This window comes from Scyliorhinus torazame, chromosome 16 (genome assembly GCF_047496885.1).
Source record: "Scyliorhinus torazame isolate Kashiwa2021f chromosome 16, sScyTor2.1, whole genome shotgun sequence".
Taxonomy (NCBI): Eukaryota; Metazoa; Chordata; class Chondrichthyes; order Carcharhiniformes; family Scyliorhinidae; genus Scyliorhinus; species Scyliorhinus torazame.
Genome location: NC_092722.1, coordinates 71508952 through 71581040, shown reverse-complemented (window position 1 = coordinate 71581040; position 72089 = coordinate 71508952). Strand labels below are relative to the sequence as shown.

General features: G+C 48.9%; 1 protein-coding gene and 1 non-coding gene across 2 annotated transcripts; both read right to left on the bottom strand.

The window, feature by feature from the left end:
- Nucleotides 1–19388: 19388 nt before the first annotated feature.
- On the bottom strand, nucleotides 19389–65215 carry LOC140392372 (CD209 antigen-like protein C). The gene is made up of 6 exons (XM_072477669.1): nucleotides 65112–65215; nucleotides 56297–56416; nucleotides 54741–54881; nucleotides 46261–46403; nucleotides 44575–44681; nucleotides 19389–19680 (listed from the first exon to the last, which is right to left on the bottom strand). The coding sequence occupies exons 1-6, from the start codon at nucleotides 65146–65148 to the stop codon at nucleotides 19488–19490; spliced, it is 741 nt and encodes a 246-aa protein (XP_072333770.1). The 5' UTR covers nucleotides 65149–65215; the 3' UTR covers nucleotides 19389–19487.
- A 2311-nt stretch (nucleotides 65216–67526) lies between these two features.
- Nucleotides 67527–67597, bottom strand: trnag-gcc (transfer RNA glycine (anticodon GCC)). The gene has a single exon. It is a non-coding gene; the product is annotated as a tRNA-Gly (tRNA).
- Between the last annotated feature and the right edge of the window lie 4492 nt (nucleotides 67598–72089).

The following is a 72089-nucleotide window of genomic DNA, read 5'->3' as shown; positions in this document are numbered from 1 at the left end:
CAACACAGACATTCACCATGTGCTGAGTGCATCAACTGGTTAGGAATAGGCAAAGGTCTATAGTGAAAGCTGGTATCGTATTTACCCACAGTTCAAGTATGTTTAAATAGTTAACCTTGTAACAAAATAGAGTTGCACCACTTCAAGTGTTGGTGACCTGTTTGTGATCCAGAACACCCAACTCATCAAGGGACACCATCAGTGTCCCTGCTGATTTCACCTGTGGGAAGTACACCCATCTCCAGCTCCTCAGAAACCGTGTTAGGGAACTGAAGCTGGAGCTGGGTGAACTTCGGATCGTTCGGGAGGCAGAGGTGGTCATAGATAGAAGCTTCAGGGATGTAGTTACTCCAAACAATGAAGATAGATTGGTGACGGTGAGAGGGGCTGGGAGGAAGCAGTCAGTATAGGGATTTCCTGTGGTCGTTCCTCTTAGTAACAAGTATACCGCTTTGGATACTGGTGGGGGGGGGGGGGGGGGGGGGGGGGGACTTACCAGGGGTAAGCCATGGGGTCCAGGTCTCTGGCGCAGAGTCTGTCCCTGTTGCTCAGGAGGGAAAGGGAGAGGAGTAGAGCATTATTCATTGGGGATTCTATAGTTTGGGGGACAGATAGGAGATTCTGTGGGAACGAGAGAGACTCGCGGATGTTGTGTTGCCTTCCAGCTGCCAGGGTCCGTGATGTCTCGGATCGTGTTTTTGGAATCCTTAAGGGGGAGGGGGAGCAGCCGCAAGTCGTGGTCCACATAGGCACCAACGACATAGGTAGGAAAAGGGATGGGGATATAAGGCAGGTATTCAGAGGGCTAGGGTGGAATCTTCGAGCTAGAACAAACGGAGTTATCATCTCTGGGTCGTTACCCTTGCCACGGGCTAGTGAGACGAGGAAACGGGAGAGAGAGCAGTTGAACACGTGGCTACAGAGATGGTGCAGGAGGGAGGGATTCAGATACCTGGATAATTGGGGCTCATTCTGGGGGAGGTGGGACCTCTGCAAACGGGGTGGTCTACATCTGAACCAAAGGGGTACCAATATTCTGGGGGGGAAATTTGCGAATGCTCTTCGGGAGGGTTGAAACTAATTCAGCAGGGGGGGGGGGGGATGGGAACCTGAATTGTAGCTCCAGTGTACAGGAGGTTGAGAGTAGTGAGGTCATGAGTAAGGTTTCAAGGTCGCAGGAGTGTACCGGCAGGCAGGAAGGTGGTTTGAAGTGTGTCTACTTCAACTCCAGGAGCATCCGGAATAAGGTGGGTAAACTTGCAGCACGGGTTGGTACCTGGGACTTCAATGTTGTGGCCATTTCGGAGGCATGGATAGAGCAGGGACAGGAATGGTTTTTGCAGGCTTCAGGGTTTAGATGTTTCAGTAAGCTCAGGGAGAGTGGTAAAAGAGGGGGAGGTGTGGCATTGTTAGTCAAGGACAGTATTACGGTGGCAGAAAGGATGTTTGATGAGGACTCATCTACTGAGGTAGTATGGGCTGAGGTTAGAAACAGGAAAGGAGAGGTCACCCTGTTGGGAGTTTTCTATAGGCCTCTGAAAAGTTTCAGAGATGTAGAGGAAAGGATTTCAAAGATGATTCGGGATAGGAGCGAAAGTAACAGGGTAGTTGTTATGGGGGACTTTAACTTTCCAAATATTGACTGGAAACACTATAGTTCGAGTACTTTAGATGGGTCAGTTTTTGTTCAATGTGTGCAGGAGGTTTGCCTGACACAATATGTAGATAGGCCAACGAGAGGCGAGGCCATATTGGATTTGGCACAGGGTAATGAACCAGGAAAGGTGTTAGATTTGGAGGTAGGTGAGCACTTTGGTGATGATGACCACACTTCGGTTGCGTTTACTTTAGTGATGGAAAGGGATAGGTATATACCGCAGGGCAAGAGTTATATCTGGGGGAAAGGCAATTATGATGCGATTAGGCAAGACGTAGAATGCATAGGATGGGGAAGCAAACTGCAGCGGATGGGCACAATTGAAACGTGGAGCTTGTTCAAGGAATAACTACTGTGTGTCCTTGATATGTATGTACCTGTCAGACAGGGAAGAAGTGATCGAGCGAGGGAACCGTGATTTACTAAAATAGTTGAATCACTTGTCAAGAAGAAGAAGGAGGCTTATGTAAAGATGAGACGTGAAGGTTCAGTTAGGGGGCTTGAGAGTTACAAGTTAGTCAGGAAGGACCTAAAGAGAGAGCTAAGAAGAGCCAGAAGGGAACATGAGAAGTCCTTGGCAGATATTATCACAGAAAACCCTAAAGCTTTCTATAGGTATGTCAGGACTAAAAGAATGACTAGGGTAAGAGTAGGGCCAGTCAAGGACAGTAGTGGGAATTTGTGTGTGGAGTCCGAGGAGATAGGAGAGCTGCTAAATGAATATTTTTCGTCAGTATTCACACAGGAAAAAGACAATGTTGTCGAGGGGAATACTGAGATATAGGCTACGAGACAAGATGGGATTGAGGTTCATAAGGAGGAGGTGTTAGCAATTCTGGAAAGTGTGAAAATCCCCTGGGCCGGATGGGATTTATCCTCTGGGAAGCTAGGGAGGAGATTGCAGAGCCTTTGGCTTTGATATTTATGCCGTTATTGTCTACAGGAATAGTGCCAGGAGACTGGAGGATAGCAAATGTGGTCCCCTTGTTCAAGAAGGGGAGAAGAGACAAACCCGGTAACTATAGAACAGTGAGCCTTACTTCTGTTGGGGGCAAAGTCTTGGAAAGAATTATAAGAGATAGGATTTATAATCATCTAGAAAGGAATAATTTGATTAGGGATAGTCAACATGGTTTTGTGAAGGGTAGGCCTTGCCTCACAAACCTTATCGAGTTCTTTGAGACCGTGACCAAACAGGTGGACGAGGATAAAGCAGTTGATGCGGTGTATATGGATTTCAGTAAAGCGCTTGATAAGGTTCCCCACGGTAGGCTATTGCAAAAAATACGGAGGCATGGGATTGAGGGTGATTTAGCGGTTTGGATCAGAAATTGGCTAGCTGTAAGAAGACAGAGGGTGGTGGTTGATGGGAAATGTTCAGAATTGCTAACACCTCCTCCTTATGAACCTCAATCCCATCTTGTCTCGTAGCCTATATCTCAGTATTCCCCTCGACAACATTGTCTTTTTCCTGTGTGAATACTGACGAAAAATATTCATTTAGCAGCTCTCCTATCTCCTCGGACTCCACACACAAATTCCCACTACTGTCCTTGACTGGCCCTACTCTTACCCTAGTCATTCTTTTAGTCCTGACATACCTATAGAAAGCTTTAGGGCAGCACGGTAGCACAAGTGGATAGCACTGTGGCTTCACAGCGCCAGGGTCCCAGGTTCGATTCCCCGCTGGGTCACTGTCTGTGCGGAGTTTGCACGTTCTCCCCGTGTCCGCGTGGGTTTCCTCCGGGTGCTCCGGTTTCCTCCCACAGTCCAAAGACGTGCAGGTTAGGTGGATTGGCCATGCTAAATTACCCGTAGTGTCCATAAGGGTTGGGAGGGGTTATTGGGTGGAAGTGAGGGATTAATGTGGGTCGGTGCAGACTCGATGGGCCGAATGGCCTCCTTCTGCACTGTATGTTCTATGTAATCTATGGAGTCCAGTTACTAGTGGTGTACCACAAGGATCTGTTTTGGGGCCACTGCTGTTTGTCATTTTTATAAATGACCTGGAAGAGGGCATAGAAGGATAGGTGAGTAAACTTGCGGATGACACTAAAGTCGGTGGAGTTGTGGACAGTGCAGAAGGATGTTGCAGGTTACAGAGGGACATAGATAAGCTGCAGAGCTGGGCTGAGAAGTGGCAAATAGAGTTTAATGCAGAAAAGTGTGAGGTGATTCATTTTGGAAGGAGTAACAGGAACACAGAGTACTGGGCTAATGGTAAGATTCTTGGTAGTGTGGGTGAGCAGAGAGATCTTGGTGTCCATAGATCCCTGAAAGTTGCCACCCAGGTTGATATGGTTGTTAAGAAGGCGTACGGTGTGTTAGCTTTTATTGGTATAGGGATTGAGTTTCGGAGCCATGAGGTCATTTGGCAGCTGTACAAATCTCTGGTGCGGCCGCATTTGGAGTATTGTGTGCAGTTCTGGTCGCCGCATTATAGGAAGGATGTGGAAGCATTGGAAAGGGTGCAGAGGAGATTTACCAGGATGTTGCCTGGTGTGGAGGGAAGATCTTATGAGGAAAGGCTGAGGGACTTGAGGCCGTTTTCGTTAGAGAGAAGAAGGTTAAGAGGTGACTTAATTGAGGCATACAAGACGATCAGAGGATTGGATAGGGTGGACAGTGAGAGCCTTTTTCCTCGGATGGTGATGTCTAGCACGAGGGGACATAGCTTTAAATTGAGGGCAGATAGATATAAGACAGATGTCAGAGGTAGGTTCTTTACTCAGAGAGTAGTAAGGGCGTGGAATGCCCTGCCTGCAACAGTAGTGGACTCGCCAACACTAAGGGCATTCAAATGGTCATTGGATAGACATATGGACGATAAGGGAATAGTGTAGATGGGCTTTAGAGTGGTTTCACAGGTCGGCGCAACATGGAGGGCCGAAGGGCCTGTACTGCGCTGTAATGTTCTATGTTCTATGAGAAAGAAGTTTTAAAGAAATTTGATGAAATTTATTTTTCCCCTTTTTTTTTGAAGGAAGGGAAAAACAATTTTTTTTTGTTTTTTTTCTATTAAAAAAAGAGAAAAATAAGAAATAAAAGTTTGAAGAAGGAAAGAAGGGTGGGAAAAAAAATATGAAAAATAATAAGCCGTTAAAGGATGCGAAGAGCAGCGTCGAAGAAGGGAGGAAACGCGGGCTCGCCGTTGAATGAGAGGACGAGCAAAAGTGCTGTCAAGATGGCGGGTGCCGGACCGCATGGATTTCAGTAAAGTGTTTGATAAGGTTCCCCAAGGTACGCTATTGCAGAAAATACGGAGGCCGGGGAGTTGGCATTATCTACGGTGGGGAAGAAGACCGAGGTGATGGCGGTGGAGCTGGAAAAGCAGTTTGCGAGGCACATGGAGGCTTTGAGGAAGGAGATGGCGGTTACATTGAAGTCGTTGGTGGAGGAGGCAACCGCCCCGGTGAGGGTTGCAGTGGCAAATACGCCGGTTGAGGTGAGAGAGCAGGGCGAGAAGATGAAGGAAGTGGAGGATGCCTTGTCGCATCACAGCGACCAGTTCACCTCGATGGGGGATGAGCTGCGGAGGGTGGTGGAGGTCAACAGAGGACTCCGAGCAAAGCTCGAGGACTTGGAGAACCACTCAAGGTGGCACAATCTGAGAATTGTGGGCTTGCCCGAAGGACAATAGAGTACTTCGCTAAGAAGTTGGCGGAGTTGATAGGGGAGGGTGAGAACCCTTCCCAGTAAAAACTGGACCGAGCTCATCGGTCATTAAGGCCGAAGTCCAAAGTGAATGAGCCGCCAAGAGCAGTAATTTTCTGCTTCCATAAGTACTGCATGAAGGAGAAGGTGTTAAGCTGGACGAAGCAGAAGTGCGAGGTGCAGTGGGATGGTGCTGGAGTTCGGATCTACCAGGACCTGACGGTGGAGTTGGCAAAAAGACAAGTGGCGTTCGGGCAAGTGAAGGCGGCACTGTACAAGAAGGGGGTGCGATTTGGTATGGTATACCCGGCGAAGCTGAGGGTGACGTATGATACAAAAGACTTTTAGTTTTAGACAGTGGAGGCAGCTGAGACATTTGTGAGAGCAAAAGGCTTGGGACAGACGTGAGGAGCGGAGCTGGAAGAGAGACTGTGGACTGTGATTGGGGAGCTGGAAAATGTATAAGTGTTACGACTTTCTTTTTACTGACGTGTATTGTAATTTACTTCTCTTCACTTTGTTACAGAGTTCAAGTTAATGGTTGGGTTGATTGGCATTCTGTGTTGCGACGATTATATCTTATTTTACTGAATTGTATGGGTTGGATTATTGTTTAGTTTTTTCTTTCTCTGGGACTGGGTGGGAGGGGACGGTATATCTTGGCGGGGGGAGCCAACTGCGCGAGCTAACTAACGTCGGCTAGTGAACGGATGTGAGGTGAGTCGAGGGCTGCAGGCATTGGAGTCTGGTTAGCAGGTTTCGATGGGCCTACGAGGCGAGCGAGGTGGGGGAAGGGATTGATGCTGGGAGATGTTTTTTCGAGTGGAAATGTAGGGGGATTTTGGGAGGAGGGGGAAGGGGTTCGATGTTAATAATGGATAGGGGTGGGTCAGGCTCATGGGGCAGGGCCCGGTGGTACGATGATGGTGGATAAGAAGGGGGGGGGTGGTGAGAGACCCCCAGTTAGGATAGTCATGTGGAACGTGAGGGGGTTAGGAGGTCCGGTCAAGAGGTTAAGGGTGCTTGCGCATCTTAAAAGATTGGAAGCCGATGTAGCAATGCTGCAGGAGACTCACTTGAGGGTGAAGGACCAGGTGAGACTTAAAAAGGACTGGGTTAGTCAGGTGTTTCACTCTGGATTCGACGGAAGGGCTCGAGGGGTTGCGGATCTGGTCAGCAAAAAAGTACGCTTCCAGATGGAGAAGATGGTGGCAGATCAGGGGGGCAGATATGTGATTGTGACAGGGGCGCTGGAGGGGAGGTTAGTGGCGCTGTTAAGTCTATACGGTCCCAATTGGGACGATGTGGGATTCGCAAAGAAGGTGTTTAGGGCCATCCCCGGCTTGGACACACACAAATTGATTGTGGGGGGGACTGGAACTTGGTGCAGGAGCCAAGGTTGGACTGGTCACGGCCGCGCTCGCGTCAAGGGCGGTGGGGGGGAGGGGGGCGGGGGGGGACGCGTTGGCTGGACTAATGGTGGAAATGGGTGGGGTGGACCCTTGGAGGTTTCTGCCGGGGGAATGGGAGTACTCGTTTTTCTCAGCAGTCCATAAGGTACACTCGCGGATCGACTTTGTCATGGTGGGGTAGACTTTGCTGGCCGGGCTAAGGGGGCAGAATACGCGTCAATTGCAGTGTCAGATCATGCTCCGCATTGGGTGGATATCGTACTGGAGAAGGGGGTAGCGCAGAGACCAGGGTGGAAATTAGATGTGGGACTTTTGGGGTCCAAGTGTTCTGTGACAAAATTGAAAAGGGAATTAAGGAATATGTAGGTTTCAACTGTACGGGTGAGGTGTCGAAGGCGGTCGTCTGGGAGGCTCTAAAGTGTGGTGAGGGATGAGGTGATTTAGTTTAAGGCCAGGATGGACAAAGATGAGAGTTTGGAGCGGCAGAGAGTAATAGATGATATGTTGGAGGTAGATAGGAGGTATGCAGAAGATGGGGACCCAGCGAAGCTGTAAAAGAGGAAGGAACTACAGGCGAGCTTCGACCGACTGTCCACCAGGAAGGCGGTGCACCAACTGAGACGAGCAAGGGGTGCAGTTTACGAACATGGAAATAAGGTGGGGCATATGTTAGCAGGTCAGCTCTGGAGGGAAGCAGCGGTAAGGGAAATTGTGCAGGTGAGGGATAGGGCAGGGAAGTTCATGGTGGCTCCGGATCTGATTAACAAGGTTTTTGAGGAATTTTATGAGAGGTTGTACAAGTCAGAGCCACCTGGGGGAGATCGTGAGATGCAGGAATTTCTCGATGGGTTGGAGTACCCGAGGCTAGGGGAGGGGGACAGGGTTACATTAGAAGGAGCAATAGTGGAGCAGGAGATAAAGGATGCGATTGGGAGGATGCAGTCGGGGAAGGTGGCGGGGCCAGATGGGTTTCCGGTGGAATATTATAAAAAATTCAAGGATAAGCTGGCACCCCTGATGGTGGGGATGTTTGAAGAGGCGATAGGGAAGGGGGTGTTGCCACAAACCTTGGGGCAGGCATCGATTTCACTGTTGCTAAGAAATGATAAGGATCCGACGGAGTGTGGGTTGTATCGGCCCATATCGCTTCTGAATGTGGACGCAAAAGTATTGGCGAAGGTACTGGCTGGTAGGCTGGAGGAGTGCCTCCCGAAGGTGATAGGTGAAGATCAGACAGGGTTCGTGAGAGGGAGGCAGCTCTTTTCAAACGTTAGAAGGGTATTGAACGTCGTTGTGGCACCGGCAGAGGGGAAGGAAACAGGTGGTTGTGGAACTGGACGCTGAGGAGGCGTTTGACCGGGTAGAATGGGGTACGAGATGGCAGTTCTGGAGCGGTTTGGGATTGGACCAAGATTTGTGAACTGGGTAAAGCTATTATATATAAGGAGCCGAGGGCGAGTGTCCGCACAAACAACATCAGCTCGAGATACCTTTCTCTCCACCGTGGGACGAGGCAGGGATGTCCTATGTCCCCCCTGCTGTTTGCACTCACTATTGAGACGTTGGCGATCGCATTAAGAAGTTAGGGGGTATGGAAAGGAATAGTGCGGGGGGGGTGGAGCATAGGGTGTCCTTATATGCCGATGATTTGATGTTATACGTGTGTCGATAGGGGGAATATTGGAGCTGCTTCGAGTGTTTGGGTCTTTCTCGGGGTACAAACTAAATCTAGACAAGAGTGAGTATTTTGTGGTGTCTCGGCCGGGGGTGGGGGCAGGAGTGGGGGGGCTACCATTCTGTAGAGCAGGGACTCACTTTAGATACCTGGGGGTGCAGGTTGCCCGGGAGTGGGGGGGCTCCGCAGGTACAACATTTCAAGTTTTGTGGGGAGAGTGAAAGCTGATCTGGCAAGGTGGGGTGGTCTCCCTCTGTCACTGGCGGGTCGGGTACAGGCGGTTAAAATGAACGTGCTGCCGCGATTTCTGTTTATTTTTCAATGCCTGCCGATTTTCCTGCCAAAGGCTTTTTTCAGAGAGATTGAGGGAAGGATTACTTTGTTCATATGGGGAGAGAAGGTGGCCAGAGTTAGAAAGGTGCTCCTACAGAGGGGAAGGCAGGCATGGGGTTTGGGTCTTCCGAACCTGATGTACAATACTGGGCGGCGAATGTGGAGAAGGTGCAGAGCTGGGTCAGAGGGGTTGATTCCCAGTGGGTCAGAATGGAGGAGAGTTTGTGCATGGGGTCGGGATTGAAAGCACTAGCAACAGCGCCGCTCCTGATAGCCCCGGGGAAGTACTCAGGGAGTCCGGGAATAATAGCTTCATTGAGAATTTGGAGGCAGTTTGGCCAACACTTCAGGTTGGGGACAGAGTCAAGGGAAATGCCGATTCGGGGAACTACAGATTTGAGCCAGGGAGGTGGGTTGGAAATTTTCGGAAATGGGAGGAGAAGGGGATTAAGACATTAAAGATTTGTTTTTTAGGGGTCGGTTTGCAGGGCTGAAGCAGCTGGAAGCGAAGTATGGGCTGGAGCAGGGGGAAATGTTTAGAAACATGCAGGTTCGAGATTTTGCCAGAAAGGAGATACAGAGCTTCCCGGAGGAGCCGGCCTCCACATTGCTGGAGGAGGTGCTGACGACAGGGGGACTGGAGAAGAGGGTAGTGTCAGCGGTGTAAGGGGCTATTTTGGAAGAGGAGAAGGCACCACTGGAAGGGATCAATGCAAGGTTGGAGGAAGAGTTGGGAGAGGATATGGAGGAGGGGTTCTGGTGTGAGGAGATCCGGAGAGTGAATGCCTCCACCTCGTGCGCAAGGTTGGGGCTGATACAGCTGAATGTGGTATACAGAGCACACCTCACGTGGGCAAGGATGAGCCGATTCTTTGAAGGAGCAGAAGATGTGTGTGAACGTTGCGGGGGGGCCCCGCTAATCACGTTCATATGTTTTGGTCCTGTCCAAAGCTGGAGGATTACTGGAAGGAGGTTTTTAGGGTAATTTCTAAAGTGGTGCATGTGAAGCTGGACCCGGGCCCCCGGGTGGCCATATTCGGGGTGTCGGACCAGTCAGGATTGGAAACAGGTGCGGAGGCAGATATCGTAGCCTTCGCCTCGTTGATTTCCCGAAGGAGGATCCTGATGGGATGGAGAACAGCCTCTCCATCCTGTGCCCTGGCGTGGCGGGGGGGATCTGTTGGAATTCTTGACTCTTGAGAAGGTTAAGTTTGAACTGAGGGGAAGGATGCAGTGGTTCTACAATTCATGGGCATTATTCATCATGCACTTTCAACAACTGGATTACATCGAACATTAGTTGGGGGGGGGGGTGGGTGGGAGGGTTGGGGGGAAGGAGCGGTGGGTGTTGATGGTGACTATGGGTGATTCCTGATTCCTTTTTGTCATTTGTTTATGTGAACATGCGGGCCAATGTTTGGGGTTTGGTGGGAGGATGGGATCGTTGTTATTGACATGGGGATTGACATATTTGTTACTGATTATTGTTTGTTGTTGGTGGGTGTAAATTTGGGAGAAAATGTGAAAAGAGGAGAATAAAAAATATATATTTTTAAAAACAGAGGCTGTACTATGATCAACACACAATTAAATTAGACTCACTGACAAAAGACGCCATTGTCAGACTAAAGAATCCAGAGGGAGGATGTTCTGCTCCATCTACTATCACTCGGCAAGCAGCACCACGATCCTACATCGTCAAATCTGCCGATGGAGCAATTCTCCGACGCAAGAGACGGGATTTACTGAAAATTGAACTTCAACCACAGGTAATAAAAATAATAATTAATAATCGCTTATTGTCACAAGTAGGCGTCAATGAAGTTACTGTGAAAAGCCCCTCATCGCCACATTTCGGCGTCTGTTCGGGGAGGCTGGTACGGGAATTGAACCCACGCTGCTGGTCTTGTCCTGCCTTACAAGCCAGCTGTTTAGCCCACTCTGCTAAACCAGCCCCTCATTTTTCCTACATTAAGTTTCAATGAATCACTTTTTCAACAAAATCTACTTCAGAGCAAGGAAACAGATGGCATGCACAAAAATATCAAGTTTTCAGACTCACCACTTCAAAGGTTGAGAAGATCAACAAGAAGGAGACAGAAACCTAACAGACTCAACTTGTAAAGAATGGACTGATAAACATTACTTCACTGTGTATAGTCATCATTACCGTTATGTTTGTCCAGATTTACATATCATTCTTTATGCTTAATTCGTTGTCCAATTTTCTTTATTAGTATAGAAAATATGTTAAAACAAAAATGGAGGTATGTAGTTATCTGCATATCTGAGTTTATGTAAAGGGTTAACATACATAAGTAATAGCTAGATAACCACTAGATGGCAGCACCAGGTATGGGTACAAAAGATAAACTCAGAGATTTTCTGCCTCTTCGTGTTAGGAGTGACTTGTGAACAGAGTTAGAGAGAGATAACTTAGATTGCAGGTGCAGTTAATCATTACTATATATTTAGGCTTGTTAATCTTATCTACAGTTTTAGATATTGAAGAGTGAATGAACTCATAGTTATTTTATTATCGTTACTCAATAAACAGTATTTGCTTTATTTGAAGACTTCGACTGTTACTGAACATCACACATATGACCATTCTGGCAGAAAGTAAATGAGTAACAAGATATTACACAACATAATATAACAGACACATTGGTTAACAACGGATCAAGAGAGAGAACACACTGGGGGACAGAGGGATATCGAGACAGGGTGCACTGAGGTCCAGTGAGAATAGAGAAAGGACATATTGGACAACAGAGGGATATGGAGAGAGGACACACTGGGGAACAGAGGGATATAGAGAGAGGACACACGGGGGAACAGAGGGATATCGAGACAGGGCGCACTGAGGTCCAGTGAGAATAGAGAAAGGACATATTGGACAATAGAGGGATATGGAGAGAGGACACACTGGGGAACAGAGGGATCTAGAGAGAGGACACACTGGGGAACAGAGGGATATGGAGAGAGGACACACTGGGGAACAGAGGGATATAGAGAGAGGACACACTGGGGAACAGAGGGATATGGAGAGAGGACACACTGGGGAACAGAGGGATATAGAGAGAGAACACACTGGGGAACAGAGGGATATGGAGAGAGGACACACTGGGGAACAGAGGGATAAAGAGAGAAGACACACTGAGGAACAGAGGGATACAGAGAGAAGACACATTGGGTAACAGAGGGATATAGACAGAGGAAGTACTGGGGAATAGAGGGGTACAGAAAGAGGACACAATGGGGAGTGGAGGGATATAGAGAGAGGACATACGGGAACAGAAGGATATACATCGAGACAGGGCGCACTGGGGTCTAGTGAGATGTAGAGGAAGGACATACTGGACAACAAAGGGATATAGAGAGAGAACACTGCGGAAGAGAGGGACATAGAGAGAGGACACACTGGGCAACAGAGCGATATAGAGAATGAACACTGCAGTGAACAGAAGGATACAGTGAGAGAACTCACCGGGTAACAGAGGGACAGAAAGCAAAGGGACACACTGGGGAACAGAGGTACATGGAAAGAGGACACACTGGGAACACTGGGATCTGGAGAAAGGAAATGATGTATAATGGAGGGATATAGAGAGCGTACAGACAGAGAAACAGGGGACATAAGAGAGGCATTACACTGGGGAACAGTGGAATGTTGAGAGAGGACAAATGGGGAACAATGGGATATAGAGTGAGGATGCACTGGGACAGAGGGATATAGAGAGAGAACTCCTGGGGCAACTGAGGGATATTGAGAGAGAGCTCACTGGGCAACAGAAGGATGTATAGAGAGAACTCACTGAGAACAGGGGGACTGAGAGAGGACACAATGGGGAATGTATGCATAGAAAGGCGACACACTTGGACCAGTGGGATCTGGATAGAGGACACACTGGGCAACAGAGGGATATTGAGAGAGGACACACTGGGCAACAGAGGGATATAGTGAGAAGAGATAATGGGTAGGAAAGGGATATAAAGAGAGGAGTCACTGGGGAACAGTGGGTTATAGAGTGAGGACTGAATAGGTAACAGAGGAATACAAGAAAGGAGACAATGGGAACAAAGGGATGTAGAGAGAGCACACACTGGGAAACAGAGATTTGCAGACAGAGAAAACATGGGGAACAGAAGGAGATAGAAAGAGGACAAGTGGGGAACAGTGGGATATGGAGTGAGGATGCACTGGGACAGAGGGATGTAGAGAGAGAACTCGTGGGGCAACTGAGGGATATTGAGAGAGAGCTCACTGGGCAACAGAAGGATGTAGAGAGAGAAATCACCGAGAACAGGGGGACAGAGAGAGGACACAATGGGGAACGTATGCAGAGAGAAAGACGACACACTGGGAACAGTGGGATCTGGATAGAGGACACATTGGGTTGCAGAGGGATATAGAGAGAAGGCACATTGGAAACAGGGGAATATGGAGAGAGGACACTCTGGGGAACAGAGATTTGTAGACAGAGGAAACATGGGGAACAGAAGGAGATAGAGAGATGACACATGGGGGAACACAGTAATATGGAGAGAGGGGACCACGGGATACAGAGGTATGTAGAGAGAGCACATAGCAGGGAATAAAAGGCGAGAGAGAGAGAGGACAGAGCAGGGAACAGAAGGTTAGTGTAGCAAACTCACTGAGGAACAGAGGGATATAGAGAGAGCACACATAAGATACTAGAGAGATATAGAAAGAGCACATGCTGGGGAACAGTGGGAATTTGGAGAGGACACACAAGGGAACATAGGGATATAGAAAGAGGACACGCTTGAAGCAGAGGGCTATAGAGAGGACACACAGGGGAACAGAGGGATACAGAGAGTGGACAGACTGGTGAACAGAAGCCACTGTGAGAGGGCGCTCTGTGGAGCAGAGGGATATAGGGAGAGGACATAGTGGGAAATAGAGGGATACATAAAATGGACATTCTGGACAACAGAGGAATATAGGGAGAGAACAAATTGGGGAACAGGGGGATATAGAGGGAGGAGACACAGGGGAACAGATGGATTGAGAGAGAGGACACACTGGGGGGAAGAGGGATATAAAGAAAGGACACACAGGTGAGAAGAGGGATAGAGAATGAGGAGACATCAGGGAACAAAGGAATACAGAGAAGACATATTGGGGAAGAGAGGGATGCAGAGCATGGACACACCAGGATTGGAGGGATACAGAGAGAGGTGTCATTGTGGGACATAGGGTTATAGAGAGAGGAAACACTGGGGAACAGAAGGTAAAGAGAGGTGACAAGGTAAAGAGAGGGGGAATACAGGGATATGGAAGGAGGACTCACAAGGGAACAGAGGTATATAGAGAAATGACACACTTGGGAAAAAAGGGATAAAAGAGAGTTCACATTGGGTTCTAGAGGGAAAAGAGAGAGGGCACACTGGGGAAGAGAGGGACATAAGGAGAGGACTTATTGGGGAACGCAGTGATTTAGACCGAGGACTCACTGAGTAACAGAGTGATATAGAGAGCGAACACAGTGGGGAGAACTGGGAAATAGAGAGAGGGCACAGTGGGGTGAAGAGAGATGTCGAGAGAGGAGACACCGGGGGAAAGAGGGATATAGAGAGAGGATACAGTGGGTGACAAAGAGATATATAGAGAGGATGGATATAGAGAGAGGGCACACTGGTGAAAAGAGGGTTATAGAGAGAGGGAAAACTGGGCAACAGAGAGAGAGGGGGAGAGGATGCACTGGAGAGTAGATAGATATCGAGAGTGGACATACCCGGCAACTGAGGGATATAGAGAAAGGTCACACTGAGCAACATAGCGATATAAGAGAAGACACGCCAAGGAACAGACGAACACAGAGAGAGAACTCACCGGGGAACAGGGAGGTATTGAAAGAGGACACAATGGGAACAGTGGGACCTTGTGGGTCTATTCTTTTATCTGCGAAAAGAGTCGGTCGTCCGGTTGCTGAGAGGTGTCAAAAAGACAACTTTTTTATTGTTACTTACTCACTTGAACACAGATGAATAAGAACTGAATAAAAACTTAGAAATTACATATCAAATAATACATTAAAAAGTCAAGCACTTGGCAAAAGTATAAAGCACAAAACGAAATCACTTTAACATAAACAAACAGACCATTCAAGAATTCAGGAACAAAGATCTTCACCACGAGGATCTATTTTGAAGAAGATTCTTATCTCTGGTTAAACCCCTCATTTACTTTCATTGGCTTCTAATTCTCAGCTGAGACATCTTGGTTTGAATGTCTGTTACTTAGAGGATGATTTGTGAATCAAACATTGGACATTACTTAAGAATGACTGGTGCTTATCAAAATTAGCTAAGCGTCTGCGTGCGCACTCTTAGGAAAAGTACTGCATATGTTTTCCCACACAGGCCATGTTACACAGCTTGGCAAAGACCTTGCGAGAACTGATCAGTTGATTAGACAGAGAACAATACATTCTCAATGTTAAATACACTGGAATACAATGGTTAATTTATTGTATGAGTGTTATGGGCCAGGGTTTAGAGAACCCCAAAGTGTATCATGGAGTTCACCTGACCTACAACTTTTAATAGATTGTGGTATGGGGAGCACACGGCCCACTCTACAGGTGTGGTACAGCAGAAATGAAAAAGTCTTTTTTTTAAAGCAAAACAATGTTTATTCTATGAACTCAAGTTAACCTTTTTAAAACATACAGTGAACATCCTAGCAACCATTAATTCAAATACAACCCCCAAAGAATACAACGCTAAGTAATCCTTAATTTCCTTTTAACATCCATAAGACTTTAAAAAACAAAACCTTTAACAGAAGCACATCAGGGTTATATTCACTATTGAGAACAGTTACCATGTTGAAATCAGCAAATGAACATTCATAAGCTTGCAGAGATTCATACACATCCTGCTGTGCTTTCAGCTTCGCCAAAACTAAAATGAAACCAAACCCACCCTGTAGCAAAAAGCCTAAAGCGAAAGTAAAAAGCTGACACAGCCCAGCTCCACCCACTCTCTGACATCACTGCAGGAATAAACACCCATTTCCTAAAGGTACTCTCACTACAGATACTTATATACACACCCATTTATAAGCACCCATTTCTTAAAGGTGCTCTCACTTGACAATGAGACACTGAGTGAGTTCCTACAGTCAAGACACTTTTTATATATTTGCCTCTCAGCTACATGCATTCAACTAGCAGCTATATGACTAAAACTATTGATAAAACTATACTCCACCAAACCTGGAGGCAGGACAAATTGCGTAACAAAGGAAGGTGCAGAGAGGACACTCTGAGGAACAGAGTGCGATAGAGAGAGGACGCAGTGGGGTACAGAGTGATATAGGGAGAGGACACACTGGTGAACAGAGTGATAGCGTGAGAGGACACACTGGAGAAGAGACAGATGAAGAGAGGGAACACACTGGGAACAGTGGGATATAGAGAGAGGACATACTGGAGAACAGAGGATTATAGAGAGTGGACACACTGGGGAACAGAGGGATATCAAGAGATGACACACTGGAGAACAGAAGGATGTAGAGAGGGGACCTACTGGAGAATAGAGGTATATATGGAGTGGATAGACTTGAGAAGAGGGTAGATAGAGAGAGGACACAATGGGGAACCAAGGGATATAGAGAGGAGACACACAGGGAACTGAGAGATACAGAGAGAGAGCCAGATACTGAGCCAGATAGCGATGTAAGAGAGGACAAGCCAGGGACCAGATTTATACAGAGGGAGAACTCACCAGGGAACAGAGGCATATGGAAAGGGGGCACATTGGAAAGAGTGCAATCTGGAGCGAGGATACATTGTGTAACAGAGGGATATGGAGAGAGGACACACTGGGGAATCGAGGAAAAGAGATAGGTAGAGGGCGCATTGGGAACAGCGGGATATAGAGAGAGGACACATTGGGGGACAGAGGAATATAGAGAGAGGACAAACTGAGCAGCAGAGGGAGAAAACCCCTGGCTTAGATAGGGTGGATGTATTAGCAGGGGAGACTAGGACCCAGGGGCACAGCCTTAGAATAAAAAGGAGTCGCTTTAGAACAGAGATGAGGAGAAATTTCTTCAGCCAGAGAGTGGTGGGTCTGTGGAATTCATTGCCACAGAGGGCGGTGGAGGCCGGGACGTTGAGTGTCTTTAAGACAGAAGTTGATAAATTCTTGATTTCTCGAGGAATTAAGGGCTATGGAGAGAGAGCGGGTAAATGGAGTTGAAATCAGCCATGATTGAATGGTGGAGTGGACTTGATGAGCCGAATGGCCTTACTTCCGCTCCTATGTCTTATGGTCTTATGGTCTTAAAAGAGAGGACAAAGTCGAAAACAGTGATATATAGAGAGAGGACGCACTCGAGAACAGAGTAATATAGAAAGAGGACACACTGGGAGCTGAGGGGTATTCAGAGAGGACACACAGGGGAGCAGAGGGATGTGACGAGAGGACATAATGGGAACAGAGGGTAATAGAGAGAGGACAACTGGAGAACAGAGGGATAGAGAGAGAGGACACACTGGGGAACATAGGCAGATAGAGAGAGAGGGCATTTTGGGGAACAGATGTAGATAGAGAACACACTGGGAACAGAGAGGTAGAGAGAGAGGACAGACTGGGGAACAGAGGGATAGAGAGAGAGGACACACTGGGGAACAGAGGGATAGAGAGAGAGGGCACAATGGGCAAGAGAAGGACATTGAAAGAAGACACACTCAGAAATAGAGGGATGTGGAGAGACGACACACTCAGGAACAGAAGGATACAGAGACAGGACGCACTGTGCAACAGAGGTTTGTTTAGCTGTACATCTGCCTGGATTTTGAATGGGATTATTCAATGTGAAATATCTCGCTGTCATTTCAGCCTCCCAAAACTGGTGGCACTGCAAGAGGCATCTACTGGGGCAAGGAAAACAAATGAACATTCACTTTGGGATGTGACCTAGAGCAGTGGGGATGGTGGGGAAGGGAGAAGGGGGTGGAGACGTTGGGGAAGGGAGAAGGGGGTGGGGACGTTGGGGAAGGGAGGAGGGGGTGGGGACGGTGGGGAAGGGAGGAGGGGGTGGGGACAGTGGGGAAGGGAGGAGGGGGTGGGGACAGTGGGGAAGGGAGGTGGGGGTGGGGACAGTGGGGAAGGGAGGAGGGGGTGGGGACAGTGGGGAAGGGAGGAGGGGGTGGGGACAATGGGGAAGGGAGGAGTGGGCGGGGACAGTAGGGAAGGGAGGAGGGGGTGGGGACAGTGGGGAAGGGAGGAGGGGGTGGGGACAGTGGGGAAGGGAGGAGGGGGGTGGGGACAGTGGGGAAGGGAGGAGGGGGTGGGGGCAGTGGGGCAGGGAGGAGGGGGTGGGGACAGTGGGGATGGGAGGAGGGGGTGGGGACAGTGGGGAAGGGAGGAGGGGGTGGGGACAGTGGGGAAGGGAGGAGGGGGTGGGGACAGAGGGGAGGGGAGGAGGGAGTGGGGGCAGTGGGGAAGGGAGGAGGGGGAGGGGACAGTGGGGAAATGGAGGAGGGGGTGGGGACAGTGGGGAAGGGAGGAGGGGGTGGGGTCAGTGGGGAAGGGAGGAGGGGGTGGGGACAGTGGGGAAGGGAGGAGGGGGTGGGGACAGTGGGGAAGGGAGGAGGGGGTGGGGTCAGTGGGGAAGGGAGGAGGGGGTGGGGACAGTGGGGAAGGGAGGAGGGGGTGGGGTCAGTGGGGAAGGGAGGAGGGGGTGGGGACAGTGGGGAAGGGAGGAGGGGGTGGGGACAGTGGGGAAGGGAGGAGGGGGTGGGGACAGTGGGGAAGGGAGGAGGGGGTGGGGACAGTGGGGAAGGGAGGAGGGGGTGGGGACAGTGGGGAAGGGAGGAGGGGGTGGGGACAGTGGGGAAGGGAGGAGGGGGTGGGGACAGTGGGGATGGGAGGAGGGGGTGGGGACAGTGGGGAAATGGAGGAGGGGGTGGGGACAGTGGGGAAGGGAGGAGGGGGTGGGGACAGTGGGGAAGGGAGGAGGGGGTGGGGACAGTGGGGAAGGGAGGAGGGGGTGGGGACAATGGGGAAGGGAGGAGTGGGCGGGGACAGTAGGGAAGGGAGGAGGGGGTGGGGACAGTGGGGAAGGGAGGAGGGGGTGGGGACAGTGGGGAAGGGAGGAGGGGGGTGGGGACAGTTGGGAAGGGAGGAGGGGGTGGGGACAGTGGGGAAGGGAGGAGGGGGTGGGGACTGTGGGGAAGGGAGGAGGGGGGTGGGGACAGTGGGGAAGGGAGGAGGGGGTGGGGACAGTGGGGCAGGGAGGAGGGGGTGGGGACAGTGGGGAAGGGAGGAGGGGGTGGGGACAGTGGGGAAGGGAGGAGGGGGTGGGGACAGTGGGGAAGGGAGGAGGTGGTGGGGACAGTGGGGAATTGAGGAGGGGGTGGGGACAGTGGGGAAGGGAGGAGGGGGTGGGGACCGTGGGGAAGGGAGGAGGGGGTGGGGACAGTGGGGAAGCGAGGAGGGGGTGGGGACAGTGGGGAAGGGAGGAGGGGGTGGGGACAGTGGGGAAGCGAGGAGGGGGTGGGGACAGTGGGGAAGGGAGGAGGGGGTGGGGACAGTGGGGAAGGGAGGAGGGGGTGGGGACAGTGGGGAAGGGAGGAGGGGGTGGGGACAGTGGGGAAGCGAGGAGGGGGTGGGGACAGTGGGGAAGGGAGGAGGGGGTGGGGACAGTGGGGAAGGGAGGAGGGGGTGGGGGATCTTTACACATCCTGAGTCTCTCGTTCTGTGTCTCAGTCTCTCTTCAGGAACAGAATTCCTCAAAGTCAGCAGCGATGATGTGGGGCAGAGCCGATTTCTCACAGATAAAAAGATGATCTTTTCCACAATTGTCGTCAATCCAGCCGACTGTTTGGTCCCTGTAATCTTCACCGATTACGGCACAGTTTTCATTATTCTGAAAGTTATCTGGTTGTCCTTTCTGCCAATTCAAAGAACTGGGGAATATGGAAAAAATAATATCCATTAAAATCCCACAGAAATCCTGCACAAAATCTGAAACCGTCCTGTACCAATCCCAAACTAATCCCAGTGTCGGGCTCCCTCCTTTCATTTCCCCATTGCCCAGTGTAAATCCCCTAACAAATCCCACTCTCTCCTCATTGTCCTGTACCAATCCCAAACTAATCCCAGTGTCGGGCTCCCTCCTTTCATTTCCCCATTGCCCAGTGTAAATCCCCTAACAAATCCCACTCTCTCCTCATTGTCCTGTACCAATCCCAAACTAATCCCAGTGTCGGGCTCCCTCCTTTCATTTCCCCATTGCCCAGTGTAAATCCCCTAACAAATTCCACTCTCTCCTCATAGTCCTGTACCAATCCCAAACTAATTCAAGAAACCCACTCTTTCTGAATTGCTCTGCATCAAAGCCACTATCACATATCACAGAGCCGCTCATTCCCCACAACCCTTTCATAATCCCAAATTAATCCCACTGTCCCACGCTCTCCCCATAGCCCGGAATCAATCCCAAACTAATCCCACTGCCCCACTCTCTCCCTATGGCCCTGTGTCAATTCCAAACTGATCCCACTGCCACACTCTCTCCCCATAGCCCTGTATCAATCCCAAACTAATCCCAGAGCCCCACTCTCTCTGCACAGCCCTGTATGAATCCCAAATTAATACCACTGAGCCGCTCATTCCCAATAACCCTGTATCAATCCCAAACTAGTACCACTGCCCCACTCTCATCCACAGCCCTTTCACAATCCCAGACTAATCTCACTGCCCCGCTCTCTCTTTATAGCTCAGTATCAATCCCCAAACTGATCCCACTGCCACATTCTCTCCCCCTAGCCCTGTGTCAATCCCAAACTAACCCCACTGCCGCACACTCTCCTCATAGCCCTGTATCAATCCCAAACTAATCCCACTGTCCCCCTCTCCAGCCAAAACTCTGTATGAATCCTAAAGTATTCCCACTGCCTCGCATAGCCCGGTAAAATTCACAAATTCATCCAACACACTAACTTCCCATAAACCTGTATCAAATCCAAACTAATCGCACTGCCACACTCTCTCCTCATAGTCCTGCATCAATCCCAAACTGATCCCACTGCCCCAGTCTCTCCTCATAGCCCTGCATCAATCCCAAACTAAGCTCACTGTCCCACTCCAGCCTCATAGCGACGTATGAGGCAGCACGGTAACACAAGTGGATAGGACTGTGGCTTCACAGTGCCAGGGTCCCAGCTTCGATTCCCCGCTGGGTCACTGTCTGTGCGGAGTCTGCACATTCTTCCCGTGTCTGTGTGGGTTTTCCAGGTGCTCCGGTTTCCTCCCACAGTCCAAAGACGTGCAGGTTTGGTGGATTGGCCATGATAAATTACCCTCAGTGATCAGAAAGGTTTGGAGGGGTGATTGGGTTACGGAGATAGGGTGGAAGTGAGGGCTTAAGTGGGTCGATGGGCTGGATGGTCTTCTTCTGCACTGTATGTTTTATGTATCAAAACCAAACTAATCCCACTGTCCCGCGCTCTCCCCATAGCCCTGTATCAATCCCAAACTAATCCCACTGTCCCGCGCTCTCCCCATAGCCCTGTATCAATCCCAAACTAATCCCACTGTCCCGCACTCTCCCCATAGCCCTGTATCAATCCCAAAACTAATCCCACTGTCCCACATTCCACCCAAAATCCTGCTTGAATCCCAAACTAATCCAACTGTCCTGCTCACACCCCATTGCCTCTATCAATTCCAAGTTAATGTCACTGCACCGCACACTCCCCATGGTCTTGTATCAATCCTAAACTATTCCCTCTTTCACACTCTCTTCCCACAACCCTGTATCGATCTCCAAACCCATTCTGCTGCCCCACTCTGTCCCCAAAACCCAGTATTAATCCCAACCTAATGCCACTGCCCTACTCACATGGGAGCAGCATGTTAGCACAGTGGTGAACACTGTTGCTTCACAGTGCCAGGGTCCCAGGTTTGATTCGTGGCTGGGGTCACTGTCTGTGCGGAGTCTGCACGTTCTCCCTCTGTCTGCGTGGGTTTCCTCCGGCTGCTCCGATTTCCTCCCACAAGTCCCGAAAGACGTGGGGCGTCATTCTCCGACCCCCCAGAGGGTCGGAGAATGGCCGTTGGCCGCCGTGAATCCCGCCCCCGCCGGTTGCCGAAGTCTCCGATATTCGGAGACTTTCTCCCTTCCGGATGGGCTGAAGTCCCGTCGACGCGATGACCGTTCATGTCGACGTGAATCAAACCTCCTTTTCATCAGCGTGACCCTGTGCTCCAGGTTCACGCCGACCAGCGTGGAGGTGAGTGACGGCCTGGGGGGTTGGCTCTGGGCAGGCAATGGCGTGGCCGCACAGTCTGATTCCGTGAGGAGAGGTGTGTCTCGGGTTGTGTGTGTGTGTGTGCGGCGGGGGGGGGGCGGGGGGGGGTGGTTAGAGTAGGCTGGGCTCCGGGGGAGTGCCGGGAGGGGGGTCCGTGCCGGGGTGGAGGTTGGGGAGGGGGGTCCGTGCCGGGGTGGAGGTTGGGAGGGGTCCGTGCCGGGGATGGGGATGGGGGGGTCCGTGCCGGGGTGGAGGTTGGGGGGGGGTCCGTGCCGGGGGGGGGTGGGGGGAGGGTCCGTGCTGGGGAGGGGGATGGGGGGGTCCGTGCCGGGGTGGAGGTTGGGGGAGGGGGTCCGTGCCAGGGAGGGGGATGGGGGGTGGGTCCGTGCCGGGGTGGAGGTTGGGGAGGGGGGGTCCGTGCCGGGGTGGAGGTTGGGGAGGGGGGATCCGTGCCGGGGTGGAGGTTGGGGGGGGGGGTTTCCTGCTGGGGAGGGGGATGGGGGGGTCCGTGCCGGGGTGGAGGTTGGGGGGGGGGTCCGTGCCGGGGAGGGGGATGGGGGGGCCCATGCCGGGGTGGAGGTTGGGGGGGGGGTCCGTGCCGGGGAGGGGGATGGGTCCGTGCTGGGGAGCGGGATGGGGGGGTCCGTGCCGGGGTGGAGGTTGGGGGGGTCCGTGCCGGGGTGGATGTTGGGGGGGGGGGTCCGTGCCGGGGTGGAGGTTGGGGGGGGGGGTCCGTGCTGGGGAGGGGGATGGGGGGGTCCGTGCTGGGGTGGAGGTTGGGGGGGGTCCGTGCCGGGGAGGGGGTGTGGGGGGTCCGTGCCGGGGTGGGGGATGGGGGGGTCCGTGCCGGGGTGGAGGTCGGGGGGGGGGTCCGTGCCGGGGAGGGGGATGGGGGGGGCTCCGTGCTGGGGAGGAGGATGGGGGGGTCCGTGCCGGGGTGGAGGTCGGGGGGGGGGGTCCGTGCCGGGGAGGAGGATGGGGGGGGGCCGTGCCGGGGAGGGGGATGGGGGGTCCGTGCCGGGGTGGAGGTTGGGGGGTTGGTCCGTGCCGGGGAGGGGGATGGGGGGTGGGGTCCGTGCTGGGGAGGGGGATGGGTGGGGCGTGCCGGGGTGGAGGTTGGGGGGGGGGTCCGTGCCGGGGAGGGGGATGAGGGGGGGGTCCGTGCTGGGGAGGGAGATGGGGGGGTCCGTGCCGGGGTGAAGGTTGGGGGGGGGTCCGTGCCGGGGAGGGGGATGGGGGGGGGGGGTCCGTGCTGAGGAGGGGGATGGGGGGTCCGTGCCAGGGTGGAGGTTGGGGGGGGGATCCGTGCCGGGGTGGAGGTTGGGGTAGGGGTCCGTGCCGGGGAGGGGGATGGGGGGGGGGTGTCCGTGCTGGGGTGGATGTTGGAGGGGGGTGGAGGTTGTGGGGGGGGGGGTCCGTGCCGGGGAGGGGGATGGGGGGGGGGGCTCCGTGCTGGGGAGGGGGATGGGGGGGGGGTCCGTGCTGGGGTGGAGGTTGGGGGGAGTGGGGGGGGGGGTCCGTGCCGTGGAGGGGGATGGGAGGGCATGTGAGTTGGTCCACCTGGCCAGGTGCCAGCCTCCAACAGTTGGACCCATGCGGTCCATGCCACCTGGCTGGGGGGAGGAGGGGATATGGGCAATGATGACATGTCGTCGTTCCCCTCCCCCCACCAGGCCGTCATGTTTTCAGATCATCCAGCGATGTTGGCCGCCGTTGCGGCAGCCGCTCATGTCTATGTTGCCCTGGATGAGGAGGAGGAGCGTGCCAGAGAGGCGGCGCAGGCTGCTGCAGAAGAGCAGGCGGCAGCCGCCCAGGCTGGAGGGACACCTGACCGACAGGACGAGGAGGGGGAGGAGGACGTCGCGGCCCCACGGCAACGGAGGCATCCGAGGGCGCCCCGTGTGTACCGGCCCAGGCAGTCATACCAGGACCTCACGGACTGGGAATGCAGGAGGAGACTCCGGATGAGCCGGGAAACCGTGGCACACATCTGCCACCTGCTGGCACACCTGTCACCGCGTGGCACTGGCGGGGGATACCCTCTCCCCATGTCCGTCAAGGTTACGGTGGCTCTGAACTTTTATGCAACGCTGTCATTCCAGGCACCGAGTGGGGACCTGTCTGGCATATCGCAGACATCGGTGCACCGGTGCATCCGGGCAGTGACAGATGCCCTATATGCCATGGCGCACCGCTACATCCACTTCCCCGTAGACCGGGCCAGCCAAGATGACCGGGCCGTGGGCTTCTCTGCTGTGGCCGGGTTCCCCATGGTCCAGGGCGCGATCGATGGGATGCACGTCGCCGTGGGGCCACCTGCAGATAACAGGGCCGTGTTCACTAATAGGAAGGGGACCTATTCGATGAACGTACAGGTGGTCTGCGACCACCGCATGATGATCCTGCACGTCTGCGCCCGTCACCCAGGCAGTGTACACGACTCATTCGTGTTGTCGCGGTCATCCATCCCCGGCATGTACGAGGGACGCCATCCCCGGCTGAGGGGCTGGTTGCTGGGCGACAGGGGCTACCCATTGCGATCGTGGCTGATGACGCCTATACGGAGGCCACGCAATGAGGCGGAGAACCGCTACAATGATGCCCATGTAGCGACAAGGGGAGTGATAGAGAGGTGCTTTGGCGTGCTGAAGATGCGTTTCAGGTGCCTGGACCTCTCTGGGGGCGCCCTCCAGTATCGGTCAGATAGGGTCGGCCGCATCATTGTGGTGTGCTGCGTCCTGCACAACATAGCCCAACAGAGGGGCGATGTGCCGCAGGCAGAGGAGGGCAGAGTGGAGGAGCAGCAGGAAGAGGTGCAGTCCTCCCCAGATGAGGGGGATGGGGGTAATGGTCAGGGCAGACGGGGTAGACACAGGCGGGTGGCTGTCCACCGTTACCGGCTGGCCCAGCGGGCACGGGCCAGACTGATAGACGCCCGCTTCACTGACTAGATGGGCGTGGGAATCGGGTAGTATGGCCACAGACCGCACACCATGGCAACAGCCGACCACCCACACCCCCCACCCATCCACCCACCCAGCACCCTCCCCCCCCTCCCCAACCCCACACACCCCACCCGCATGCACACCCCCCCCCCACCCCATTGCCGATCCACCTGCGGCACAACGGGCCGGGCTCACACAGTTGTGGGTGGACGCGTGTCTATCGCAGGCCATGGAGGATGATGACAACCCGCCCTGCGGTGAGCTCCTGGCTCTACATCGTTGGACTATGTCTGACCCATGGCCACAGTACCACCATCCACCCGGACCATCCCTGCATGCGGCTGTGACACTGCAGCGCACGGTCCCGTCCTCTGCCCGGGGGATGTTGATGGCGGCCCAGGGGGAAGGGGGCAGACTCACCTGGGGCTGAGGTAAGACCACCCCTCACACACACACTTGCGCTCAACGTACATGACACCCCCGCACACTTTGGACAGAGCACAAAGGCAGCTTCTGTAGGTGTAACATTGACTTTAATAACCAAAGGAGTTCATGCACGTGCCCTAGCCCCTAAAACTCATCTGTGCCCTGCAACCGTGCCAACTTACTCAGTGTCTAATTGTTTGGCCTTACGGGCCCTTTGACTACGTCTACGTGGTTCCCCAGACGGTGCAGCAGAACTGGAGGTGGACTCCTGTGATTCCTGCCCTCTGACACTGGATCCCTTTGGTGGCCGTTTCCTGGGGCGTCCTGGCCTAGATGGGCCAGGCTGCGGCCCGGGCGACTGGGATGGTGAGCTGCCAGCCTGTCCTGCCCGTTGCCCACCTGATGCACCTGGGACGGAAGGGGGGGAGTCCGAGGTGTCGCGGTGTACCGGGACCTCCCCTACAGAGGGAGCCGGGACGGACCACACCACCTCCTCCTCCTCTCTCGGGGTGCCCGATGGCCCCCAGGCCTCTACATGGGTGGGGGATGGAAACGGACTGGCCATCCGATGCCCCCCCAACATCTGGCGCTGCCAGTCCTGGAGGCCCGTGCTGGTATCGACAGGGGTCTGCAGGTATGCAGCCATGGAGCCCAGGGGGTTGGCAAACCGTGTCTGTGACAGTGCAACGCCGGCTCGCACATGGCCACTGGCGCCGATGCCCTCAGCAATGGCCTGCAGAGACTGGGCCATGGCCTGCAGAGACTGGGCCATGGCCTGCTGAGACTGGGCCATGGCCTGCAGAGACTGGGCCATGGCCTGCTGAGACTGGGCCATGGCCTGCTGAGACTGGGCTATGGCGTTGAGCGCCTCTGCCATCTGGCGCTGGAACTGGCTCATGGCCTCCTGTGAGAGGGCAGCCATTTCCTGGGCCACAGACGCCGCCTTCACGGAAAGCCCCAAGCCTCGCAAACCGTTCCCCATGTCTGACACCATCGCACCCATTGCCTCCACCGCGGACGCCACCCGTGCGGTGTCGGCCTGGGTGGCACGCATGACCGGCACCACTCCCAGCTCCTGGACGCGGGTGGACTCCTCCACCTGTGACCGCAGCCGCCGCAAGCCGCCCGTCACCCTCTTCGCTCGTCTCCGGGTCGGTGGTTGCATCGGATCTATGTGTGGGTGTGGTAACTCCAGGAACCCGGGATCCATCTGGGCGGCAGATGTTCGCTTGGGCTGGGCTGCCCTCCGACCGCCCGGACCCTCTGCTGCTCCTACCTCCACCTGCTGTACCGGGACGGCTGTGTTGTGCGCACCATTGAGTGTACCAGACGCCTCATCACTAAAGTGCCCAACCGTGGTGAGTGTTTCTGCGATGGTGGAGGGTGTTGGTGACAGCAGTGGCGTTGTGTCGTGCTCTTCGCCCACTCTGAGTCCATGGCACTTTGGGGTGGGGGTTCGTCTCCACCCATCCACTCTGAGTCACTGTCCGGTATTTCGTCTTCCTGGGTAGTGCTGTCCCGGGTACTACTGTCCCGGGTGGTGGTGTCCCGGGTAGTGGTGTCCTGGGTAGTGGTGTCCCGGGTAGTGGTGTCCTGGGTAGTGGTGTCCTGGGTAGTGGTGTCCCGGGTAGTGGTGTCCTGGGCAGTGGTGTCCTGGGTAGTGGTGTCCTGAGTAGTGGTGTCCTGGCTCGGATGTGACGGGGGCCTGTGGCTGCCTCCCTCGTCGCTGGGTGGTCGCTCCCGCACGTGACGGGGGTGTCGTCTCCCTGTTGCTCCAGGTCTCTCCATCTCCCGTGGTGTGCGAGGGGCATCCTGCGGGCGTCGCATGCTGGAGGGTGCGGGTCTCTCCGTCTCCCGTGGTCTCCGAGGGGCATCCTGCGGGCGTCGCATGCTGGAGGGTGCGGGTCTCTCCGTCTCCCGTGGTCTCCGAGGGGCATCCTGCGGGCGTCGCATGCTGGAGGGTGCGGGCCTCTCCGTCTCCCGTGGTCTCCGAGGGGCATCCTGCGGGCGGTCTGCATCTGCGGGGATGGGTGCCTGGACGTTTGGTCCTGCGATACACAATGAAGCATGCATGGTTAGACATCAGGCAGTGATCAGGTGATACGGGGGAGGGGGCTATAGGGGAGGGGGGATATGGGGACGGGCTGTCGGTGGCTCACTTGCTAGTACGCCCCCGACCTCTGCATCAGCAACCTCCCGGTCCTCAGGTCCGCCAGCCAGTTCCAGGGCCCTTTCCTGGTGTTCGGTCAGTGGCCTCTCATCAGCGGGGCCTCCTCCAGTCCTCACATGCTCCCTATTGTTGTGTGCGCGCTTTTCCTGTGGGGGGGGGGGGGGGTGGCAGGGGTAAAAGGCAACAGTGTTAGGCAGGTATATGAATGCACGCCATCGGTTGCGCGTGCATTGCAGAGGTTAAGGTTAGGGCTGGATTCACTTGGGGATATGGTTGAAATATGGGGGAGGGGGGATATGGGGAAGAGGGATATGGGGGAGGGGAGGATATGGGGGAGGGGGGATATGGGGAGGGGGATATGGGGGAGGGGGGATATGGGGGAGGGGGGATATGGGGGAGGGGGGTATGGGGATATGGGGAGGGGGGATATGGGGGATATGGGGGAGGGGGGATATGGGGGAGGGGGGATATGGGGGAGGGGGATATGGGGGAGGGGGGATATGGGGAGGGGGGATATGGGGAGGGGGGGTATAGGGGAAGGGGGATATGGGGAGGGGATTTGGGGGAGGGGGGATATGGGGGAGGGGGGATATGGGGGAGGGGGATATGGGGGAGGGGGATATGGGGGATATGGGGGAGGGGGGATATGGGGGATATGAGGGAGGGGGGATATGGGGGAAAGGGGGGATATGGGGGAGGGGGGGTATGGGGGAGGGGGGATATGGGGGGGATATGGGGAGGGGGGATATGGGGGGGATATGGGGAGGGGGATATGGGGGAGGGGGTTATGGGGGAGGGGGGATATGGGGGAGGGGGGATATGGGGGAGGGGGGATATGGGGGATATGGGGGAGGGGGGATATGGGGGAGGGGGAATATGGGGAGGCTCACCCTGCCTGCTCTGACGAGGTTGTTCACCTTCTTGTGGCACTGGGTGCCTGTCCGTGGTGTCAGTGCCACAGCGGTGACGGCCTCTGCCACTTCCCTCCACAGACGCCGGCTGTGACGTGGGGCAACTCTGCGGCCATGCCCGGGATACAGGGTGTCCCTCCTCTGCTCCACCGCGTCCAGGAGCGCCTCCACATCGCGTGACTCGAACCTCGGGGCTGAGCGACGGCCAGCCATCCAGTCGGGTGTTGCGGTCGGGTGTTCCGGTCGGGTGGGGGGGAGCAGCGCGGCCTTATGAGCCGTCACGCCATGCGGCACGTATGACGCTGCACGGCGTGAACCACTGCGCAAGCGCGGATCCCGTTACGTCGCTGCTAGCCCATTTCGGGCCGGAGACTATCGACCCATTTTTCCGACGTGACGCAAGTCGCATTTGCGCCGTTTTTTGCACCGGTCGGCGGACTTTCCGCCGATAACGGAGAATTTCGCCCATGCTGTTAGGTGAATTAGATATTCTGAATTCTCCCTCCATGTACCTGAACAGGCACTGGAATGTGACAACTAGGGGCTTTTCACAGTAACTTCATTGCAGTGTTAATGTAAGCCTACTTGTGACAATAAAGATTATTATTCTTATTACTACCTCCTCATAGCCCTGTATCAATCCCAAACTATCCCAATGTCCCACTTTCTTCCCATAGCCCTGTATCAATCCCCAACTAATCCCACTGTCCAACCCTCGTGCCATAGCCCTGTATCGATCCCCAACTAATCCCACTGTCCAACTCTCGTGCCATAGCCCTGGATCAATCCCCAACTAATCCCACTGTCCAACACTTGTGCCATCGCTCTGTATCAATCCAAACTAATCTCACAGCACCACTCTCCCCATAGCCCTCTAAATATCCCAAACTGATACATTTGTCCCACTCTCTTGCCCTTTATCAATCCCAAAGTAATCAAACTTCCTCGCTCTCTCCCCATAGCCCCGTATTAAACACAAATTAATCCCAGTGCCTGCTGTCTTCTTTTAGCCCTGTATCAATCCCCAAATTAGACCCGCTACTCCACTCTCTCCCCATGGCCATGCATTAATCCCAAACTAATCCCACTGCCCAACTTTCTTCCCATAGCAGTGTATCAATCCCAAACTAATCCCACTGCAACACGCTCCCTGCATGGTCATGTATCAATCCCAAATTAATCCCGCTGTCCCGCTCTCTTCCCATAGCCCTGTATCAAACAAACTAATCCCACTGTCCCACTCTGTCTCCAATTCCCTTTATACATCCGAACTGAATCCAACTCTCCCACTCTCTCCCCATAGCCCTGCGACAATCCGCTAAAAATCCATTTGTCACACTGTCTCCCCATAGCCCGATATCAGTGCCAAACTAATCCTCCTGCCCCATCCTCTTCCCATTGACCTGTATCAATCCCAAACTAACCCCCTGCCCCACTCTCTCGCCAAGGCTCTGTATCAATCCATCAACTAATCTCACTGACCCAGTGACTCCCAATAGCCCTGTATAGATTCCAACCTAATCCCACTGTCCCACTCACTCCCCATAGGCCTGTGGCAATCCCAGAACTAATCCCATTGTCCATCTCTCTCTGCGTGGCCCTATATCAATCCAAAGCCTAATCCCAGTGTGAGGATAATTTTGTAAAACCTTTTGGCTGTATGCGTCCCTTTCTTTTATCCCCGTCCTGTACCTGCTTTGATCTACAATCTTCTGGTTAGCTGCTGCAACCTTGCTGTGCCATTTGGTATTTCTGTTAAACTACAGACTTTAGGCAGAGCTGAAACGCCCCTGTCCTGTTGAACCTGGCCCCGACGTCCTCTCTCGGTTCTGTGGCAGAACCTGTGACATGGTCTGATAGACTTGGCAAGCAGCTAATTGGTGTGTATAGGATTCTCAGCCAGCTCCTATCAATGCCTGTGGTTGGTGAAGCCAGTCAGAAACTTTCAGGAAAGAAGGCGGATCCTCTGGAGAGTTACATTTTGTTCAGTCCTGTGAAGAATGCTAGCGAGCAGGAATCTTCAGGAATCTCTCTCCTTCTCTCTCTCTGCCAGATGATTTTAAGAGGCATTCTAGCCAAATCTGTGAAGACTTTTTGATTAAGGCACATACTAAGCCATCAGAACAGGGAGAGAGATCTTGAATGTGAAAGTGCAAACTATTTTCCTGAAGGTCAATAACTTACGAACTGTGTGCATCAGGGGCTGGGTAGAGTTCAAAATTAATGCTTAAACTGAGAATATTCTTTAAAGTGCAGCCAGAGTTCTGATGTTGAGTTCAAAGGAATATCAAGCTATGTTTACCCAGTAATGGATCGGTAGCAATCTCCCAGGGAGGCAATATCTCCATCTGGTGGGGGAAGAACAGAAGTGCACTGATCTGAACAGCATGATCCTAGCTAGCTCCATCTGTTGGCTGATTGGCGGAATTGCACCGACCTGGCACTCTTGGGTAAACTGCCATCTGGTGGTCGAAGAAGGGAATTGAGCCAACCTGAACCTCTTGAGTAAATCTATTTGGATTTGGATTTTGTTTATTGTCACATGTATCAAGGTACAGTGAAGAGCATTTTTCTGCGAGCAGCTCAACAGATCATTAAGTACATGAAAAGAAAAGGAAATAAAAGAAAATTAGGTACTCTAAATTAATGAAAAAAGGCTTTTTCTCTTTCAAAAGAGATACTGGTTTTGCGTCTTTGGATAAAGTCATCTCCTTTTCCTCGCCAAAGGTAGCCAAACAATTTTAAGAGAAACAGGGGCTACCTGTTGCAGTTAGCCCCTGAAATGCCGACTGAAGGGCAAACGGGAGCTAGGAAGACTCACTGGGCAGTAGAGGACCTACAGAAAGAGATGTTGATGGCTGTTGAGATTGTTTAATCTGACCATGGTGGTGACCCAGTTCCCGAGCATTTTCAGATACAAGGTGACCATATGGCTGAGGAATTAGACAAGAGCGTTAACTTTGACTTTGGTTCTGATTATGAGGTGCTGGGAGACAATTGTTGCAAGAACCTTGGTGAGGAGGAGGAGTCGGACAAAGGTTTTGACTTCTACCTAGGTGCTGGTTATGAAGTGTTGGTGAATAGTTCTTGTAAGAGTGATAGTAGGGAGGAGAGCCAGACGACAGTCTTGACTTTAATCTCGGGTCTGACTATGATGCGATGATAGACAGTTGTTCCTGAGTAGACTCGTCACCAATTGAACTTGGACCACTGGCAAACAATTCTTCCAAAGCTAGTAAAGGATCGAGTAACCTGGAGGAGGTAGGTGAACTGGACTTGCCAAAAGGTAAATTGTTACCGCTGTTTCTGATAACCCCATTGCCATTCCCTTCAGGTGAAAGGAGTTCCCAGAGCAGCTACTCTGAAGGAAAGTTTACCTGACCGCCCAGCGTCAATTAGTCAGTAGGAGCACAGTCAGGACTGGGCAGTGACACCAAGCGAGCGGCTGGTCGGCCTACATCACTTTGAAGGTTTACAGCCTCTTCTCGTGTCGCAGAGGTTGATAGCCAGGAAGGTGAAGTTGTTGCTATCAATCCTTTTTGGGAGTTAAGGGAAAGGTGGTTGACAAATCCTGTAGTGGTTCTGCAATCACAGAGGAAAGAAAAAACCCAGGCTGGTCGTCGAGTCAGTGATGTCCCATCCTCTGATTCTGAAAGGGCAGGTGCAGGGGGTGGTGACGAAAACTCCGCTGAGGAGGTAAAAGTTATCACCCCGGGAATAGTGTCTGTCGAGTCAATTAACTCTGAGGGACCGACCCCTCAACAGCCCTTGTTGCTGAAGGGGGCCCTGTGAAGACCAAGAAAAAATGTAAGACCAGGTGGTTGAAAAGACTCTATTGGTTACCAGTGAACCCACTAATTCATTCAGCGTTGACAACTCTCCTTGTTGTATATTTGTAGGAAACCCTCAACATTTGTGTATAAGTTCTTCAGACAATCAGGAAGGCTCATTCGCGTTACCTGAGGAACAGCAAGAAGCAGGTTTAGAGCAGGTGCGTAAGGCATGTCGACAAGTTGTAGGGAAGTACCAGATGGCACTCCGTTAACTACCCATGGGGTGGATCTCACAGCGTTTGAACCACCTCCATCTCGACGACAGCCACAGAGACTGGCTCAGTTAGAAAATGAGGAGCGATGCATGTTGGACATGTTACAGGAACACGCAAACCTGTTGTGCTCTACGGAATGCCAAGGAGAGTCTAGGAAGCCGATGAACATGTTGGGAGGATGAATGGGTGCTGTCCGGCCCAGGCGTTTCTGAACTGTTAACTACTTGCGTTTACAGAGACATTTGAAACCCAGAATGTGAGAGTTGTTATTGCAATTGTCTGTTGTGAAGACTGGATATCTATTTCTGGGAGGCAATAATGTGAGTGCAAGTATTTTATTGTGTGTTAGAAGTCAAATTGCGCTAATGCTGAAATTGGGCAGGGGATTGTGTTGGAGCTAGTTTAGACAGGTATGTGTGTGTGTTGTGTGTATTGCATATCTCATAATGAAACATCCGTGTCCTGACATTTCATTAATTTGGTGGGGCGAGGGGAGGTATGTTAGGATATTGTTGTAAAACCTTTTTTCTGTCCCGTGTCCCCTTTTTTATCCCATCCTGCTACCTGCATTGATTTACAGTCTCCTGGTTAGCTGCTACAATCTTTGTGAGTCTTTCGGGATTTCTGGTCAACTACAGATTTTAGGAAGAGCAGGAACCCCACCCTTAATTGCTGAGTGGCAATGATCTCAGTCACCTAAAGCCTGATTAGTGGAAAAAAGTGCAAATTGTATTCTTCTGTTTGAAGCTTAAGTAGTGTGAGTCATCTTAGTTTAGCTGGGTTCTATATAAGAGACAGGTAGAAAAGTGCACACTCAGTATGCTTGCAAACAGTGAAATCAACACATCCTGAGTGAGGCAGCCAGAGTGGTAATTGTAATTTGGTAATTTGGAGCAGTGTGGAAGGAGGTGCTTTTCCCCTTTTGTTTTGTTTTCTTCTTCTGGCGTTGTAACTGTTAATCTGCAGGGAGAAATCCAGAGTGCATCCTGGGAAGGTAAGTGATACAAATACCTTTTCAAATTGTGGAGGGGGAGAAAACTGAAGTGAAATCACAGTAAAGCTGTGACCTGATTGGCTGGGAGTAAATCTGCTAAATTTGAAAAAAAAACATTGAAAAAAAAACTAATTAAAACTTATCAATAAACTAGGTAGAGGATTACTAAACCTGAGGGCAGAGATTAGTATTTAGCATTTAATTTTACAGTAAAAATCTCGCGTCAGGGCCATATAGTTAATTGTAACTCAAACTAACAATAATTCAAGTGTTTATTTGAAATTAATTAACTCGTGCTGAAATGTCACTCAGCGGGGTGCAGTGCTCCAACTGTGAGATGTGGCAAATCTGTGACGCTTCCAGCATTCCGGTCGACTACATCTGCAGCAGGTGTAGCCAATGGCAACCGGTGACAAGTGGTGTCCTGCAGGGTTCAGTGTTGGGGCCACAGCTGTTCTCTTTATATATTAACGATCTAGATGACGGGACTGGGGGCATTCTGGCTAAGTTTGCCCGACGATACAAAGATAGGTGGAGGGACAGGTAGTATGGAGGAGGTGGGGAGGCTGCAGAAAGATTTAGAGAGTTTAGGAGAGTGGTCCAAGAAATGGCTGATGAAATTCAACGTGGGCAAGTGCGAGGTCTTGCACTTTGGAAAAAAGAATAGAGGCATGGACTATTTTCTAAACGGTGACAAAATTCATAATGCTGAAGTGCAAAGGGACTTGGGAGTCCTAGTCCAGGATTCTCTAAAGGTAAACTTGCAGGTTGAGTCCGTAATTAAGAAAGCAAATGCAATGTTGTCATTTATCTCAAGAGGCTTGGAATATAAAAGCAGGTGATACTTCCTCTCCCCCTAAGTCTGTAGCACTGTAACAAGCCCCAATTAATCCCACTGTCTGACCCCCCCTCCCCCCGCCCCCCCCCCCCCCCCCCCCCACACACACACACACACCCCCCATAGCTCGATACTAATTCCACAACACCACTGTCTCCCCACTGCCCTGATTCAATCCTGAACTAATCCTACTGCCCCGCTCCCTCCACATAGCCATGTATCCACTTGCCTGGATGGGTGCAGCTCCAACAACATTCAAGAAACTCGACACCATCCAGGACAAAGCAGCCCGCTTGATTGCTCTGCCGTCCACTAACTTTTAAATCCTCCACCACCGACGAACAGTGGCAGCCATTGTACCATCTACAGGACGCACTGCAGGAATTCAATAACATTTCTAAGACAGCGCCTTTGAAACCCACAATCACTACCATCTGGAACAGGGGTATCAGCTACCTGGGAACCCAACACCTGGAGGTTCTCCTCCAAGTCACTCACCACCCTGACTTGGCAATATATCGCCGCTCCTTCACAGTCGCCGGGGCAAAATCCTGGATTTACCAGTCTAACAGCACAGTGGGTGTACTTGTACCTCAAGAACTGCAGCAATTCAAGAAGCAACTGACCACATCTTCTGAAGGGCAAATAGGGATTGGTAATAAATGCTGGCCGAGTCAGCAACACCCACATTCTCTAAATGAGTTTTTAACAGTCAATCCCAAACTAATCCCACGCTCCCTCCCCATCGTCCTGTATCAATTCCAAACTAATCCCACGCTCTCTCCCCATTGCCCTGTCTCAATCCCAAACTAGTCCCACTGCCCCACTCCCTCCCCATAGCCCTGTGTAAATACACAAACTAATTCCATTGCCCCACTTTCCCCCAATATCAATCCCAAAACGAATCCCGCTGCCCTACTCTCATCTCATAGCCCAGTAGCAATCCCCAGCTAATCACATTATCCTACCACCTCCCCATGACTCTGTATCAATCCCAAACTAATCCCACTGCTCCACTCTCGCCACAAAACCCTGTATCATTCCAAAAACTAATAATAATCTTTATTTGTGTCACAAATAGGCTTATATTAACACTGCCCCTAGTCACCACATTCCGGCGCCTGTTCAGTTACACGGAGGGAGAATTCAGAATGTCTAATTAATCGAACAACACGGCTTTCAGGACTTGTGGGTGGAAACTGGAGCATCCGGAGGAAACCCACGCACACATGGGGAGAATGTGCAAACTGCGCACAGACAGTGACCCAAGCCGGGAATCGAACCTGGGTCTCTGGTGCTGTGAAGCAACAGTGCTAACCACTGTGCTACCATGCCACTCCAATCACACTCACACCCCCTCACCCCATAGCCCTGTATCAATCCCAAACTAATCCCGCTGCCCCTCTCTCTCCTCATAACCCTGTATCAATCGCAAAATAATCCCACTATCCCACCACCTCCCCACAGTTCAGAATCATTCCCAAACTAATCCCACAACACCACCCTCTCCCCATAGCCCTGTATCTATCCACAAACTCATACCACTGCACCGCTACCTCCCCATAGACCGGTATAAATCCTTAAACAAATCCTACTGTTCCACTCACTCCCCACAGATCTGTATTTATCACAAATTATTCCCACAGCACCGTGTTCTCCCCATAATCCCGTATCAATCCGAAAATAATCCCACTGCCCCCTCTTTCCCCATCGTCCTGATCAATTTATAAACTAATCCCAATGCCTCACTCTCATCCCACAGATCTGTGTCAATCCCAAAATAATCCTAATGCATCGTGCTCTCCCTTTGGTCCTGTCTCAATCCCAAACGACTTCCCGCGCTCTCCCCATAGCCCTGTTTCAATCCCAAATTAACTCACTGCCCTACTAACTCCACAAAGTCCTGAATCAATCCCAAACTTATCCCACTGCACCGCACTCTCCCCATAACCTTGCATCAAACTCAAAATAATCCCACTGACCCCCTCTCTTCTCATTGCTCGGGATCAATCCCAAACTGTTCTATCTGTCGCACTATCCCAAATTAATCCCAATGCACCACACTCTCCCCATCATCCTGTATCAATCCCAAATTAATCACACTTCCCCGCTCTCTCCTCATACCCTGTATCAATCACAACTTGATCCCACTGTCCCGCTCTCTCCCCACAGCCCTGTCTCAATCCCAAACTAATGCCCCCACCATGCTATCTCCCTATAGACATGTATCAATACTCAAACTAAACCCACTGTCTCACTCTCTCCCCATTGTCCTTGTGGCCATCTAAAATGGCCACCTGCAAAGGATAATGGGAATTGTGGTCAGGTTGGGACACACACGATACACAACCCCTGTGTATTGTGCAGAGGAAACCAGACCTACGCAGACACTTGCACCTGCTAAAGGTCAATCACCGACCTCCCCAGGACAATGGGACTCAGATTGAAACATAACAGTAGTAACAGACTCGGGGGCACCGATTCACCTTATTTGGGAGTGCATACATGCAGGGGCGGATCTACTATGAAACTAATGAAGCTTAAGCTTCAGGGCCCCTAATCCCGGAGGGGCCCAAGAAGCGACTTTAGTCCACATTGCTTAAAATGTTGGAGTCTACTGTCTGAGAACGGGTTATTAAAAAATAATATTATTAATAATACAGTGTAATTCAATACAAAATAATAGTAAAAATAATTAAAAGGTTATTAAAGTAACATGTAGGCTAGGCGTAAACGTAAAAACGTTCAAATTAAGGATGTTTCATTCTAAATATATTTAATATAAAATAATTATAAATAATTTAAAACACTATTAACATTTATGACAGAATTACAAACAGTCGATGACATGTCGTAACAAAAAAGGGGAGCTTTTGAAAAGGTAATCAAAATGCTAACGTGAATTTTCAACGTGATAGCACTCGTGATAGCGATCTAGAAAATATTTTTTTTCAATAAAGTGTTCATAAGGTACAATATTTAATTACCCCTACTCAAAAATAAATGTTATATTTAGAAAGTAAGGTAAGTAATAAAGGTGAAATAGTGTTAGATTAGCCTAAGCCTATTGTTTTTATGAAGAGATGAACGGAAGGTAGGCTACGACTGCATAGCCCAGGCTAATACTATTTTACACGTATTTATGAAAAAGTAATAAAAGGGTGAATTTGTGTTAAATTACAGGTGTTTATTATGAAAACTGTTCAAATAATGATAAAATTGTGTTACATTACCTTAGCCTATGAGTTTTGGTGGCCTAGCCTTGCCTAACTTAGTCTAGTCTAGCGTAGGCTAGCTTGAACATAGCCCAGTTTAGCCTATTTAGCTTATTTATTATAAATCTTAAAAAATGGCGCTTTACTTTCTGAGAAGGGTTTTTTAAAAAAAAACTTTCTCAGAAAGTAGACCTAAAATGTTTTCCTTTCAAAACATGCGACAATAGTCGCACGACTCAAATTGATTAATTTTTTGTTGTATATATTTCAACAATCTCAAAGTTTGAGAGGCAGTAGCACAGATGTTGTAAAGGTGGAGTGTCACGGGAAGTTGGCTGTTCTGCTGTGGCTAATGTAATTTTTTGCAAAGAATTTATACCACAAGTTTGTAAATCTGGAATATGCTATTTTAACAGTCATTTGGGAAGAAGTGCTGGAGCGTTTCAACAAAACATGTAAGAAACTCCAAACCCCTGGTTTTGATGTATTTGAAGGTTATCTTCTGCTATCATCTTTACTTTCGTTTGTTGAAGAACTCAGCGAAAATTCAGCCGATAGGGTTGCACACTATGAATCAGAAGCAAAGGTTTGTGTGAAGATATCACCTCAAGTTATTCTGATGCTTCCAAACGCATTGTTACAAGGAGATTTTCAGATGGAACAAGTGGTATTGCTTCTTTGAGAGGAGCTGACAAATTTAGGATAGAAGTTCTGTATCAACTCTATGACTGCTTGACAATCCAGTTACGCAAGAGGATTGACCCATGTGAGCAGATTGCGAAAAGGTTCAAGTTCCTCTCAGAATTGGTGAACAATTCTGAAATTGATGAGGACAGTATTAAACTTATAATATCGTATTACAAAGATGATATTGACCACAAATTAGTAAACGAGGGTTATCAGTTCAAAGAATATTTGCACCTCAGGAAATCCCAGAACACAGAAGAAAACACGCCATCTAAAATGCAATGCGCAGAAGTTCTTCAGCTTATTTGTGAGCAACACCTAATTGAAGTGTTCCCCAATATTACTACTGCGCTTAAGCTGTACTTGACAATGCCTATCATGACCTGTGAAGCAAAAAGGAATTTTTCAAAGCTATTCTTTATAAATAACAAATTTCGGTCTACCATGACTGAAGAGCGCTTAAATTCTTTATGCATATTGTCTCGAGAAAGTGACATTGCAAGGAAGCTCTCATATGACAAAACTGTACGTGAATATGTTGCTAGAAAAAACAGAAAAAAGAGTATTTTGTAAAATGTGCTTCATGTAGGATGGAATCTCATAGGTGTCTAAAATAAAAGACTATATTGACTGTGGTCTTTTCTATGTTTTATTTCATCATTCTATGATGCATCATGCATGTACATAACATTTCCCTAATTTTCATCCCCCCATAACTTGAAAACTTTCAGGCATAGGAAATTTTTATTCACACCAGTGACTTTGAAGTGTGAGATAATCCAGTACAGCAATTTTGATCAAAATCTGAGATGTCGTGGTTAAATGTTTAAAAAATTTGTGGTGATCTGTCCTGGAACAACCCTATTGAAGAAGATAACAGTGATTACCCAGACCTCGTTCAAGCTTCAGGGCACCAAAAATGTAGGTCCGCCACTGCATACATGCCTTGGACAATAACATCTGGGACCCGCCCAGCTATCAAGCTACCTGCCCCTAATTGGCCAGAATCGATTAGGATGATCAAAATTCTATCGACCCATTGGATCCTGAGTTGGGACCGCACAAAAGAGTGTGAAGGATCGGAGGATGTACTTCATAGAACATAGAACAGTACAGGCCCTTCAGCCCACGATGTTGTGCCGACCATTTATCCTAATCTAAGATCAACCTAATCTACAACCTTTCAATTTACTGCTGCCATGTGGCAGTCTAAGAGTCGCTTAAATGTCCCTAATTACTCTGACTCCACCACCTCTGCTGGCAGTGCATTCCACACACCCACCACTCTCTGTATAAAGAATATACCTCTGACATATCCCCTATACCTTCCTCCAATCACCTTAAAATTATGTCCCCTCGTGACAACCATTTCCACCCTGGGGAAAAGTCTCTGGCTATCCACTCTATCCATGCCTCTCATCACCTTGTACACCTCTATCAAGTCACCTCTCTGCCTTCTTCGCTCCAGTGAGAAAAGCCCTAGCTCCCCCAACTTTTCTTCATAAGACATGCCCTGCAGTCCAGGCAGCATCCTGGTAAATCTCCTCTGTACCCTCTCCGAAGCATCCACATCCTTCCTATAATGAGGCGACCAGAACTGGACACAATATTCCAAGTGTGGTCTAACTAGGGTTTTATAAAGCTGCAGCAAAACCTTGCGGCTCTTGAAATCAATCCCCCGTTAATGAAAGCCAACACAACATATGTTTTCTTAACAACCCTATCAACCTGGGTGGCAATTTTGAGGGATCTATGTACCTGGATCCCAAGATCCCTCTGTTCCTGCACACTTCCAAGAATCCCGCCTCTAACCCTGCATTCAGCATTCAAATTCGACCTTCCAAAATGAATCATTTCACATTTATCAAGGTTGAACTCCATCTGCCACTTCTCAGCCCAGCTCTGCATCCTGTCAATGTCCTGTTGTAACCTGCAACAACCCTCAACACTATCTACAACTCCCCCAACCTTCGTGCATTCAGCAAATTTACTAACCCACACTTCCACTTCCTCATCCAAGTCATTTATAAAAACCACAAAGAGCAGAGGTCCCAGAACAGATCCTTGCAGGACACCACTGGTCACCGACTTCTAGGCGGAATACTTTCCATCCACTACCTCTCGCTGTCTTCTTTTGGCCAGCCAATTCTGTATCCAGACAGCCAAATTTCCCTGTATCCCATGCCCCCAAACTTTCTGAATGAGCCTACCATGGGGAACCTTATCAAATGTCTTACTGAAATCCATATACACCACATCCACTGCCCGACCTTCATCAATGTGTCTAGTCACATCCTCAAAGAATTCAATGAGGCTTGTGAGGCATGACCTGCCCTTCACAAAGCCATGCTGACTATCTTTAATCAAATTATGTTTTTCGAAATAATCATAAATCCTATCTCTCAGAATCCTTTCCAATATTTTGCTCACCACAGACGTAAGTCTGATGGGTCCGTAATTCCCAGGGATTTCCCTATTCCCTTTCTTGAACAGGGGAACAACATTTGCCTCCCTCCACTCTACCGGTACTACTCCAGTGGAGAGTGAGGACGCAAAGATCATCGCCAACGGCGCAGCAATCTCCTCCCTCGCTTCCCGTAGTAACCTTGGGTATATCCCGTCAGGCCCAGGGGACTTAGCTATCCTGATGCTTTTCAAAATTTCCAGCACATCCTCCTTCTTAATATCAACCTGTTTGAGTCTATTAACCTGGTTCACACTGTTCTCATGAGCAACAAGGTCCCTCTCTCTCGTGAATACTGAAGCAAAATATTCATTTTGGGTCTCCCCCGCTCCTTAGACTCTAGGCACAAGTTCCCTCCACTATCTCTAATCGGCCTTACTCTCACTCTGATCATCCTCTTATTTCTCACATAAGTGTTGAACGCCTTGGGGTATTCCCCAATCCTTCGCACCAGGGTGTTTTCATGCCCCCTCTAGCTATCCTCAGGCCATTTTTGAGTTCCTTCCTGGCTACCTTGTAATGCTCTAGAGCCGAGTCAGATCCTTGCTTCCTCAGCCTTACATAAGCTTCCTTCTTCCTCTTGAATAGAAGATCCATTTCTCTTGTCATTCAAGGCTCCTTCACCTTACCATTCCTTCCTCGTCTCAGTGGGACAAAACTATCCAGTACTCACAGCAAGTGCTCCTTAAACAACCCCCATATTACTGTTGTGCATTTCCCCAAGAACAATTGTTCCCACTTTATGCTCCTCAGCTCCTGTCTAATATCAGTATAATTTCCCCTCCCACTATTAAATTAAATACCTTCCCATATTGTCTGTTCCTATCGCTCTTCATGACTACAGCCCTGTACCAATCCCAAACTAATCCCTCTGGACTAATTCTCCCCAGTGCCCTGTATCAATCCCAAACTTATTCCAGTGCCCCACTCTCTCCCCATCTCCCTGTATGCATTCCCAAACTCATGCCATTGCACTGCTACCTTCCCATAGACCGGTAGAAATCCCCAAACAAATCCTACTGTTCCACTCACTCCCCATAGATCTGTATTAATGACAAACTAATCCCACAGCACCATTCTCTCCCTATAACCCTGTATCAATCCGAAAATATTCCCACTGCCCTCTCCCCATAGCCCTGATCAATTTACAAACTAATCCCATTGCCATGCTCCCTCCCCATAGCCCTGTATCAATGACCAAACTAATGCCACAACCCCACTCTACCCTCATAACCTTATATTAATCCCGAACTAATCCCACTTCTGCATTCTCTCCATAAAGCCCTCTATAAATTCACAAACTTCTCCCATTGCCCCACTCGCCCTCTATCAATCCCCCAAATCATCCTGCTGCCACGCTCACTCCCCATAGCCCTGTATCAATCCCCAACTAATCCCATTCGACAGACTCTCCCCTGGCCCGGTATCAATCCCAAACGAATCTCACTGCCCCACCCTCTCCACATAGCTCTGTATCAATCCCCAAACTAATCCCACTGTTCCACATTCTCCCCATTTCTGTGTATCAATCCCAAAACTAATCCCACTGAACCGCTCCCTCCCCAAAATCCTGCATCAATCCCAAACTAATCCCACTGCCCCACTCTCGCCCATAGCGCTGAATCAATCCCCAAACTCACACCACTGCCCCGCTATCTCCCCATAGACTGGATCAAAACCCCAAACTAATCCTGTGGTGCCACTTTATCCCCATAGTCCTGTATCAATTCACAAACTAATCCCACTGCTCCATTCTCAATCCATATCCCTGTATCAATCCCAAACTAACCTCACTGCCCCACTCTCACCCCATATCCCTGTGTCAATTTGCAAGCTAATCCCATTACCCCACTCTCATCCCATAGATCTGTATCAATCCCAAACCAATCCCACTGCCCCACTCTCACCCTATATCCCTGCATCAATTCACAAAATAATCTCACTATCCCACTCTCATCTCAGAGATCAGTGTCAATTCTAAACTAATCCCACTGCCCCACTCTTGCCCATAGCCCCGTATCAATCCAAAACTAATCCCACAGCCCCACTCCCTCCACATAGCCCTGTATCAATCCTCAAACTAATCCCACTGCTCCACCTCCTCCCCATAACCCTGTTTCAATCTCAAACTCATACCACTGCCCCGCCATCTCCCATGGACAGATATAAATCCCCAAACTAATTCTACTGTTCCACTCACTCCCCATGTATCAATCCCAACATAATCCCAATGCATCGTGCTCTCCCCATGGTCCTGTGTCACGACACCATGGACGAGCGTGCGGTCAATTCCAGCCCCCCTGGGCCAGGGGTTGCAACATAAATTGAATTAACAAATTATTCTTATTAAGCTATCGAGATATTGGCCTGAGACTGCTGCAATGATATGCAGACACCAGATTTATAAAACGTGAACAAACTATTTATTAATAACAAGAGGAAAAGATGAATATTTGAAGAAATAACAGAATAATGATCTAACAATCTACCGAATCCCAAAACCCACCCTCCACCGAGACACACACAAGACAGACACACATACGACAGGAATGGAGGGGAAAGGTTTAAACTGAAAAGAGATTAATAGTTATGAGATTGTTCTTTGCTGCCAACATAGTTCTTTGTAGCCAGTGATCTCCTAATCATGTATCCAATCTGAAACTGCCGGTTGCAAAAAGTTGTCTAAATCAGCAGAGAGAGAGATTAAAGCTGCCTCATATCTGGTTCTCTTCACAGCACACACCCAAAACAATACGCCACTCTTCACAAGGTCCTCGTTCCTACTGGAACTTTCTGCCTGCCCCCACCAATCACAGGCCCCAATAGGAAATTGTACATTCTGATTGGCTCCTTGCCAAGTCTATCAAATCATCACCGGTTCTACCACAGAACCTAAAGAGGATGTCTTAGCATAATCATCACGATCGGGGTTCCAACTTTGCCTAAAATTTGGAATTTAAACAGAAATCCCAGAGGGTGCAGCAACATTGTCGCACATTAACCGGAGGACAGGCAGCAGGGAGGGGATAAAAAGGAAAATACAGGGCTGACAAAAGGGGTTATAAAACAGTATCTTAACACCTGTATCAACCCAAAACTAATCCCACTTCCCCACTCCCTTCCCACAGCCCCATATCAATCATAAAGTTATTAACCTGCCTTGCTCACTCAGTAACCCTGTATCACTACCCAAACTAATCCTAATGACCCACTCTTTTCCCATAGCCCGGTATCAATCCCCAAACTAATCCCACTGCCATGCTCCCTCTCCATAGCCGAGTATCAATTCCCACACGAATCCCGATGCCCCAGACTCTCTCCACAGCCTTGTTTCACACCCAAACTAATGCCACTGCTGCACTGTCTTCCCATCATCCTGTATCAATCCAAAACTAACCCCACTGCCTTGCTCTCTTCCCATGACCCTGTATCAAACCCAAACTAATCCCACTGCCTCACTCTCTCCCCATAGCCCTGTGTCAATACCAAATTAATCCCAAAGTCCCACTCTCTCCCCAAAGCCCTGTATCAATATAAAATTAATCACACTGTCTCACTCTGTCCTCATAGCCCTGTATCAATATCAAGTTAATCCTACTACCGTGCTCTCTCCTCATAGCTCTGCATCAATATAAAATTAATCCAGCTCTCTCCCCAAACACCCTTATCGATCCCAAATTAATCCCACTGCCCCACTCTCTCCCCAAAGGTCTTTATCAATCGCAAATTAATCCCACTGCCCCACTTTCTCCCCATAGCCCTGTATCAAGACCAAATTAATCCCACTGTCGCACTCTCGCCCCATAGCCCTGTACCAATCCCAGACGAACCCACTCTCCTGTTTTCTCACCTCGCTGTGCTCCCATCCACCCATTTCCATTTCCCTTCCTCAGCGCGATCCGTTAGTCCAATCCAATAATTTTCTTTCTTGTCCTTGACGGTTTTGATGATAAAATTCTGCAGGAGAAATAAAAATGGAATTTGAACAGTTTTTCTGACAGCCTCAATTCACACACACAGCTCTGTATTCGCACTGTACCTAGCCCTGTGTCGTACCTTTCCTGGGAGAGTTTGATGGGATCAGTGTAGAGGGAGCTTTACCCTGTATCTAACCCCGTGCTGTACCTGTCCTGGGAGTGTTTGATGGGGACAGTGTGGAGGGTCATTTACTCTGTATCTAACCCCGTGCTGTACCTGTCCTGGGAGTGTTTGGTGGGGACAGAGTAAAGTGCAATTTACTCTGTATCGAACCCTGTGCTGTACCAGTCCTGGGAATGTTTGATGGGGACAGTGTGGAGGGAGCTTTACTCTGTATCTAACCCCGTGCTGTACTTGTCCTGGAAATCTTTGATGCCGACAGTGTAGAGGGAGCTTTACCCTGTATCTAACCCCGTGCTGCACCAGTCCTGGGAGTGTTTGATGGGGACAGTGTAGAGGGAGTTTTATTCTGTACCTAACCCCATGCTCTGCCTGTCCTGGGACTCTTTGATGGGGACAGTGTAGAGGGAGCTTTAGCCTGTATCTAACACAGAGCTGTACCTGTCTTGAGAATGATTGATGTGACAGTGTAGAGGGAGCCTTACCCTGTATCTAACCCTGTGCTGTACCTGTCCTGAGAGTGTTTGATGTGACAGTGAAGAGGGCACTTTAACCTGTATCTATCCCTGTGCTGTACCTGTCCTGGGAGTGTTTGATGGGACAGTGAAGAGGGCGCTTTACCCTCTATCTATCCCTGTGCAGTACTTGTCCTGGGAGTGGTTGGTGAAACAGTGTAGAGGGAGCTTTACTCTGTATCTATAATAATAATAACAATCTTTATTAGTGTCACAAGTAGGCTTATATTATCACTGCAATGTAGTTACTGTGAAAATCCCCCAGTCGCCAAATTCCGGCACCTGTTCGTGTACGCAGAGGGAGAATTCAGAATGACCAATTCACCTGACAAACACAAGTCGTTTGGGACTTGTGGGAGGAAACCGGAGCACCCGGAGGAAACCCATGCAGACACAAAGAGAAAGTTAGGACTCCGCAGACAGTGACCCAAGCTGGGGATTCTACCGGGGTCCCTGAAGCTGTGAGGCAGCAGTGCTAAGCACTGTGCTACCATGTCGTCCCACACCCCTGAGAGTGTTTTATCAGACAGTGTGGAGGGAGCTTTTTTCTGTATCTAAGCCCGTGCAGCACCTGGGAGTGTTTGATGGGACTGTGTAGAGGGAGCTTTCCTCTGTATCTAACCCTGTGCGGTACCTGCCCTAGGGGTGTTTGAGGGGAAGTGCAGAGGGAGCTTTGCTTTGTATCTAACCCCGTGCTGTGCCTGTCCTGGGAATGTTTGATGGGGACAGTGTAGAGGAAGCTTTACTCTGTATCTAACCCCGTGCTGTACCTCTCCTGGGAGTGTTTGATGGGGACAGTGTGGAGGGAGCTTTACTCTGTATCTAACCCCGTGCCGTCCCTGTCCTGGGAGTGTTTGATGGGGACAATGTAGAGGGAGATTCTCTCTCTAACTCATTCTGATAGATGCTGGCATCATTCTCACCTGCTCCTCTGGTGCATTAATGATGATGAGGTGTGAGTTTGAGGATTCACATTCTTGTTTTGCATCGTTCCAGTTTCTCTCATCCGTTGAGATGTTGTAGCATTTCTTGTTATGAACTTTCCAGCCACGCGGACAGCGAGATTCTGAAAATTAATTAAGTATTGAATCAGTGAGATACATTGGATCATGAGGAGTCCATTCAGCCCCTTTTTACCCTGTTAAACAGGAACAGGAGGAGGTCCATTCAGCCCCTCTCCAGGCTGTTACACAGGAACAAGAGGAGATCCACTCTGCCTGCTTCAATCTTTTTAGACATCTCTATTTGATCAGTCTCCATCTTAACTCCCAGCCTCAGTTCCGCCATCCTAGAATGCCAACAATAATCTCTCAATCGGAGTTTTGAGTTTCCAATTGACCTTCAGTCTCCAGAGTTGTTTTTGGTGGGGGGCAGGTCCCAGTTTCCGCTCCACTTTGTGTGAAGACGTCTTTCTTGATGTCACCCGTAAATGTCCTGTCTCGAATTTTAAACTTTTCCCCCCTCATTCTAGATCCCCCCCCCACCCCCCACCCCCCTCCCTCCCAGCCACTACCTCAGTTTTGGAGACTGAATAAACTAACCCTCCAAGTTCATCCTGTCTTGGGTTTCTGGTGGGATGATTGCCAGAAAATTGGAACTCGCGAAAAACGGTGGCATTGTCTTTACGACGGTTGGAATCAAAAACACGTTTAGCGGATGAGGATGTGCTGAGAGGACTTATGTAAGGTGGCTCTCCACCTAGGAAATCGAATTTGGGCAATTTTACCTGAAATTATCCCACCAGATCCAGACAAATCGCCCCCTCATCAACCTCTTCAACCCACAAAAGAAGGTACAGGCCAACAATCGAAATGTCAAGCAGCAGCTGCACCAGAGGCTGCAAGGTGACCACGAGAGGCATCAGGACCCTGGAGAAGCCAACGGGCGAGAAACAGACCCACGAGGCAAGGAACCCCCCGAAACAGAGGGGCCAATGAACCGTGCAAGGAATACCCCTCACTGGGCGACGGCTGGGGGTAATTCCCCACCCGAGAGCTGAAGGAGCTCAAGGATGGTCAAGATGCCGGTCACGGAAGCACTGGCCACCAGGCAGGTGGCCCTCGTCAAAACGGACAGGTGAATAGAGGCTCAGGGAAACACGATCAGAGAACTGGAAAAGGCCTCCATGGACCAAAGGTCATCACCCTAGAGGCTGACATAACGAGGGTAGCCTGAAGGAGAAGTTGGAGTGAAGGGGGTGTCCAGCGATGAGACCTCTTAATACTGATTGGCTCGGATGCCACTGGAGTAGTTCTACATAAGTTAGTTTATTAGAGATTAATATTAATCATAGAAAGTATACCCAGTAATCATGATTGACCATTAAAACTGTATTTTATGACATAGCAGTGATAATCATGTAAACTCCAGCTACAAGCAGTAGACACAATGCATGATGGGATTTAGGCTAGCTAACTTGCCCATGTTTTTGAGACACACAAAATGTGTGGTCAGCAGATTACATCATGGACTTAGTAAACAAGTTTTATCAGTGGCCCCAATAGCCTCTGAAACAATCCATGGAGTAAAAAGGAAGCCAGTTCTGGCATCCTGCCATCTAGATGGACAATGAGGGGACAGGATCTGGCTGTGATTTCAGGATGGGAATGTCCTGGAAAAACAACTTAATATGGATACCTGGGGCGCGATTCTCCGACTCCCCGCCGGGTCAGAGAATCGCCGGGGGGCGGTGTGAATCCCGCCCCCGCCAGCCGCCAAATTCTCCGGCACCGGGGCGGGGGCGGGAATCGCGCCGCCCCCCGATGATTCTCTGGCCGGTTTTATCCTGGTCCCGCCGCCGTGAATTGAACCAGGTCCCTTACCGGCGGGACCTGCGGCGCGGGCGGGCTCCGGGCGGGGCGATCTGGCCCCGGGGGGTGCCCCCACAGTGGCCTGGCCCACGATCATGGGCTACCGATTCACGGGTGAGCCTGTGCCATGGGGGCACTCTTTTCCTCCTCGCGGCCGTCAGCATCGCCATGGCCGACGCGTAGGTGACCCGCCCAGCAGCTGCTGACACTCCCGCGCATGCACGGACACCCGCCGGCCCTCGGAGTCCCTTCGGCCCTGGCTGGCATGGCGCCAAAGGCCTTCCACGCCAGCCGGTGGGGCGCTAACCACTCCGGGGCAGGCCTAGGCACTAAAGGTGCGGGCCGAGCCCTTAAATATGCAGAGGCGTCCGCACCTTTGGGGCGGCCCGACGCCGTAGAGGTTCACGCCACTCCGTCCCACCAGAACCCTTGCCCCGCAGGGTGGGGGAGAATCCCACTCATGATCTTGGTAAACAACAGGTGACAGGATGGGGTTAAATCATGAGCGGATCACAATTTTACTGGACAGTTTGAAAATGACAGCTTCAAGGATTGGATCAAGTCCAACTGGGGTGGGCTATTGATTTTTGGAAAATAGTATAATTGATGTGTTTTTATCAATGTTTAGCAGATCGATCTTGGCATTATCCAGGTCCAACTCTTGTGTATGCAAAACCAAGCTTGGCGCAATAAAGCCGTCTTAACCAGTTTGTGTGTCTGCCCTGTTTATTAAGCTGAGCCATAACAATGAGGGAGGAACCCCACGTAAAGGTTGGCTCAATATTCAGGCCTTGGAAACGTTCCTACATGGGGGAACCAAGAAAACCGGTCGAGTCGTCAAAACCTCAGAATAGTGGGTCTGCCGGAATGGACCGAAGGCAGAAACCCAACGGACTATGTGGCCCAGATGCTGGGAAAGCTGGTGGGAAGGGGCAGCTTCCCCTGCCCGCCAGAGATAGACAGGGCACACAGGTCGCTCTGACCCAACCCAGGACCAGAGAGCAATCGAGGGCGAGAATTGTGAAGATTCATCCGAACCGAGACTGGGGAAGGATCCTGAGATGGGCCAGGCAGACGATTTGTGCGGGACTCTACCACATCTTTTTAAAACTGAAAGCTAAGGCACGGCGAAGCGGGGATGAGAGCGGGGTGCAGAAACAGGGGAGAAAGAGGAAGAGGGCAAAGGGAAAAAACAGTGGGCAGAGGGAAAACTCAGACCAATCGTGGAATGGGGGGGCGGGTCACCACACTGGCGGAAAAGCCAGCATCAGGAGGTATGAGAGAGAAGGGGGGGGACGAGGCCTGTCCCCCACAGGGGAGAGACCGCCTGACAAGTGGGAGGGGGGTAAACATTACAAGAAGGGAGACAAGTGAGGGGATAGAAGTGGAGGGCGAGAGAGGGGGGGCACTTGCAAAAGGGGAGGGGGAAGAGGGGGGAAAACACAAAACCATAGGGAGAACAAAGGAACAAGGGGGGGTAGGGCTCTAGGCTGCCTAACACAGGTGCCGCCCAACGCATCCCATGGAGGTTGGACACGACCCTCCTCACCGACAAGGCTTCCTGCGAGAAAATATCACAGGCCATAGAAGGGCAACAACCAGAACAGGGAGGTCTCACCCTCCACGCCCAGTGAGGCCCTGAAGGTTGTGATCTGGGGTGAGATTATTGCCTATAAAGTACGTCGAGCCAGGGAAGAGGGTGGCTAGACAACAGCTAGTCGGCTCCATACTGGAGGTAGAGCGGTGATACTCCACGGCCCTGACCGTAGAGCGGAAAATAGACTTTGACCTGCTCTCCACGAGGAAAGCGGTGCACCAACTCCATCAGGCATGGGGCCCTGTACGAACACGGAGACCAAGCCAGCCGCCTGCTGGCTCACCAGCTGAGAAGGCAGGCAGCAACGAGGGTTATAGCTCAGGTTAAATACAGCAAAGGCAAACTAATAGCAGAACCGGAAAAGGTCAACAATGCATTTCGAGGCCTTCTACCAGGGGCTGTATATCTCTGAGCCCCCCGAGCGGGACTCGAGGATGAAGCAGTTCCTTGATGGACTGGACATGCCAGTCGTGGGGAGGACAGGGAGCGGGTGCTGGAAGCATTGCGAAAACTGGGAGAAGCCATGCAGAGCATTAACTCCACGCAGAAATGGGAAGGCGCTGGGACCAGGTGGATTCCCGACAGACTTCTCTAAGAAATTTGCGACGGCACTGGCCCTGCACCATGGGAGATGTTCACGAACTCGCTGGCAAGGGCCACCCTACGCTAGCACAAGCCTCAGTTTCGCTGATACCCAAGAAAGAAAACACCTTGCAGAATGCGGGTCCTCCAGACCCATTTCGCTGCTCAATGTAGGTGCAAAGATACTGGACAAAATCCTAGCCAGGCGACAGGAAAACTGCATACCAGATGTGGTGGCAAAAGACCAGATGGGTTAAGGGTTAGACAGCGAACATCGAACATCAGGTGCCTGCTAAATGTGATAATATTTATGATCATCTCCCTGGACACAGAAAAGGCCTTTGACAGAGTCAAGGGCTCGGAGCAGTGTTCACCGCCTGGCTGAAACTCCTGTACAGCGCTCCCATGGCGAGCGTGCGGACAAACATCGCCAGCTCAAAATACGTCCAGCTGCACAGAGGCACAAGGCAGGGATGCCCGCTGAACTCGCTGCTGTTTGCCCCGGCAATCGGGTGACTAGTAATCTCGCTCAGGGCAGCAAAGAACTGGAAGGGGATTGGAGAGGAGACACAGAGCACAGAGTCTCGCTCTGTGCGGATAACCTGCTCCTCCATGTCGCAGACCCCCAAAGCAGCATGGAAGAGATCATGCTGCTCTTGACAGAGTTTGGAGCCTTTTCAGTCTGCCAAATCGCCCATGACTGGATGCACAAGGAGAATGTGACCAGCCTGATGGAGGAAGTTAAAAAGGACCTGCAGAGGTTGGACACACTCCTACTCTCCCTGGCGGGGAGGCTGTAGACGATCAAGATGAACGTCCTGCCCAGGTTCCTCTTCCTGTTCGGATCCACACTGATCCAGATCCCCACCAAGGGCTTTTTCAACACAGTAGAAAACTAATCATGGTGTTTGTGTGTGTGTTTGTGTGTGTGTGTGTGGGGGTGGGGTGAGAACCCAATGACTGTCAACACTAGAGGAACTGACAGAGAAGCTCCAACTGACCAGAGGGAACAAGTTAAAATACATGCAAATTAAAAACTTCCGACTTATGGAAATATAAACATACGCACGGGCGCCGATTAGAATCACCATTGGAACTGCTGGATGTGGACAAATTGGAGGGAAAACAGCGGGGACCTGTATGGGCCACCACGGGGGAAGGCATGCTCCCCACCGGGCGGGACAAGAGAAAAATGAGAGGAAGAGCTTGGGTTTTTAATAAGGTGGGGACTCTGGAGCGAAGCACTGAACAGGATCAACTCCACCTCCACATGTGCAAGGATAAGCCTCATGCAGCTTGCAGTGGTGCACAGAGCACACCTACCCAGAACCCGAATGAGCAGGTTCTTCTCAGAGGTGGAGGACCAATGTGAACAATGTCATAGAATTTACAGTGCAGAAGGAGGCCATTCGGCCCATCGAGTCTGCAGCGGCCCTTGGAAAGAGCACCCCGTTTAAGCCCACACCTCCACCCTATCCCCGTAACCCTGTAACTGAGTAACCCCACCCAACCTTTTTAGACACTAAGGGCAATTTATCATGGCCAATCCACCTAACCTGCACATCTTAGGACTGTGGGAGGAAACCGGAGCACCCGGAGGAAACCCACGCACACACAGGGAGAACGTGCAGACTCCGCACAGTGACCCAAGTCGGGAATCGAACCTGGGACCCTGGAACTGTGAAGAAACTGTGTTAACCACTGTGCTACCATGCTACCCGAACCATTGTGCTACCATGCTGCCCTATCAGGGAGGTCCGGCCAACCACACCCACATGTTCCGGGCCTGCCCCAGACTTGCCGGGTTCTGGACAGCCTTCTTCAAGGTGATGTACAAGGTTGTGGGGATGAGGGTGGATCTGTGCCCGAAAGTGGCAGTCTTCGGGGTATCAGAGCAGCCAAAACTCTTTATGGCGAGTGTTATATTACCTTACATAATATATATATTACTCATTGAACCAGCCGAGTTGATGAAATAAACAATAGTTTTCTTTTAAAGATGTTCCAATTTAATGAGTAATATAAATAATATTTTATGAGTTCTTTGTACTTAATACTTAACGAGGAAAAGAAATAAAATACAATAAATTTAACCAACTAACTATACAATGTAATAATGAAATAACTTATAACTTCCGTCTCTCTAGCTAGTCTATGTCTTGGCTGTTCACTCTCCTGAAGAACACTCTCTCAGAAAGAGCGGGAAAATCTTTCTATCCCATCTGATAGTGAGACATCTAGTGTTGAATTGACTGTACTACATTTACATACATTGATTATGTATATTAATATACAGAGATCACTACTGCGAGGAGGGCCAACGCCCTAGCCTTTGCCTCCTGAATCGGACACCGGAGAACCCTGCTCGGCTGGCGATCGGCAGCACCACCTAAAGCTGCAGACTGGCTGTCCGATCTGTCGGAATTTCTCCAACTAGAGAAAATCAAATTTACCAACCAGGGGACCCGACCGAATGTTTGTAAATACAGACAATTAAATAAGAACAACCGACCACAATGTAACATAACATATGTATCAGTGTGCTCCCCCACTGTGTACAGAACACATGAACTGAAGAACCAGCGAATAAAGTAAACACGGCAGATAGCAATAAGGGGAGTGGGTCTCCGGGAAGTGGGGGAGTTGGGGTTAGGAGGCTAATTCAAATGCTGGGCATTTGTCGATTGTAAATTATAACTGAAATGTACACATTTTGTTATGTTTAATTTTGTTATGTATAAAAAAAAACCTGAATAAAAACATTAAATTGCCCTTAGTATCCAAAAAGATTAGGTGGGTTTACTGGGTTACGGGATAGGGTGGAGGTGTGGGCTTGGGCGAGGTGTTCTTTCCAAGGGCCAGTGCAGACTCGATGGGCCGAATGGCGTCCTTCTGCACTGTAAATTCTATGATTCTATTCTATGATACCAATATCGACCAGCCAAGGAACCATTGGAGATGGGTGAAATTGTGTCAGTTCCTTGGCAAAAGGTGGGGATTGACTTATTCGACCTTGAGGGTAAAGAATATCCGCTAATAGTGGACTACAATTCAAACTATCTTGAAGTGGCACAGTTGTCAAGCTCGTCAGCCAATTGTGTTACAGTGAGGGGATATTTGCACATCATGGCATTCCTCAGGTAGTTATGAGTGACAATGGACCGTGTTTCAATTGTAATGGCAAAGAGGAAAAAGATATGCAAATAGTCAAACAATTATTGAAAAACCCATGGACAGTCAAGATGGTCCATATCTACATTGCTCAGCTATCGAGCATCATCTTTAAGTTGTGGTTTGTCACCACCAGAACTGTTGATGGGTTGAAAGCTATGAACAACTCTGCCATGCCATAGCAAACAGCAAGTGAATGACAAGATGTTGGGCGGGATTCCCCCAAACCTGGCGGGGTGGGGGGGTCCCGGCGTGACGGAATGGCGTGAACCACTCCGGCGTCGGGCTACCCCAAAGGTGCGGAGTCCTCCACACCTTCAGGGGCTACGCCCGCCCCGGAGAGGTTGGCGCCCCGCCAGCTGGCGGGATAGGGGCCTGGCGCCATGCCAACCAGCGCCGAAGGGCCTCTGCCAGCCGCCGCGAGTCGGCGCATGGGCGGGAGCGCCAGCGCATGCTGGTGACATCCACTTGCATGCGCACAGGGATCCACTTCCACATCGGGACCACAACAGCCGATGCGGAAGGAATAGAGTGCCCCCACGGCACAGGCCCGCCCGCGGATCGGTGGGCCCCAACCGCGGGCCAGGCCGCCTCCGGGGCAAGACCCCCTACAATCCCCAAGGAACCCCGGAGCCCGCCTGCGCTGCTAGGTCTCGCCGGTAAGGGACCTACTCTGATTTACGCCAGCGGGACCGGCTACAGGAAGGCGGGACTTCGGCCCATCGCGGGCCGGAGTATTCAGGCGGCCGGGGCTCCCATTGAGTCGCGCCAGACCCCGCCATTCTCCAAGGCGGGAGGCGCGACTCACGCCAGGCCGGTTTTTTTGGGGTGGAGAATTGGGAGGACGGCGGGGTGCGGGATTCGCGCCGATCCCCGGCAATTTCGCCCACCCGGCGAGGGTTCGGAGTATCCAGCCCAAGGAATCAGTTGCAATTTCAAAAGAAGAAACAGAAGAGGTACTATGACAAGTCAACCAGGGCTCTGAAACCTTTCAATCCGAATGATGTAGTGAGAGTGGAGGGTCCTGCTAGCTGGTCAAAATGTGCAACAGTATTACAGAAAATCGGTCTGAGATCGTACACTGTAATTACAGAGCAAGGGCTGTTATGAATTTTAGAAAAATAATTTCTCTCTGTAACGGCTTTGAGAGGCGGATGGGAGAAAACAGTGGGTCAGGACTCCCAGAAAGGGACACACAGTGGGAGGTGCAATGGGGATGGGGTAATGGTTAGCTTGTACGCACCTGATAAGTTTCGAAAGGTATTGCAAAGCGAGTTTGTCTTCTCGATGTTTCGGACCAGGGTCCTGTTTAACTGGTCGGCACGCTGCCGTTCGATGGCTTGATCATTTTGACACGCGTCTAACTTCTGGTTTGATAGCAGAACTGAGGGATGGAGAAAGAGTGAGAAAGAAGAAAGTGAGATATATCAGACTGTAACAGTGAGGCGTGTGGGTACATCAGAGTGTTACAGTGAGGGTTGTGGGATAGAGCAGAGTGTTACAGTGGGATGTGTAGGATACATCAGAGAGTTACAGCGAGGGGCGTGGGATATAACAGAATGTTACAGTGAGCGGTGTGTGACATATCAGAGTGTTTAATGAGGGGTGTGTGAGATAAACCAGCCCCTATTTTTTAGGGGCTGGTTCAGCAAACTGGACGAAATCGCTGGCTTTTAAAGCAGACCAAGGCAGGCCAGCAGCACGGTTCAATTCCCGTACCAGCCTCCCCGAACAGGCGCCGGAATGTGGCGACTAGGGGCTTTTCACAGTAACTTCATTGAAGCCTACTTGTGACAATAAGCGATTTTCATTTCATATATAAGAATGTTACAGTGAGGAGTGTGGGTATATCAGAGAGTTACAGTGAGGGGTGTGGGATATATCAGGGTGTTACAATGAGGGGTGTGGGATATAACAGAGTGTTACAGTGAGGGGTGTGGGGTATATCAGTGTTACAGTGAGGGGTGTGGGATATATCAGTGTGTTACAATGAGGGGTGTGGGATATAACAGAGTGTTACAGTGTGGAGTGTGGGGTATATCAGAGAGTTATAGTGAGGGGTGTGGTACATATCAGTCTGTTACAATGAGGAGTGTGGTAATATATCACAGTGTTACTGTCATATCCCTAAATCATGAAATAAATCATAAAATGTTGAAATCTAACATTACTTTTTTGCATATTCATTAATTGAATCTTGCCAAAAAATGGAGGGTACATGTTATACTATTCAAACTTTTTTTGCAGTATCTTCTGTCAATTTCCAATATCATTTACTCAGCAAAATCGATTCCCTCATCCTGCTCGGTGTTGACCAACCCCTTTTCGCTGCGTTCCCATCAACTTTAAACTAATTCTTTGAATCTTCAATGGCTGACTGATCCAACCTGAACAGTAACTCATCCTTGAAGATGTCCTCATTGGGCTCTGAGATTCTGGACTCTAGTAACTATGTCAACTCATTTCTATATCTGTGGTAACTTGCGAAAACAAATTTGAAAGGTGCCAAATCCCCTCTCTCCTATCTTCTTATCCTCTGCTTGTGTGTGTGTATAACGCTCTGAGAATCTACCCAGGCTTTGAATGTTTGAGTAAACTATAGTTCTAATTCTGCCCTAAAGAGAGTTTGCTGCAAGTCACTTTAACATAACAAACAGATGGTGTTTCAAACCATGCCACATCCAATTTCAAAGGATAAAATACCTCTGCTTACTGACAGAGAGAGGGTAAATAAAGGAGTTCAGTTCTGCCTCCCCTCCCCTGTCTGTCACAGTTAAAGTGGGAGGCTCATTTTCCTACCATGGACTCGCAGTCCAACAGCAATTACTAAAGTGAAGATTAAGACATTGAGGGCGACCAGGCCGAGATGTATCAGAGTTATTGAGCATCTTCCTCCAGCTGTTTCCTGTCCGGTTTTACCTGGAATAGAGAAGTTGAGAATCTTGTGTAATTTGACGGAACAGATAATGTTGAAATCCTGCATCACTTACTGAGCTAAACAGAGACCACGTTTGATTTCCTTTATTAGTTTATGTGATGTGTGTGTCGCTGGCTGAGCCAGCATTTCTTGCCCATCTCTGAGAGTATTTTAAGAGTCAACCACATTGCTGAATCTGGAGTCACGTTGGGCTAGACCAGGTTTCCTTCCCGAAACGACATTACTGTTTTTTTGGGGACAATTGAAAATTATTCATGGTCATCATTGGACTTCTAATTCCAGATTTATTTTTTATTAAACTCAAATTCCACCATCTGCCCTGGCGGGATTCAAACTCAGATCCCCAGAGCAGTACCCCAGGTCTCTGGATTACCATTCCAGTGACAATACCAATATGCCACTGCATCACCACCATCTAACACTCCCAGGACAGGAACAGCACAGGGTTAGGGTCAGAGTCAAGTTCCCTATATAGTGTCACGATCATACACTCCCAGGACAGGTATAGGACAGGGTTAGATAAAGAGTAAAGTTCCCTCTACACTGTCTTCATTGAACACTACCAGAACAGGTACAGTACGGGGTTAGGTACAGAGTAAAGTTTAATCTCCACTGACCCCATCAAACACTCCCAGAACTGGTGCAGCATGAAGTTGGATACAGAGAAAAGCTCCCTCAATAATCTTCCTATCAAACACTTCCAAGACAGGTGCAGCACAGGGTTAGATACAGAGTAAAGCTCCCTCTACATTGTCCCTATCAAACACTCCCAGGGCAGGTACAGCACAGGTTGGTTGCAGAATAAAGCTGCCTCCACACTGTCACCATCAAACAATCCCAGGACAGGTACAGCACGGGTTTAGATACAGAGTAAAGCTTCCTCTGTGGTGATCTACACATATACGTATCTGTATATAACTGTATACAATTGTACAAATGTTTCAAGCTGCTCATTGTTACATGTAGTGACAGTTATGACCTCCTGCCAGTAGGTGGAATCGAATATCCATGTAACCAGATATACATCAGGTGACTGACGAGAAACAGGCAGTTGGTAACAGGACGGACAACAGGACCGTAGTTCTGAAGTAACCTCCACACAATTGTCTGTACATAGGTTTGTTGGTTATGTTATGGGCCAGGGTTTCGAGAACCCCAAAGTGTATCATGGAGTTTACCTGACCCACAACTTTTACTAGATTGTGGTATGGGGAACACACGCCCACTCCACAGGTGTGGTACAGTAGAAATCTAAAAGTATTTTTTAAAGCTAAACAATGTTTATTCTATGAACTCAAGTTAACCTTTTTAAAACATACAGTGAACATCTGAGCAACCATCAATTCAAATACAACCCCCAAAGAGTACAACACTAAGTAATCCTTACTTTCCTTTTAACATCCATAAGACATTAAAAAAATCCTTTACACAGAAACACATCAGGTGTAAATTCACTACTGGGAACAATTATCTCTCTGAATTCAACAAAGATCAAGAGATAATCATTACATGGCAGAGGGAACAACATTACACCTTCTGTGGCTGACTGCAGCTCCAACACTGAAAAAAACCCAAAACAACACAGAGACACACAAGCTTTCCTCAATGTGAAACTAAAAAGCAAAGTCAGACCTAAGCTCCACCCACACTCTGACATCACTGCAGTAACCTTAGCAGACTACCATTTCTTAAAGTGACATTCTCCTGACACCTCCCCAAAGCAAAGAAAATAAACAATCAACTTCAAGATGGTTTCATTTTTCACCTTTTCTCTATCCTTTAAGAAATGGAGACAGTAAGTATACTTTTTCGTTTCAATAAACAACACACACAAATAGGCATAATAATATAGTCTATTTTTGTTCTTCTTCCTCTGACTGAACCTGCTTCTGTTCATCACATTCGTGACAAAGCATCGGCTATCACGTTTTCTCATCCTGCCACATGTACTATTTTTAATTGAAATGGCTGTAACAATAAACTCCAATGAAACAACCTTGCATTGTTATTCCTGAATCGCTCCAAAAACGTCAACGGATAATGATCAGTATATATAACGGTGTCAGACGGATTGCTGGTCACATAAATGTGAAAATGTTGCAAAGCCAGCACCAAACTCAAAGTCTCCTTCTCAATCGTCGAATACTTTTTCTGGTGAGAATTCAATTTCTTTGAGAAATAACCAATAGGCCGCTCCAGCCCTTCGTCGTTGTCTTGTAGAAGCACCGCACCTACGCCCACATCACTCGCATCAACCGCCACTTTGAATTGTTTCGTATAATTTGGGATGGCAAACACAGGAGCAGTGGTTAACACAGCCTTCAGGCCATCAACCGCCTGTTGACACTCCGCTGTCCACTGGAATTTGTTACATTTCTTGAGCAAGTCCGTCAGTGGAGCGACCACACTGCTAGAATTCGGTACAAATCTCCGGTAAAATCCACTCACACCAAGAAATCGCATTATTTTCCGTTGTGTCAAGCGTATCGGAAACATCCCAATAACTTTTGCTTTCACATCCCATGGGACCATTCGACCCTGTCCAATTGTATGGCCAAGGAAAGTGACTTGGGCTTTTCCAAATTCACTTTTGGCTAGGTTTATCAGCAAACCCGCCTCCCGAAGTCGATCGAATAACTCCATCAGATGGTTTAAATGTTCTTTCCATGTCTAGCTGAAAATGACCAGATCATCGATGTATACAGCACAATTGGGTAATCCTGAAACAACGTTGTTAGTTAACCGTTGAAATGTGGCTGGGGCGTTTTTCATGCCAAATGGCATAACTTTGAATTGGTATATACCATCTGGAGTCACAAAAGCTGAAATCCCATTCATCCTTTATAATAAAGGGACCCGGCAGTAATCTTTAAGTAAATCCAGTTTGGAAATAAAAGCTGATTGTCCCACTTTCCCAATGCAATTCTCCAAATGTGGGATAGGATAAGAGTCTATTCTTGTAACTGCATTAACCTTTCTATAGTCCACACACAACCGTTGGGTACCGTCCGGTTTAGGTACCATCACTATGGGTGAGCTCCATTGGCTGCAACCCACTTCAATTATGCCATATTTGAGCATACTCACAATCTCTTTGTTAACCTGTGCCATTTTTAAAGGGTTAAGTCGATATGGTTGTTTGATTGGAACAGCATTTCCCACATCTACATCATGTATAACCATTTTAGTACTTCTCAATTTATCTCTACAAACTTGCCCATGTGACATCAATAACTCTTTCAGGTCAATCCGGTCTTCCTCTGGAAGGTAACTCAACAATTTATCCCAATTTTTAACAACAGCCTCATTTTCCAATTTAATTTGAGGTATGTCAAATTCGCAGTCATCTCGATTTGGTTCGTTACTTCGAGTTAGAATCATTAAAACCTCCTCCTTTTGCTCTCCTTCCCCTTCAAAGTACCTTTTAAGCATATTCACATGCCATACTCGGTGAGTTTTCCTTCTATCCGGCATTCGTACTACATAATTCACCTCACTTAATTCTCTTTCAATCTGATAAAGTCCACAAAACCTTGCTTTTAAAGGTTCGCCTACCATCGGTAACAATACTAAAACTTTATCTCCACTGGCAAAACTACGAACTTTGGATTTCTTGTCCACTATCCGTTTCATCACAGTTTGTGCAATTTCTAAATGCTGTCTAGCCAATTCACCTGCTTTATTTAATCGTTTCCTCAAATTTAACACGTAATCCAATAATGTAATTTCCGATTTCTCACTCACCAATTTTTCCTTGGTCAATTTAAGTGGTCCTCTTATCTCAAGACCAAAAATTAGTTCAAAAGGACTGAATTTGTTTGATTCATTTGGTACATCCTTAATTGCAAACAGTACAAATGGAATTCTTTTATCCCAATCCTCTGGATAATCTTGACAATAAGCCCCCAACATTGTCTTTAATGTCTGATGCTGCCTTTCTAACACTCCCTGCGATTCTGGATGGTATGCAGTTGATTGAAATTGTTTTATTCCTAAGCTATCCATAATTTCTTTGAATAACCTTGAGGTAAAATTGGATCCTTGATCCGATTGTTTTTCTGTGAGTAGTCCATATTTAGTAAAGAATTTAAGTAACTCCTCCACAATCTTTTTAGCTGTAATATTACGTACTGGAATGGCCTCTGGAAATCTAGTAGACACATCCATTATCGTCAAAAGATATTGATTCCCATTTTTCATTTTAGGAAGCGGTCCTGCACAATCAATTAGGGCCCTTGTAAAAGGTTCCTCAAATGCTGGAATGGGTAGTAAGGGTGCTGGTTTTATCACTGCTTGAGGTTTCCCTATCACTTGACATGTGTGACATGATTGACAAAATTTACCTACATCTTTATGTAGTCCTGGCCAATAAAATATTTTTGTATTTTAGCTTGAGTTTTCTTATTCCCAAATGATCTCCCACTGGTACCTCATGTGCACCTCCTTTCTATACCCTACCGGCAATACTACTTGATGAACGTCTGCTCACTTTTCATCCACCTGCATATGTAAAGGTCTCTATTTTAACATCAAGACATCACTTTTATGGTAATAACACACTGGTATACACTCAAATTCCTCTTCCGTATATGCTTTCTGATACATCCTTTTTATTTCTATATCTTTTTGTTGTAACTCCACCAATTTCCCAGAACTAAAAATATCTGCCTCATCCTCCACCTGTCCCTTTTGAACCATATGATCAAAAATCGTTTCTGATAATTGCACTTCAACTTCATCTTCACTCTTTGAGTTCTCCTCTTGTCTTAACCTGTGACTTTGTGACTTTGTTACTGCACAATCCGGAAAAATCCCAGGATATTCTTCATTCAACACTTCAGTTGTCTGATTTTTCACTGGCTTTTGAACCACAGCAGGCATCACTTCCACCTGCGATCCAGCTATATCATTAATCAAGATAATCTGTATTCCTGGATAAGATAGTTTCTCTATTACTCCTACTACCACTTCACCACTCTTCACTAGACTTTCCAACGTTACCTTATATAATGGAACAGTACTCTTCGCACCCTGAATTCCACATATTACCACCTTTCCTGGCAACATTCTTCCCAAACTACATAACTCCTCATCTCTTACCATTAAAGATTGACTAGTTCCCGTATCTCTTAAATTTGTGACTTCTTTACCTGCTCCTCCTGATACACATGAGTAAACTTTACCCATGCAAGTAAATTTTTTAAGGATATCTGACACTTCTTATCAATTACCTCTTAATCAGGCTGTACAATCGTTTGCACCTCCTTTGCTTCAGTTGGGCTTTCCTTTACCACTTTAACAAAGCCCACTGTCTTAACCTGTGTAACCACATCAGCCTTCCCAGTGCTTTTCTTCAACCACCAACACTGTGACTTTACATGGCCTGGTTTATTACAGTGAAATCATTTGAAACTTTTCATTTCTTTTCCAACCTCCTGGATTTTATTCTTTAATCTGAGGTAAACTCTCCTTATTATCTCCAATCAGATCACCTTTGCCTCTACCACTTGAGTATTCCTCATGTCCCCAGTTTCTATCCCTCACATGCTGAAACTGATGTCATAAACCAAGCTTTGATTTATGAACTAATTCATAACCAGCTGCCATTTCTTCTGCTAATCTCACAGTTTCAACCCTCTGCTCTTCCACATGCGTTCTCACTACATCAGGAATTGAATTTTTAAACTCCTCCAAAAGTATAATTCCTCTGAGAGCTTCATATGTTTTGTCTATTTTCAAAGCCCTTATCCACCTATCAAAATTACTCTGTTTGATCCTTTCTAACTCCTTGTATGTTTGACCCAATTCTTTCCTTAAACTTCTAAACCTTTGTCTGTCGGCTTCAGGCACTAGTTCATATGCTCCTAAGATGGTTTTTTTCCCCTCCTCATATGTGCGGTATGCCTCATCCAGTACTGATGCAAACACTTTACTCGCCCTACCTACCAGCTTTGATTGAATCAATAATATCCACATGTCCTGTGGCCATATCATTTGTTTAGTCACCTTCTCAAATGAAACGAAAAAGGCTTCTACCTCCTTCTCGTCAAACCTTGGCAATGCTTGGACTTATTTAAATAGATCCCCACCAAGCCTCCGACATTGTCACTCTTTCTCTTTATCCTCATCATCAAACTGTACATTTCCCTTTAAATCCACCAATTTTAACTGACTGTCATGTTTCATGGCCGTTTGCCGAAGTTCAAACACTCTCGCTCTTTTTCCTCTCTATCTCTTTCATATTCAAGCTCATTTAGTTATTTCTCATGTTCCATTTGTTTAATTTGTAACTGATTTTTTTCCATTTCCAATGAGTCAGACTGTATCTCAGGCAATTTTAAATGCTTAGCCACCGCCATTATTACCTCAACTTTTCGCATTTTGTCAGGTAATGTTAATGGCAATGTTTTTGCCAAATCTAACAGTCTGCTTTTAGTCTCTGTCCGTAAGGTACTGCGTGTGACCGTCTCCACCCCCAAAAACTTCAGAGCCTCTGAAAGAGCCATTGTCCACAACACACTCCCCACTTAAGCTGAAAAACCACACCTGAAAAGCATCCACAATATGCTCAACCCACACTGTCTTTAAGTTCACTAAGCCAATCCAATAGATCAACTTTTATCCCGGACAAGCCCCCAATTTGTTATGGGCCAGGGTTTAGAGAACCCCAATGTTCATGCAGTTCCTCTGACCCAAAACATTTACTAGGTTGTGGTATGGGAAGCACACGGCCCGCTCTACAGGTACGGTACAGCAGAAATCGAAAAGGCTTTTTTGGAGCAAATCAATGTTTAGTCTCTGTACTCAAGTTGACCTTTTCAAAACATACAGTGAACATCTTAGCAACCATCAATTCAAATACAACCCCCAAAGACTACAACATTCTAAGTCATACTTAAACTTTACTTTTAACATCCATAAGACATAAAACAAACTTTATGACAGAAGCACATCAGGTTTAAATTCATGACTGAGAACAGTTATCACTCTGAATTCACCAAATGATCAAGAGATAGTCTTTACATGGCAGAGGGAACAACCTTCTGTGGCTGACTGCAGCTCCAACACTGAAACCAAAAATACACAGACACACCTGTAGTGATCTCTGTATGTGCATGTACATAAGGGATTAATGTGTAATCAGTAGCACCACATGATCACTAGAGGGTTGGACCAACAGGGGTATAAAAGAAACCACATTGGGTATCTCACTCTTCCTTTTGAGTGTACTGTGACCAGGGCAATATCAGATTAGTTCAGATGGTTAGTGGAGTTACGTATAGTTACTGTAGTTAGATCTTGTAAACCTTATCACTAGTATCAATGTTAAAGTAAAAACTCATGCAATTATTGTTATAGTTACTCAATAAACCTTTTGTTACTACTGGACGAGTTTGAGTCTTCTTCATCGAGATTCAGAAGATCCCAGCAGTCACCAAGGTTTGCCGAACACATATTACACTCCGTAGTATATCAAGATAATACAGGAGTTTAATAAAAGAATGCCCAAGAAGCTTTTCTCAAAGTGAAACTACAAAGCAACGCCAGAGCTCAGCTCCACCCACACTCTGACATCACTGCAGTAACATTAGCAGACTACCATTTCTTAAAGCGAAATTCTCATGACAGTTACCTGTCCACGTGTTTAATAATAAATGCTTGTTATAGCTAAACACACATGTTCTATGCATGTCTTCATGATCAGGAGAGCCATAGAACACAACACCCACCACACTGTCCCCATCGAAAATGTCTGGAAAAGGTACAGCACGGGTTAGATAGAGAGTAACGTTCCTTCTACGCTGTCCTCATCAAGCTATCTCTCTCTCCCTCTCTCTCAGTCTCTGTCTCTCTCTTTCTCTGTCTCTCTTTCTCTGTCTCTGTCTCTCTCCATCTCTCTGTCTCTGTTTATCTCTCTCTCACCTCCATTCCTCTCCTGCCTCCTTCTCTCTCACTTCAAACGAACTAACATGACCAAAACCCCCTCCTAACGTTTGTGTCTCTTTGCTCCTTTTCGCAATGACACTTCCCCTGAGATCAGAATGAGAGCCTGTTTGTCCTGACTCCAGGAGCAGCAGCCTCTCTCTCTCTCTCTGTCTCTCTCTGTCCCTCAAATTCTCTCTGCCTCTCACTTTCTCTTGTCTCTCTCTTTCTCTTTTTCTATGTCTCACTCTCTGTCTCTCACACCATCTTTCAAACTTTCTCTCTGTCTCTCACAAGCCATCTTTCAAACTCTCTGTTTCTCGCAAGCCATCTTTCAAATTCTCTCTGTCTCTTTCTCACATCATCTTTCAAACTCTGTGTCTCTCCCTATCTCTGTCTCCCATTCGCTCAGTCCCTCTCTCTCAGTCTCTCTCTCACTCTTTCTTCCTCTCAATCTCTCTCGTTGTCTCTCACTGTCTCTCCCTCTCCCTGTCTGCGTCTCTATTCTACCTGTCTCTCTGTATCTCTCTTTCTCTCTCTGTTTCCACTCTATGTCTCTCTCTCTCTATATATAAAACTCTCTCCCACTCTCTTACTTTCTCTCCCTATCTCCCTGTCTCTGTCTCTCTCTCTCTCTGTCTCTCTCTACCCCACTCCACCTCACTCTCTCTCTGTTTGTCTCGCTCTCTCCTGCTCATCCCTCTCCCTGTCTCCCCCTCTCTCTTTCTCCCTCTATTGAAAGGTTTATCTTACCCGGACTGGGTGTTGTATCTTTGCTGATGTTTCTCATATTGATGCAGCTGCTGTCCTGCTCCCTGGTTTGTGTCTGAGGGTCTCCCTCTCTCCCTCTCTCAATCTGTCTCTCTTCTCTCTTCTCTCTTCCTGTCATGTCTCTTTCTCTCTCTCTCAGGTGTGACTCACTCCTTCCTCTGACTCGATGCCTGCGTGAGAACTTCCTCAAAGCTGTTTGTGCCTCTTTGTTCCTTTTTGCAATGACACTTCCCGTGATATAAAAGTCTGTGGTTGTTCTGACTCCGTGTGCAGCAGTTTCCCAGCAACAATCTCTCACTCCATCTTTCACACTCTCCTCACTCTGTCTATCTCTGGCTCTCTCACACCGTCTTTCACACTCTCCCTCTATCAGACTCTTTATCTCTCTCACACCATCTTTCACACTTTCTCTCTATCTGTCTCTCTATGTCTCCCACACCATCTTTCATACTCACTGGGTAGGATTCTCTGCTTACCAACACCGATATCCTCGACGCTCAGCTCCGGGAGCTTTGTCGTATAAGCCGCAGATCATCAGGCAAAGCTCTGTGTTGGCTCCTGTTGTGTTATGCTTCTATGTAGCATAAGCTGCTTCTTTGATGTATTCTCTGACAAAGGAAGGTTCAGACTTGGAGATTGGTTTAACACATTTATTGAACAGTTAACAATTCTCCTACTTGAGTTCGACTCTCCTGCTAATCTTGCTATAGTAACTCAGTCTAACTAACCAGTCTGCTCTAAGCCATGCGGTGGGTATGATGCTGCTGATTTGCCCCTGCCCTTCTCTCTGAGTGCCGCCTGTGGAAAGAGAAAGAGCATGTGTACCCTGTCCTTTTATATGGGTTGCCCCCTGGCGGTAGCGTCACCTCTGGGTGTCTTGACTGCCCATTGGTCATATCCTATTCTACGTGTTCATCAGCTGTATGTCTGCATGTCATGACATCACCAGTGTTCCCTCTAGTGTCCACTTAGTTGTAGTGTATTTACATTAACCCCTTGTGTATTCACAGTGATGCATATCAGCACAGCCTCCTTACTGAACCATGTGTCGGACCCTCGGCAGCTGTGGGTCCGTCTGGATCCATCCGCCTGGGTTCATGCGAGCCACCGTGACCGGCAAGGAATCCATGAAGTGGAGGGCCGCTGCTACTTCTGCGGTCTAGGCGGGAGCTGGCAGTCTTGTGGTGTGGGGCAGGCAGCTCAACGCATGGGCATGTGGGATCCGTGTGCCTGAGCGGTGTTCCAGCGGACACAATCGGGGGAATCACTCAATCCTCATTCAATAGCCCAAGTAAACGTTTGCAGTCGATATAGACGGTGACTGCGTGGCCGCAGACATACTGGTGGAACCTCCTCGCACCAAACACAACAGCCAGGCCTCCTGCTCGATTTGGGCAGAGTTCCACTTGGCGTCGGCCAGTGTGAGTGACGCGAAAGCTATCAGTCGCTCTGACCCGTCGGGCATCCGATCTGCGTGAAAGGCTCCTATTCCGTAAGGGGGAGTGTCGCACGTCAGGAGAAGTGGTTTCTCTGGGTCGAAATGTGTCGGCAGCTTCTCGGAGGACAACTTCCTTTGTGGGGGGATTTTCACAGTAACTTCATTGCAATGTAAGGCTACTTGTGATATTAAAAATTATTATTATTTTTACCTGTTGGAACGGCTTCTGGTGTGGGGGGGAATTCCATTCCCACTGGGGTCTGTTTCTGACAATCGGTGGAGTGGACTCAGCAGTGTGGCCAAGTAGGGGATGAATTTCCCAGAACAGGTGATAAGTTCTAAAAAGGGATGGAGTTCGGCCGGGCCTTGAGGGATGGGATCTCGCTGGATGGCCGCACTTTGTCTTCCACTGGGTGAAGTCCCTTCCTGTCGACCCGGTGCCCTAAATAAGTGACTTCGGGGACATTAAAAACACACTTCTCCCTGCGGAGGTGGCTCCGGCCTGTTCAAAATGCCATTGGACTTCGGCCAGGTTCTCCAGATTTAATATTTCAGAGGCCCAAGGTGATGAGTACGTCGTCCAGGGACACAGACACCCTGAGTAGGTCCCACAGAATCTTTTCCATCACATATTGAAAATTGCTCCGGCCGATGAAACCCCAAAGGGCAGACGGGTGTATTCGTACAGCCCTCTGTCGGTGTTGACCCACACGTCCACCCTATCCCCAGACCCCAGTAACCCTATCTAACCTTTTGCACACTAAGGGGCAATTTAGCATTTAGCCAATCTACCTAACCTGCACATCTTTGGACTGTGGGAGGAAACCCACTCAGACACGGGGAGAGCGTGCAAACTCCGCACAGACAGTGACCCAGCGGGGAATAGAACCTGGGACCCTGGCGCTGTGAAGCCACAGTGCTATCCAGTTGTGCTACCGTGCTGCCCAAAAAGGCTGCGATGCATTGGCCGGGAATCGAGCCCGGGCCTCCCGCGTGGCAGGCGAGGATTCTACCACTGAACCACCAATGCAAACCACTAAACCACCAATGCAAACCACTGATCCACCAGTGCGAACCACTGGTTAGGTGGCAATGCTCTGAGATTGCCTCCTCAGAAGGTCCTGGGGGTGGAAGTGAGACTTGGAAGCCCAGGTGTTCCCATTGCAATAAGGTGGGACACGTTCAGTCAGCAATTTAAATGTTGCAAGGAAAGCCCAGGAGACTTCTGGGGGGTTCAGAAGAAGGATTCTGAAAAGGGAGCGAAAGTGGGCAATGATTCTGTGGCATTAACTATACTTAGGAGACGCAAGATGAACACTGTTGTGGGAGCAGGTGAAGAGAATGAGGTAGACGAGAGTTATGCCAGTTTTGTGTCCACGGGGATCGTCACCCCCTTTTTTCTTGACAGAAGTAGCCAAACCTGTAACAATTTTAAGAGACACAGGGCTACTCAAAAACTTGTGCTGGAGAAGGATCTGTTTTTTCCTCCAGAAAGCTAAGTGAAAGCTGAGGTATTGGTGAATGGGATGGGTGGAAGTTGTATCCCAGTTCCATTGTATAAAGTGCAGTTGGAATGTGATTTAGTGACAGGTCCAGTCATGGTTGGTTGGTTAGGAAATTCCCAGTGGAAGGAGTAGACTTCATTTTGGGTAATAATTTAGCTGGAGTGAAGGTGGTAGCTCCACCCAAGGTGACAGAGAGTCTGAAGGAAGAACTGCAGTTAGCACCCGAAATGTCGACAGTGGGGCACGAGGGAGCTGGGAAAATCTGTTGGGCAGTTGAGGACTTACAGAAAGAAGGGTTGACAGCTGTTGATCATGTTTAAAGTGATCCTACACTCTCAGGGGGAAGGTCACCTTAAGGATGAAAAGGCAGATAAGGATATTGATTTCAATTTTGGTTCTGATTATAAGGTACTGGTGAGCAGTTGTTACCAGAGTGTTGGTAAGGAGGAAGAGTCAGATGAAAGCTTTGATTTGGACCAATGTTCTGATGATGAAGTAATGGGAAGCAGTTGTTGCAAGAGTGATGGCAGGAGGAAGAGTCAGATGACAATCTTGACTGTGACTATGACGCCGACTATGACACAATCATCATCAGTTGTTCCCAAGTAGACTCGTCACCAATTGAACTTAGACTATTGGCAACAAATTTTTGCAAAGCTTGTAAAGGAGTTAGCAAACCAGAAGAAGTAGGTGAATTGGACTTGCCTAAAAGTAATTTCTTACTGCCTCTTGCAGTAAACCCATCATCATTCCCTTGCTCTGAAGGAAAGTATACCTGATTGCACAGCGTCAGTTAGTCAGGTCGAACGCAGTAAGGACTGTGGCGTGGTACCGAGCAGGCAGCTGGTTAACCCATATCCTATCAAGTGCCTCTTCGAGGGAGCAGATGTAGAGGGCAAGGAAGGTGAAGTTATTGATAATCAAATATTTTGAACAGTTAAGGGGAATGTGGATGGAGAATCCTGGAGTGGTTCTGTGTTCACACAGAGGTGATGGACAACCAAACTGATCCTAGAGTAAGTGATGTCCCAGACTCTGTTTCTGAAAGTGGAGGTGAAGGCGGTGTTTACGCAAACTCTGATGAGGAGGTAAAAGTTGTCACCCCAGGAATTGTGTCTGTCGAGCCAATCAACGCTGAGAGGACCGACCCCTCAGCGGGCCTTGTCGCTGAAAATGGCCATGTGAAGGCCAAGAGAGAATGTAAAGCTGGTGGGGCTCGAAAAATCCACTGGTCAGAAGTGAATCTCTCAGGATTAACAATCCTATTGCTTCTTGGGAGGTAGAGGTTCCTCAAAATTCCATTGGGCACTCATTAGACAATCAGGAAAGCCTGGTGGCAGCACCTGAGGGACAGAAAGAGGCAGGTATGGTGAAGGTACTCACAGAGCATAGTGTTATGGGCCAGGATTTAGACAACTCCAAAGGAGATCACCTGCCCCAAAACGTTTACTAGATTGTGGTATGGGGAGCACAAGGCCCACTCTACAGGTGTGGTGCAGCATAAATCTAAAAGTATTTTTAAAGCAAAACAATGTTTGTTCTATGAACTCAGTTAACCTTTTTAAAACATATAATGAACATCTTAGCAACCAATTCAAATACAACGCCCAAAGAATACAACACTCTAAGTAATCCTTAAACTTTCCTTTGAACAGCCATAAGACAAAAACCCTTTTTACAGAAGCACATCAGGTTTAAATTCTCTACTGAGAGCAGTTATCACTCTGAATTCACCAAATGATAAATAGTATTTAGATGGCAGAGAGATCAAAATTACACCTTCTGTGGCTGGCTGCAGCTCCAACACTAAAAAACAGACACACCCAAACTGTTCTCAAAGCGAAACTAAAAGGCAGAGCCAGAGCTCAGCTCCACCCACACTCTGACGTCACTGCAGCCACTTGAGCAGACAAACGTTTCTTAAAGTGACATCCCCATGACACCTCCTCCCAAGAAAAAAAGAAATGAACCATCAACTTTAAGATGATTTCATTTTTCACCTTTTCCTTTCAGAAATGCACACGGTAAAAACACTTTTTTGTTTCAAAAAACAATACCCGCACACAGGTATAATAAGATAGTCCATTTCAGTTCTTCACATCTGCCAAACCGGCTTCTCGTCATCATATTCCAGACAAAACATCGGCTATCCGGATTTCTTGTCCTGCCACATGTATTATTTTTAAATGAAATGGCTGGAACAAGAAACTCCATCGAACCAGTCTGGCATTGTTGTTCCGGAATCGCTCCAAAAACGTCACTGGATTATGATCAGTATAGATAATTGTGTCAGACGGATTGCTGGTCACATGAATTTGAAAATGTGGCAAAGCCAGCACCAAGCTCAAAATCTCCTTCTCAATCATAGAATACTTCTTCTGCTGAGAATTCAATTTCTTCAAAAAATAACCAATAGGCCGTTCTAGCCCTTCGTCGTCATCTTGTAGAAGCACCGCACCTACGCCCACATCACTCGCATCAACAGCCACTTTGAATGGTTTTGTGTAATTTGGGATGGCTAACACAGGAGCAGTGGTTAGCACAGCCTTCAGGCCATCAAATGCCTGTTGACACTCGGCTGTGCACTGGAATTTGTTACGCTTCTTGAGCAAGTCAGTGGAGCGACCACACTGCTGAAATTCGGTACAAATTTCCGGTAAAATCCAATCATACCAAGAAATCGCATTATTTCCCGTTGTGTCGAAGGTATCGGAAACTCCCCAATAACTTTTGTTTTCACATCCCATGGGACCATTCCACCCTGTCCAATTGTACGGCCAAGAAAAGTGACTTGGGCTTTTCCAAATTCAGTTTTGGCTAGGTTTATCATCAAACCCGCCTCCTGAAGTCGATTGAATAACTCCATCAGTTGCTTCAATTGTTCTGTCCATGTCCAGCTCAAGATTAACAGATCACCGATGTAGACCGCCCAATTGGGTAATCCTGAAACAACTTTGATAGTTAACCGTTGAAATGTGGCTGGGGTGTTTTTCATGCCAAATGGTATAACTTTGAATTGGTATATACCATCTGGAGTCACAAAAGCTGAAATCTGCTTTGCCCTTTCGGATGAAGGTACCTGCCAGTAACCTTTAAGTAAATCCAGTTTGGAAATAAAAGCTGATGGTCCTCACTTTCTCAATGCAATCCTCCAAACGTGGGATAGGATAAGAGTCCGTTCTTGTGTCACGTGAGAGTACCCTTTAAGAAATGGGTGTTTAAGAAATGTACCTTTAAGATATGGAGCTGCTCATGTTACTGGAGTGGATGTCAGAGTGTGGGTGGAGCTGAGCTCCATTTCTGCTTTTTTTAGTTTCAGTTTGAGAAAGCTTGGGTGTGGCTGTGAGCTGCACTGCTGTTGATCTCTGCCATGAAGGACTATCTCTCAATCATTTGGTGAAATCGGAATTGTAAAAAAGTCTCAGTATTGAATATAACTCTAATGTGCTCCTGTTTGAAAGATTTGTTAAGTTTTGTTAAAAGGACAGCATTCAGGTTATTTAGTGTGGTATTCTTTGGGGGTTGTATTTGATTTACTGGTTGCTAAGATGTTCACTGTTTGTTTAGAAAGGTTAACTTGAGTTCATAGAAGAAACATTCTTTTGTTTTAAAAACCACTGGTCCATTTTCTGCTGTACAATACCTGTAGAGTGAGCCGTGTGCTCCCAATACCACAATCTATTAAAAGTTGTGGGTCAGGTGAACTACATGAAACACTTTGGGATTCTCTAAACCCTGACCCATAACACTTGTAAATGCATTAACCTTTCTATATTCCACACACAACCATTGGGTACTGTCTGGTTTTGGTACCATCACTATGAGTGAGCTCCATTGGCTGCAACCCATTTCAATTATGCCATTTTTAAGCATACTTTCAATCTCTTTGTTAACCTGTGCTAATTTTAAAGGGTTAAGTCTGTCTGGATGTTGTTAAATTGGAACAGCATTTCCCACATCTACATCATGTATTACCGTACCAGCCTCCCGAACAGGCGCCGGAATGTGGCGACGAGG

Bases quoted from the DNA above. Each gene is read 5' to 3' on its own strand.
- LOC140392372 (XM_072477669.1), bottom strand. From the start codon at position 65,148: ATGAGAAACATCAGCAAAGATACAACACCCAGTCCGG. The intron at 56,417-65,111 runs GTAAGATAAACC...TCTCTATTCCAG, and splicing joins AGATACAACACCCAGTCCGG to GTAAAACCGGACAGGAAACA. The intron at 46,404-54,740 runs GTGCGTACAAGC...ATTAATTTTCAG, and splicing joins TACCTTTCGAAACTTATCAG to AATCTCGCTGTCCGCGTGGC.